At 37.1% G+C, this 53,544-nt stretch overlaps 3 protein-coding genes across 7 annotated transcripts in view; all 3 read left to right on the top strand.

The window, feature by feature from the left end:
• Positions 1–17,636: 17,636 nt before the first annotated feature.
• On the top strand, positions 17,637–29,567 carry LOC148873275 (uncharacterized). Of its 2 annotated transcripts, XR_016105540.1 has the most exons (5): positions 17,780–17,913; positions 20,810–21,261; positions 22,537–22,602; positions 27,301–27,981; positions 29,140–29,567. XR_016105540.1 is itself a non-coding variant. In XM_088966113.1 (3 exons), the coding sequence occupies exons 1-3, from the start codon at positions 17,805–17,807 to the stop codon at positions 29,338–29,340; spliced, it is 762 nt and encodes a 253-aa protein (XP_088822239.1). In that variant the 5' UTR covers positions 17,637–17,804; the 3' UTR covers positions 29,341–29,567. The 2 variants fall into 2 exon arrangements, 1 of the variants encoding a protein (XP_088822239.1); XM_088966113.1 differs by lacking the exons at positions 22,537–22,602; positions 27,301–27,981 and having other exon boundaries at positions 17,637–17,913.
• Positions 29,568–32,986: 3,419 nt separating this feature from the next.
• Positions 32,987–51,812, top strand: LOC148873274 (protein FAR1-RELATED SEQUENCE 5-like). 3 transcript variants are annotated; one of them, XM_088965901.1, is made up of 3 exons: positions 32,987–33,424; positions 34,207–34,643; positions 51,408–51,812. In XM_088965901.1, coding segments are annotated over exons 1-3 (642 nt in total). In that variant the 5' UTR covers positions 32,987–33,423; the 3' UTR covers positions 51,612–51,812. The 3 variants fall into 3 exon arrangements, with proteins under 3 accessions (XP_088822027.1, XP_088822029.1, XP_088822028.1); XM_088965903.1 differs by having other exon boundaries at positions 33,275–33,431; XM_088965902.1 differs by lacking the exon at positions 51,408–51,812 and adding an exon at positions 46,314–46,762 and having other exon boundaries at positions 33,286–33,424.
• Positions 51,813–53,406: 1,594 nt separating this feature from the next.
• Positions 53,407–53,544, top strand: part of LOC148873273 (protein FAR1-RELATED SEQUENCE 12-like) — a 9,119-nt gene continuing 8,981 nt past the window's right edge. Inside the window, exon 1 of one of the 2 annotated variants that reach the window (XM_088956389.1) lies at positions 53,407–53,544. This exon is cut by the window's right edge and continues 44 nt beyond it. The gene's annotated coding sequence lies outside the window, so the exon portion shown is untranslated. The other variant, XR_016102677.1, reaches the window with a different exon arrangement.

Raw genomic sequence — 53,544 nt, 5'->3', positions numbered from 1 at the left:
ACACCTGCCTATAGATACCAGACCTAGACCCGGCGGTAAGACTCACGGCATCTAAGAAAGGAATAACCCACAGGGAGTTTAAATGGCATGTGTTGTACAATAAACCAAAGGACATCACCGAATTCCTCAAGCTAGACGATCAGTTCATCAGTACTGAAGAGGAAATTAATCAGAAGGTTGACAACTCAACGGAAAAAAAGGAAAAGAGACAATGAAGACACAGATAATGGCGGACACAAAAGAAGAAAGAGCAAGTCCCCGAGCAGGGGAAGAAACAAATCCGGAAGTCGATCTCCCTCGCGAACTCGCAAATCGGGTCGGCGCTCCAGGACCCCACTTGTTCAAAGAACGAACTACACGCCATTAAACGCTAAGCGAGGAGAAATTCTAATGGCCATTACGGACTCCTCCTTCGTCAAATGGCCTCCCATGTTGAGGGGAGATCCTGCAACAAGGAACCGGAATGCCTACTGTCATTTCCATAAAGACCACGGGCATAGCACGGAAAATTGCAGGAACCTCCGCAACGAGATCGAGGAGCTCATCCGCCATGGATACTTCAAAAATTTTATACAGCGAGAAGAAGAGGCCAAGCAGATCGGCAAGCAGACCGACAGGGGGACCAGAGAAGGAATGCCCCCAAGACCAACAGGCAAAACAAGCAACCGCCGCGACAATTGCCCAAGGAAAGACCGATCTGCGAGGTAATCAACACGATTACTGGTGGCTCCATCATCGCGGGGTGTACATCGGCGGCCGGACGGACCTCATCCCACGAGCTAGAAAGTGAAGAGGAAAACCCGCCAAAGCAACCTCAGCTTGAAGAACCAATATACTTCACGGATGACGATGCACGTGGGATCCAGTATCCTCATGATGATGCTCTAGTGATAAAACTAAGGTTCAACGACTTCAAAGCCAAGCGCATCCTGGTGGACTCAAGTAGTTCGGCGGATATACTGTTCAAGGAAACTTTCGACAAGCTACAGCTACAGCAAAGTGACCTAAAGCCGGAAAACACTCCCCTAGTAGGCTTCAACGACAAGGAGGTCAAACCTCTCGGACGAGTCACGGTACCCATAGAGGCCGGCACGTGGCCAAATATCGCGAGTTTCGAGCACACGTTTCTTGTGGTTGCAACTCCCTCTCCCTATAACACCATAGTAGGTTGACCCATTACGCACGTCCTATGTGCAATAGTATCCACCTACTATCCGGTGATGAAGTTCCCAACGGACTATGGAGTAGGAGTTGTGCAAGGTGACCGGCTCGAATCTCGCAAGTGCTACATAGCTGCCTTCAAGGGAAAAGTAAAGCTAGCGGCTGATGTCGAGCTCGAGCGACCAGTGGAATATGCCAATGAGCGAGCTGCCCCAATAGAGGAGACGGTCCACATCCCAGTCTCAACCAGTGACCCGGCCAAGACTCTCCAGATCGGTGTTTCAATCAACAAGGCGCTCCGCTCCCATCTAGTAAGCTTCTTACTCAAAAACTTAGATATTTTTGCTTGTGTCCGCAATAGAAATGTGTGGAATAGATACCAAAATTCTAACTCATAAATTAAATACCGACCCCTTAGTCAAGCCAATTAGACAGAAGAAGCGCAACCTCGTCCCGAAACACTAGAGGGTAGTCGATGAAGAGGTCAGGAAGCTCCTAGCAGAATGATGTACATTATGACATTTATTGTAAATGAATAAAGTACATATTTGATTCATGTTATTATGGTGTGTTTCTGTGTAATACCCTTAAACTGGACACATATGAGACCCGTGTTAGTTTAGAATCTTTACAGTCGTTGGATAGATCTGGGGAGATTTATCCTGTCAAGGCTAACACTGATGTGCCGCCAAGTTGGTTGGGGTGGCTTGTCTCATCTGCCAGGGTGAGACCTGAGGTACATGCAATGTGGGTTTTTTTGAAACCCTGAATGGACTAGAATTCCAGTATTTCCCTGGACCTTGGAGATTGATGGGCAAAACTGGGTTACACTTGACCCCTAGACTCGATTATGATACTGCACTAGGTGTCGGATTGGGCAGTCTTTGATATGCCAATCAGTGAGATCCTTAGAGGGGGTCAAAACCTGGGTATGTTGAGACAGTCCAAGAATTCATCTGAATGGGTGATCATAGTGACAGGATCAGCCCCTTTGTCGGACAAAGTGAATGATCGAGTATGCACTCTCTCTGATGGAAACCAAAGCTGCCGACAACTGATTTCAATCGTTGAAATTTGTTTTGCAAAATATATTTATATATTATGGTTTCAAAATGTTTGCAAAAGGTTTTAATTCTCAGGATCCATGTGAGTAGAGAGTGCAACACTGTTCTTTGTAGCCGAGGGAGAGGTCCTCTCTTATCGGGCAATGTTTGATCATTATGGGCTGAGAGGTTAAGTGTAAGACCATTGAGGGTAATACCTGATGGGCTAATCTTGCATCTGCCCACAGTGTAAGTGTTGGGCCCATTAAGAGCCCATGGTGATGGACTCAAGGGTTCACTGACTCCTATAGTGAATTCGGCCAGGCCTTGTAATAGAGGCTGGGTTGAACCCACGTGGCTGATGTGTAGATCAATGTTTGGGTCCCGCATCATATAAGGATACCCAACTGGGCAGTAGTTTGGAGGAAAAGTGAGCACATGGACTTAATGGGCCTAAATCCCAATTCGAACTAGTATAATTTGATTATTTAAAGAAGGGGCAGTTCTGGGATTTAGATCAACAGATAGGATAGGGAGTTATCCCTATCCACTCACAGAGTCCATATCCAAATAAAGATTTGGATTAGGAAACTCCTAATAAGATTAGGAGGGATGATCTTTATTTGCCGATAAGATAAGGGTTTATCCTTATCTCTTAAAGAGAGTCCAGATCCAAATGAGATTTGGATTTGGAAACTCCTAATGGGATTAGGAGAAGCTCTCCTAATCAGATCTGGTCCGGTTTAGGTTCAAGATTGATCTTTGAAAATGCAGTTTTCTAAAACAGGGAATGTGATTCTCATATGGGAGAGAGATAAATTTTTGAAATTTTTCCCTACCTACGTACAAGGTTCGGCTATCCATATGATGGATCTCTCATCCTTTCACTAACCCAGTTCTGGTAAAAAAGGCCAATGGCAAGTGACGCATGTGCGTCGATTACACCAACCTAAATAGAGCATGTCCGAAAGATTGCTTTTAGCTGCCCAAGATTGACCCCCTAGTGGACGTGACCTCAGGGCACGAGTTGCTGAGCTTCCTGGACACCTATTCCAGTTAAAACCAGATTAGGATGGACCCCACCGACGAAGAAAAGACTGTCTTTATAACTGAGCTCGGATTGTATTGCTACAAGGTCATGCCCTCGAACTAAAAAATGCTAGGACAACCTTTCAACGCCTTGTAAATAAAACTTTTGAGCCGTTAATCGGCAATAAAATCGAATGTTATGTTGATGACATGGTCGTGAAGACCCAGTTTTCAAATTTTTTGTTGGGTGATTTACAAAGTGTTTTTCAAATTTTGCAAAAATACAATATGAAATTAAATCCCAACAAGTGTGTCTTCGGAGTCACCTCGGGTAAATTTCTATGCTATATAGTCAACCGACGTGGCATCGAAACCAACCTGAAAAAAATAAAGGCCATCCTAGATATGAGACCACCCCATAAAATAAAAGAGGTTCAGAGGCTGACTAGCCGAATAGCCGCCCTAAGCCGCTTTATGTCCAAGTCAGCAATTCGCTGCCTACCCTTTTTTAAAGCCATAAAAAAGAGTAAGGACTTCGAATGGACTACAGAATGTCAGCTCGCCTTCGACGAGTTGAAAAGATACCTACGTACCACCCCAATTTTGACTCACCCCGAGGAAGGGGATGTATTAAAGTTGTACCTCTCCGCGAGTGACGAGGTGGTCAGCTCGGTACTGATCAAAGAAGTAGATCAGGTCCAACGACCTATCTACTGTGTTAGTAAAGTTTTTCAGGACGCGGAAACCAGGTACCTGGAGATCGAGAAATTAGCGTATGCGCTAATCATAGCAACTCACAAGCTTCGCCCATACTTCCAAGCTCACACTATCGTCGTCCTCACCAAAAAGCCTCTGAGACAGATTCTGCTCAAGCTCGAGGTGTCTGGCAGATTGACGAAGTGGGCTATTGAACTAAGTGAGTACGACATCCGGTATGAACCTCGAACGACTATCAAAGCCCAAGCCTTAGCCAATTTTGTGGTAGAATGCACGTTCAGTACCACAACTCCCAAGCTAGCCAAGCTCAAACACACGACGGAAGCTTTAACTAGTGCGGCGCCGGTCCCGATAAGAGCAAGTTCGATATGGGATGAGGAACCCTGGATTCTCCACGTTGACGGCTCGTCCAACCAACAAGAAAGCGGTGCAGGAATGATTCTTTACGACCCAAGCGAGGTGAAGCTGGAATACGCCTTCCAGTTCGGGTTTGAGGCATCAAACAATGAAGCAGAATACGAAGCATTGGTCGTTGGGTTAACCCTAGCAAGGGAAATGAAGGCAAAGCACCTCATCGTATGCAGCGACTCACAGCTCGTGGTCAATCAGGTCACCGGTGAGTATAAAGCCCACGACCCCACTATGGCTGCTTACTTGCTAAAGTTAGAGAGATTCTACGTGGCTTCATTTTCTACTTCATCAAACAAATTCCGAGGTCCGAGAATGTCAAGGTCAACACCTTGTCCCGATTAGCGAGCACAAGCAGTAACACCATGTGGACCGTGTATATAGAGGACTTACCTCCGCCTAGCATTATCGGGGGGCAGGAGAGGTCACTCCCGTAGCACAAGCAGAACCGAGCTGGATCGACCCACTCATAAATTACCTGCTTCATGGGACCCTATTTGCAGAACGCAACGCGACCTGAAGGGTAGAGCGCCAGTCAGCTAAGTACGTCCTTATAGACGGACAGTTGTACAGAAGGTCCTTCACGCTCTCCTACTTGCGCTACTTATGACCCTCGGAGGTCGAGTACGTACTCTGCGACACCCATGAAGGCTTGTGTGGCAAACACTTAGGGGGTACGGATTTCGCACAGAAAGCGTTGTGGCAAGGCTATTACTGGCCCATGATGAAGGCGGATGCACTCGAGCTCGTCAAGAAGTGCGACATGTATCAAAGGCACGCCAACATCCACCATCGGCCTGCTGCCGATCTAAAATATCTTACTAGCCCATGGCCCTTCGCGTAGTGGGGAATTGACATCCTTGGCCCATTCCTGCCAGTGACAGGACACAGGAGGTTTCTGGTCGTAGCAGTAGACTACTTTATGAAGTGGGTGGAAGTTGAACTCTTGGCAACAATCACAGCTTGCAACATACAAAATTTCTTTTGGAAGAACATAGTATGTTGCTTCAAGCTACCTCGGGTACTTATCTTCGACAACAGGAAGCAGTTCGAGGATATCAAGTTTCAGAATTGGTGTGCCGAAATGGGAATTCAACAAAATTTCACCTCGTGGCACACCCCTAGGCGAACAGGCAAGCGGAAGTCACTAACAGAGTCACTCCTAGAAGGTACGTACAACCTCGAGACTTTGGAAGGGAAGCAAGTACTTCGAGCATGGAACATCGACAACCTAAGAAGATACTACTCATGACCATCGAACTGGAGAGAGGACTACGAGTCACTCCTAGAAGCCCAAGGGCCATGATGCCGAGCTGACATAAGACCTCGGCACTACGATAAGTCCTAGTCGCCTCCTCGACATAGGCAGATAAGTCCAAGTCGCCTCTTCGGCATAGGCAGACAAGTCCTAGTCGCCTCTTCGGCATAGGTAGTTCGGGTACAAACCCTACGATGTCTAGCCCACCTCGGCATTGAAACGAGTAGCCCATGTGCAAACAGGTCGGGTATATACCCTACGATGTCTACCCACCTCGGCATACAATGATACAAAGTTATCCCTACTCGGAGTCCAGCTCGTTATTTCAATAGTTCGGGGTAACCAGCACTTAGAAAAAAATCTACTCCGGTTATCCCTACTCGTAGTCCAGCTCGTTAGCTCGACAGTTCGGGGTAACCAACACTTAGAAAAAATTTACTCTTATTTGGTTTAGTTCGCCAGTTCGGGAGTTATTACACTTAGAAAATTTTTACACAAAGATTGCCAAAATACTTGTATTTCATTAATGTGGAGTTTTGAGTACAAAAAAAGAAGAAGAAGAAACTATCACTATGAACCGAGCTCGGAGGCCCAGGATGTACATCATAAGAGGTTCAAGAAAAGAGGCAAGAATTATGCATCTGAACTGCTGGGTAGGTCAGTCTCCATGTGATCCTCCTCCGCGTCCTCTTGACCTGACGGGCCCACCTCAGGGACTTCATCGTCGCTTTCCTCTTCGGAGGAGCCAGGCTCTTCATTAGCCTCCTTTGCCATCTCGGGAGTAAGGTCTGACATGGAAACAATTCCAAGGTCGAGTTTGGGAAACTTCTGCCGCATCATCCATTTGCATAGTTTGAAATCGGACCGATAAGTGCTTGATCCGTACTCGACCTGGAGATTGTGGAACTCCAAAGACTCTTTGAAACCTTTGATGGCGCGCTCTCTCTCCTCAGCTCGTGCCTCTTGGATGGCGGTCTCGAAGATGTCAGTGAGCTCTTTGATCATCGCATCGAGATTCTCGTTCTCACGTTGGAGCTTCTCCTTCTCCTCCGTCAGCGCCATGATCAGCTCCTGTTGGCTCCAAGCTCCTTTTTTAGCTCGAAGAACCTCACCCCGAGCTAAGTCCAGCTCATAGTAAAGTTTTTGAGCATTCTCCTCGGTTTCCCGAGCTTGCTTCAAGCGGATCTCGGACTGGTAGACTAACGAATGAATGGCGGAGTTCACCTGGCAGAAAGAAAGCAGATGTAAGTACCCTTAAAAAATGAGCAAGGAAATAAAATATAAAGGTAAAGTACTCACCACCATACAAGAACTAGCAGCCCGGCCTCCGAGTTGACTTGTGGGCATGTCAGCCCACTCCGCGACTTCGGTGGGAGTCGCTCCGGGGTTGTCAGGATGTAGTTGTTCGCTGAGGTCTTCGGGATGAGACCTAATCCCCGGCCGAGCTGTCCTCCTTATCAGTACGACGCACTCCTGTCTTGGTTCGTGCTTATCCAATGGCGTGGCCGAAGTGAAAAGGTGGCCACGGAGGTGACACATGGGACCTGAGGCTAGCTCAACCATAACCAAACAGGCTCATTTATCAATGGGAGAGCTTTGAAAGTTCCCTTCTTTGTGATTTTTTATTTTTTATTCTTCTTAATGTTTATCGTCGATAGTTCTTTATCTTATATATCAAGCACTTTGCTAATATACATCTCAAGGTTTCATGTAAGGCTACAACTTGGGCCGGGTTGGCCCTAACCCAACCCAAGTTGGGTTGATGTTTGGGTTAGGGTTAGGGTTGAAATTCATGAACCCGACTTTACTTTGGGTTGGGTTAGGGTTGACCACTTAGCCAACCTGACTCTATAGTACGTCATATATAAATATATGTTATATGTAATATATAACATAAGTTGATTTGTTTAGATTCATGATATTTGTATAGCCCCCACCACATAGTATCAGGTATTTCTTTTAAGATAATCACTTCATTAAGCCTAATTAGAAAGAGTAAAACCTAAATAACATTATTTTATGTTTTTTGAAAATTTTATTCTTCATCTCCTCTACGTTGTTTGCTGCCCAAGAAAGATCTATCATAAGTCATAACTCATAATAAACTATAGTCATTTCTAACACTTGTTTTTTCTAAATTTTGTACCAAAAGAACAAAAAAAAAATCAACAAACAAATACTAATGAAACATAGGATTAATATATGTAGTAAAAGCTGAGTTAAGATCTAAAATCAAAAAATTCTATGAGGTTTTAAGGGATGGGAAGAAGGTCGGGTTGGGTTGGGTTGGGTTAGGATTGAAGGAATTTAGTTAGGGTTAGGGTTGGGTTGGTGGAGTTGAAGGTCGGGTTGGGTTAGTGTTTAGAACTTAGGGTTGGGCTAGGGTTGGCCTCAACTTGACTTAACCTGGCCCGACTTGCAGCCCTAGTTTCATGCGATCAGGTGCGGCATCCCCTTGTCCATTTGAACATGATGTCACATGATACATATAACTAACAGTCTGTTAATGGTAGGTACTGGATTGATGCCTTACTAAATTGTTGTATTTTAAAGTTTGGGAACCAAAGTGACACTAGGCCCAAAGTGCTACTAGGGAATTTTCCCAACATAATATAAGATGAGAGAGAGGAGTAAGAGGGGCCAGTGGCAACAAAGGCCATAGTGGGCTAGTGGTGAGCCTAGTGGCTGAAAAAAAATAAAAAAGATAATTAAAGCTACGTTTGGTTTGAATGAAGAGGTAGGGAAAAGTAAGGAAACTCATACAAGGTTTGTAAAGGTTACCTTACCTTTCCTTTCCTTTCCCTACTTTTTCCTTCAAACTAAACACAACCTAAGGGTAATTGGGGGTGGCAATTTTCAACTCCATTTAAACCCACCCATTTATTATTGGGTTGGAAACCATTTGTTTGCTGGTCCATTTAAAGGGTTGGGAGGGTTGGATCATGGTTAGTTTTTATTATTTTTCTTTTCTATATCTTTCCCTCTCTCTTCCAAAAACACAATGGGTGTGTTTGGAAATGATGCAAATAAGTGCAAATGCAAATATGAAGTGTAAAACGGTTCATATAAATTGCAAACTTGGGTTAGTTTTGCACTGACAAATTTACCTTCTTACCAAATAGACTTTGAGCTGTAATGGATGTAAACATGAATTCCAATAAAGCATATGTTTTTTTATCAAAAGCTCACTTGAATGCAAATTTACTTTTTTTATTGATGTATTTTTACATCTTATTACCGATGTAAATATGCATTGGAAAATGTGTTTTCTATCATTTGTCAATGCATAAATACAATGTTGCCAAACATAGATAAAAGTGAACAAAAGTGCAAATTTACCTTGAAACGTGATTTACACTCCATTTGCACCGTTTCTAAACGCAACCAATAGAAATAGGGACATTGTAAATTAGAAGACGTTGGCCTCAATGGTTAATCATGCTCAAAGTAGGGTATTATCAATGCATGAACAAATCCACTCATTTGAAATGGCCACAAAAATAGAAGGATTCTTTTAACGGTGAATCCAATTATGCTGGTGAAGAAAGGACCTTGAGAGATAGAATATTGGATTTGGCAAATGCACCCGATCTAAAAGAGAAATTTTCTCCAAATGTCTAAGTGTCACTAATGGTCTGTTTGGTTGCTAGAAAAGGATGAGATGAGGTGAGATGGGATGAGTAGGGAATTTTTTTCTCAACCTTGTCACTTGTGTTTGGTTGTTGAGACCAATTTTTTTGAGGGACAAGAAATGAAAGTTATCAGTGGAAGAACGGTGGTGGAAGAAAGACCATTTTTTTCTCAACCCAGTACCTCAGCAGTGCTTGTGGTGGTGGCGGAAGTGGCAGTGGAAGAACGATGCTAGATTTGAAAGAGGTAGACACCAAAAGATGTTTTCTGGCAATGAAAACCGTTGGACGTTGGAAGCCAGAGGTCATTTTCTAGAAGAGGCAGACACCGGGAGTCATTTTCTAGAAGAGGTAGACGTCAAAAGTCAGAAGCCGTTTTCTAGAAAAGGTAGACATCGGAAGCCGGAAGTCATTTTCTAGAAGAGGCAGACGCCAGAATCCGGAAGTCGCTTTCTAGAAGAGGTAGACGCCAAAAGTCAGAAGTCGTTTTCTAGAAGAGGCAGATGCCAGAAGCTGGAAGCCATTTTCTGGAAGAGGCAAATGCTGAAAGCCGGAAGTCATTTTTTGGCAATGGAAACCAGAGATGGTGCTGGTGAGTAAACCATTGGATGGTGTCTGAGAAGAAGATTATGCTCAGTTGCCTCCCTTGATGAAATTTTCTTACTTAGCTTCCTTTCTTAGTGGGGTTGCACTTTTTGGGTGAGACCCTACGTCCCAAAAATTGGGATGTGTGTTCTCGTTGCATCTCACCCTTTTGCCCAAAACAAACTTGGAAAATAAGATTCTTTGAAGAATATTCCTATTTTCCCATTCCAGTCGCACAAACAAAATGGACTGTAAAAGAATTTTTATGTTTCCTCAAATGTATCATTATGACAGGTTTCTTAAAGTTTTTGTTGAGCAAGGTTCGATAGTTGCCTCCCTCCCTCCCCTCTTTCTTTGTTCACTTGATTTATTTCTTGATCTTGAAAACCCTAACTTTGCTGGTTGATCAATCTTCTTTTGGAAATTCATTTCAAGGGTTTTACTTTGATTTAGTTTTGGTTTGTCGTGGGTAAGATGTCACCTTCACAAAAGTTAATGGGTTGAGCCATTGTTTTAAAACCGACCCAAGGCCCAAATCATTTTTTCCTTTGGATTATGGGCCACCAGTTCAACTATCAGGGTCAAACGGGTCAGCCGTGTCACACCAGCATTTTATATATTTAAAGTATACATACATACAATACATACATACATACATACATACATACATACATACATACATACATACATACATATATACATACATACATACATACATACATACATACATGCATTGTAATCTACATGTAATATATGCATTATTTTATATTTAATTTATATTTTTTAATCTAATTTTTTAAATTTTATTGAACAAATATTGAAAATTACAATTTGAGGCTAAAAAGTTTTTTTCCACAAAAATAGTGGAGGCAAGGCACATATAACTCCTTGGGATGCATAGATCCCGGAAAGTTACCCAAAATCCAAAAAAAAAAAGATCACCTCAATTGGACATCGGAGCACAAAGTTATGACCTTCAGAAGTTGCATACATATTTATTGTACATCCCATGACCCGATCACCAGGATGAACAGGTAAATGGTTCGACTGGTCAGATTAGACGGTTTTTGACCTAGTCAACAATTTTTTTGATAAAAACTCTAGGTTTTAGTAGGGCTGGACCCAAAATCATGGTTAGTATCGGTTTGAATGGTTCAACCAATTAGGTCAATGATAGATTGAAAGCACTAGGTTAAATGAGTTGGATTGAGTTGGGCAAGGTGGGTTTGGATTCAATCCAGCCCGTTTGCTTTTTCTAAGCGTGTCGTTAATGGGTTGACGTGTTAGACGGGTTGAGTTGAACTGTATTCAAGTTCGATTCAAAGCCAACCCCCACCCAATTGCAACCCCTAGTGGTGATGGTGGCAGCAATGGCATTGATTGAGAGAAAAAGAAGATGAAGAAGAAACCTCTCTCTCTTAACTTTTTAGACTATCTGATGGAATGGTTGATGAGATAAATTTTAAACATTTAAAGTATGACTTTCATGCTAGAATGGTTAGTGGAGATCTTTATTGAAGATAAATATTCAAGTAATCATATTTTAAATTCGATTGTTGGAACCATAACCCAAAGATCAGGTAAAATGGTTTTTTAATTTTTCGGGTTATATGGGTTTTGACCAATCAAAGTTTTGATGGTTTGAGAGGTTGTTGAACTGAACCATCATAGGCTAATGGGGGGGGGGGGGGGCGGACCAAAACATTGCCCTGTAGTTTGAATTGCATTCATCAATGATGCCATGTCAGAAGATGTAATGAGGTGGGTCATAATACACGAGATCCATCCTATACTGAACCCATATTAGTAGGATTGGATCCCCTTAAACCGTTTTTAAGAAATAAATGCACAAATGTAAATTAAATTCGAGTCAAAATAGACCTTAGCTCAGCACATACCCTGGAAGCACTCATATCCACTGATGCATTGAGAATATCTCCCCAATTTAACACATATGTATGGAAGATACTCCCAATGTGAGGGTGGATGCCAATGCTTTTAGGTACATGTTGGGTTTTGTGGGGAGGGAATCTGGCTTCTGTATTAATCCATATATGAAAGCATTGATCGGTAAAAACAAAAATTTGAACTGAAATTTTCAGTTTTGGTTTTTTGGTTGTTGATTAATTCAGCTTTTTTGGAAATTTCGGTTTTGATTTTCAGAATTTGAAATTCGGTTAATTAAAATAATCAAAAACCAAATTGAAAAGTTTATTTTTCCTATAATTTAATTTCAATTCGGTTTTCATTTTTTATTGTTTTTTAAAATAATTTCTTTATTCAATTAAAACTGAATAAACTGTATGCTCACCCTACAGTGGAGAACTGTCAAGTTCTCTGCCACACTACGGCAGGGCTAAAGACTTTATTGTAGACTCATTCCACATTTATACAATGAAATGATTGTTCTACTCCATACAAGTATTTTCTTCTTTAACGGCTTAACCTAGTCAAGTGGTATATAACTTTCTCATCAAAATATTGTTTTAAGTTTTCAGTGCCAATCCAACTGGAATGGGGACTTAGGGAATGAATTAAAATATTGAATTCATAGTGAAACCCAATTTCAATTTTTCTTCAATATTATCAAATCAAACTAGGATTGACCCCCGTTAATAATCAAAACTTATCGGAGAGCTTTGGCTTTATTGTGGTGTTCATGTCCATGTTGATCCTGATTCCTGGTGGTTTTTGCAAAACAGTAAAATTAATCACTTACTTTAGTTTCTATTTAGTGTAAAAGAATTTAGAGATACAATCCTAGAAATATGCTAATTAATCATTTACTTCTGTTGCCATTAGTGTAAAAGGATTTAGAAATATGTTTATTTACCGAGACAAGATAAGGTGTTGAGCCAAGTTTTTGTTTTGTATAATCTATGGTGGTCACCTGGGAAATCAAACTATTTTAGTGGGGCTTAAAAAAGGGGTTATACTAGCATGTAAGAAACGTAGGGTATAAGAACATCTCAGCTTCTCATTTTCATGGGAACTGAAGTCATCAAGTGGGATTTAAGGTCATAAAACGGCATGCATGTCAATACAAGGGAGCAAGGTTCAAAGTATGGACATGTATCCACTCGTATCAGTCAATATGTATCGTTCCGAGACCTTTCTGATACGCCCTTACAGTGGGTGTATCAGTGTTCTGACCGATTCAAGGGGTGGAAAAACCTTAAACCGCCTCCTGAACCGGTTTTAAAAAAATAAAAAAAATAAAAATATCAGTATCGATATTGCCCCATACGCCGATATTTTGAACATTAAAGGGAGTTGTATGGCCCCAACTCATTATCATTAACATATGTTTAATGTTTTCCCATGCTACCATTTGCCTTAAAAATGCCCTGTCCATGGGTTACGACTATAGCCAACCAACTTTGCAATCAAGAAAAAAGGCCAAGAATTAAGAAAAACCTTAGTGCACCTTAATGCCTTGGTCCCAATCACAAGTAGTTCCATTTAATGCCTACTCATTGGACTTGTTGATTTGCAATGACTTTGAAGAAAATGGTCTTATTAGAGCAAGGATTAGTTGAATGTGATGGCTATTTAGGGGTGGGTTCGAACTGAGTTGCACTGAATACTTGGCTATTTGAGCTTGGCTTGTTGAAACTGTGTTAGGCTCGAGCTTGACTACAAGCCAAGTTTTTTTTTTAATAAAAAATATACATATAAAAATATATAATTTTTTTTTATTTTACATACAAAAAATTAAGAATTATAAAAATTATTCACCATCATACATAAAAAATAAAAATATTATATATAAAAAAAACATTTATATAATAAAAATTATTTATTATATATATTTTGAGGAGCCCGAGCCGAGGGGTCATTATGCTCTCCTTCGAGAGCTAAGGCTCGGGCACGAAAGCGCTCTCCGGCTCGCAAGGCGGAGCTCCTTCGTCCTGGTCTTCATCCAGGTCCACGATAGGAGGTTGGGGACGGACTTCCTCCTCTGGAAGCTCGGCTAAGATCGGCTCTGGCGCAGCGACCTCGGGTGGGATGGGGGCAAAAGGGTCGGCCTCCCGACGAGGCTTCTTTGAGGCCTTCCTCTTTTTCCCTCTCTGGAAGCTCCTCAAAAGGTTTTCTGCATCGACCTCCGACATAGCTATTGCAAGAGAAAAAGGAATGGGTTAGTCGCGAACTGAAGTAAATTCAAAATAAAAAAGAATGTGAGTGCCAAGGTGGAGGCCTACCAGGAGGGCTCAACCCAACTCGCACAAGCTTCTCCTCGGCCAAGAAATCTCTCATCTCCAGGCCGAGGTCCGTCCAGGAGTTAACGATCGCCCTGGTCTCCGCATCTAGCCTCACCCCAGGGTTTTTAATGGCCACCCGCTAGCGAGAAGGGGACACGTGGACACGACCTGACTAAGGGATGACAGCTCAGCCTGGCAAGCTTAGTTCGCAACGTTTGAGCTCAGGTGTTCGGTCACCTCGGCACAGGGTCACCTCGGCATTCAATCCAGCTCGGGACTAAAGAACCGAAGTACTAGCTTGGGGCTAACAACCCGAACCGCCATGTAACGACTCTGGAAGCTTCGCCAACAGACTCCGAACCTCACGGGATCACGTCGCGTAACGGAAGGCCTTATCTTCTCCCCGCCCGGATCGGACAGAAACGAAAGACTTTATTGACTGATACGTTACTCCCCAATTAAAGCGAAAATGGACCCCCTCAGGACGAAGATCCCGAAACCGATCCATGAAACCCGCGAGAGCTCAACTATATAAGAGCAACAACCCCTCCTGGGCCCAGGTACACGTGATCACTCTACTCTCTTGCTCTCAAACTCTCAAATTCTTAAAGCATTCAGCTCTCAAACCATCGGAGTGACCTCGTCGGGTTAGCCACCCTAGGTTCTCTAATCCATTGTCTTGCAGATTGATCCAGCTCGCTGCTCGATTGGAAGCCAAATCACCCTCCAGCTGGGAGTAGTCTGATCGCGCTACATCAAGTCCCTAAGAAAGTATAAGTCTGATTGTAAAGAGACAAGCTTGAAATCATTGGGCAACGACGGCGACTTGTTGCCGTTGGGAAAGCTTGAACTCAACACTAGGGGGAGATCGAGCTTTGTGTGGAGCAGGGAATAAGCTATCGAGTTCCTCCATCGGAGTGTTGACAAAGTGTCTGGTTTGATTGACTCCATCAATATAGATAGCAAAGAAGAACAGAGCCCCACAAACAGAGAGACATAAGAGGTTTGAATAGATTTAACCTGGTTTGGCTCAACCTTCTTCGGTTGGGACTCACTCACCGATGGAGAATCCGGAAAAGATGGTTTTTGGTTCTGGCTTTCTGGCTGCTTGCTTCTCTCTCTTTTGTTGTTCGCGTTTTGATGGGCCTATATTTGATGCTTGACCCTCACCCACTGTTGTACCACCTCTCATACAGTTGGGGTTTAGATGTTTATTGAAAGATTGACCTGAAAGTGATCAATTAAGCCCTGTCCCAACAACGAAGGATTATAGTTAAATTCTTAACTTAAGAACTTACCGAAAGATTGACCTGCTTAGTACTCCAACATTGGGCGTTGCAATCTTTGGAGTGGTGGCTGGGGTCTTTGGGATGAGCTTCTCAATATCATTATTTAACGAACCACAAGCATTCAAGTGGGTTCTTATAATCACAGGAATATGTGGGGTCATTATATTTTGTTCATTTTTGTGTTTTTTCAAGTACAACAGACTCCTGCCCTTATAGATGCAACAAAAGTGAGAGAAAGAGAGAGAGGGAAGGCAAGGGAATCTCTCTTTTAGGCTTATTTTAAATCTGATGAAGAATGAATAACTGTCGGTTAACCTTAACTCTGTCGTTCCTTCAACCCAAATTGAAGAGAAAGGGAATTAGGGTAAAAAGAAAGAAAACTGGAAAAAGGTATAATGGTTTGAATATTATCATAAAGATTAGTTTTGGAATTATGAAATTATTTAAAATGCATCTGATCTCACGTGATGGGTTTGACCGAAAGTGAATTAACGCCCAAATTATCACTTAGCTAAAGTACAATATACTGATCGAGAATTTTCCCTCCTTTTTACAAGTTTGAAGAAAAAACTCCTTACAAAGGTTGCCGCATTCAACATAATCGTGCGATTTCTGATGGCCCAATGGTAATGGCCGCAACTTCCATTACTGTTGGCTTACGAGGCCAGCTCCTCGACATCGCAATTGTACATGCCGCTCTCCCTCAAGGGATCATCCCTTTTGTGTTACCAAAGAGTATAATGTCCACACAGCAATTCTGAGTATTGCATAAGTAAAGAGAACTAAATTCAGATTCGATATGTTATTAATTTGTTGATTATCTCATTCGGTTGTTGTGGGCTCGTAACCAAATCAGATGGACGGCTAGAAATGGTAAAATTATAAACATTAACAAAGGGTAAAATGATAATCTAATAACACTCGTTATTCTCTTTGACCTCAAGTTATTACCATGAGGTTTCTTGGATGCTTTGAAAAGTTATGATCAGTTTAAGAGAAATGCTGTGGTTAATTTTTAACTAAGTTCATAATTTCTGTTATTTTTTTAAGAATAAAGTTCATAATTCATCCAAAGTTTGAGTAGTTTCATAGTTGCATGTTTTTACATGAATACATTTTAGATAGAAAACAAACCTGCAATTAGGGGTTCAAGTCGGGCAAGTTGGGCCAGGTTTATGGTTAATGCGGGCCCGATCCTAAAATTTGGACTTTATGCTTGATCCCGAGGTTAAGCCTGATGCTTCCAACCCGAATCCATCCAAATTATAATTTGATGCACTTGGGTGGGGTTCAGATTGGTCAATAAAGCCACTCTAAAATTATATATACATATGTATGTATGTATGTATGTGTGATTGTAGATAGTTGAACTGGGTTCGAGCTATTTAGGGGTTAGGCTTAGGTTTGGCCCGACTTCTTGGGCCCAAGCCTATTGTAAAGACTGAAAATCCAAACCCAGCCATTATAAAATTTCAGGCTGGACTGATTCGGACTTTAGTTGGGCCCGTTGAAACTGTTTGAAAAATAAACAATAAACGTCAAAATTAATACATATTCATTGTTTCCCTTATTAATCAAAATATAAACTATCCAATGCTTCCACAAGCATAAGCAACAAAGGAAAAAAGTAAAAACATAAGCTATTTGACTACTTCCATATTATAATCCAAACCATATTCATCAAAGTAGCAAATATAAAGACTAAGATAGTCACTACATTGTAAACCCAACAAAAGTACCAATAAGGAAAAAAAAAAATAGCAATCTAGCATATATCAATTTCAGTCTTAGCTAAATTTACGCCCCACAAGAAAAAAACCTTTTACAAAAATTTGCATTCTTTTCATTTGCACTCCCATACATTTGTATTAATACAAATAAAATTGCAATGCAATCAAATACAACCTAAACTTCATTTACGACAAAGACCCCCTTAACTTTCACTCTGTGACAATACACCTTTCGTTGGAGTTCAAACTAGTTAGCTTCAAAAAAGATTCTTATTTAGTTATTTAAAATTATTTAAATCCTAAAACTACACTTTTTTATTTATTTGACCGAATTATGATTGAATTAGTTTTCTAAATATAAGATTGATACCATCTTCGTTATTCTAATTGATCCTTGCAAAATTTCTAGTTGGATTCAATATTCACATGAATTGGTAAAGGTTTCATTTGCTTTTACTTAAATTTATTAGAGAAACGTGTGGATATTTTTTATATTTTAAGATGAAGAGAGGCATTCGTGTGAAATAAGAATTTAAAGAAATTTATTTTTCTACATTATTATTATTTTAGCTGATTTTGTTTGGAGAAAACGAGGGCAATTTTGAGTCAATTGTAAAAAAAAGGCGGTGAAAAGAAAATAAGGAAAGTTGAAGTGCGTATTTTAGTAATTAAGTGAGGGGTTTTTGCAAATGAAAGTGGGGTAATTGTCACTGGCACATAGTAAAAAGGGGGTCTTTGTAATTTACCGGAGACATGATTTCTTTAAGCTTGCCAAAGACTAAAATTGAGGAGCTAATCTCTCTCGTTCTCTCTCGGAGGAAGAACCGTGGAAATTATTTTTTGACTTCAATCCCTCAATCAAGTAAGTATAACACTCTCCCTACAACTTCTTATGTTAATTCAAACGCAATTTGTATTTATTCTGCACTCGATTCAGTGTTCAATCAAAAGAACCAAGATTGAAGTTAGCAATTCAAAAGGGTAAAGAATTTTGACCAAAAGCTTTTACATTTTTTTTTTGGTTTCTCTATTTTCGCCATGAATTTCTTTGACGAAGGAACTGCATATTTTGCACTCTCGTTTCTCTTATGAATCATGAGTTTCTCAAGGTAAATGTCTCGTTTTTTTTTTTTTTTTTTTGAAAAATGTCTCGTTTTGGAGCTCAGAACCTCTTAATGTCTTAATAAACGAGGCAAAAAACTGTTTCTAAATGGCATATGTAGCGATTACATCCTCCTAAAAAATTGGAGGACAGAAAAAGAGAGTTCTTATTTGATGCGTGGGCCATGTGGAAGTGTGGGTCCCACCCAGGGTATTCCAAAAACTACCTGATTGGAATGGCCATTATTATGGTAAAGGAAAGGGAATTACCACACGCGAGTTTAGTAGTTAATCAGCTCTGTAATTCATCTCTCTTATGGGTTAGCTGTATAGGTTTCCTTGAGGTGCATGCAATCCGTTTGGTGAAATGCCTAGAAGAGAACTTCCTTTCCGCCCACCCCTCACCCCCTTTAGTTACGCATGAGGTAGACCCTTTGCACTGTCATGGACTTTCTATGAATAACTTTGCTGATCCAAAATGCTCAATTTATAAGCTATATTTTTAGGATTCTAAACACCAAAGATTAATACTATTGGATAATTAAACCAATTATTAAATATAAACATTTTTGAGTGGTCAAAAAAGAAGGATTCAATTATTTAGAAAATAATTTATTCATTTTGATGGTTTAAGGTATCCAACCAAGCTGGATATTTTCCTGTTACTAGTAAATGTGCACATGCATTTGCACGTGGCAATTTCAAATAATGATAATAATTCCAACATGTTTATTGAAACCCACTAAAAAAGATAAAGTAATTAAAGTATGGTGTGATAGTGGATTTAAATTTTGTAATTTGTTTCCACTGTTAATAAAAATGCTAATTATTTATCATACTTATTTTTGTTTAATATGATAAACATATAATATTAGAGATGTGCACAAATTTTTTTGATAAAATTTTGTATTTTTATAACTTTTATTTCTTTCTATTTTATTTGAGTTTTTATTATATTGATCTATTTGACTTGAAAGGTAAAACAATCCCAATTTTGGGAAATTTTAGATTTTCTATGTCATTTCCATAATTAATTGTAAAAACTATTCCCGTGTATGGAACTTTGTTTGATATGACAAATCTATAATATTTGAGATATGTCAAATTTTCTATTTTTTTGTAGTTCTTTTTATTTTATATTTTATTATTTAATTATGACATCATTGGTTAACCCATTTTACCTAAATGATTGAATCATTAGGGTGCAAGTTGGGCCAAGTTCACTCTCAATCTAGGCCCAATCCTATGCATTGGACCTAAAGCTTGCACCCAAGGTCAAGGTTGATCTATCCAATTTGGGCCCAACTCACATTAAAATTTGATGCACTTGGATTGGGCTTAGGCTTGAATTGGTTATACATGTATGTATGTATGTATCATCAAGCCAACCTTAAGCTACCCAAGGCTAAGCCAAGGCACACCTCAAAAAATAAAACTTTTGGGCTAGGCCTAGGCCCAACCTGAGGACAAAATATCCAAGCAAGTTTGTCTAAAATTGCAAGCTGAGTTGGTCCAGGCTCAGATTGAGCCCACCTAATTTGCACCTGTATGGGTCACTAACCACCAATTAGATGGAAAAATAGTTTTTCTTTTGAGTTAGTTTAAATTTATATTCTATTTCCATCATTAAAATAACTATTATTTATTACACTTATTTTTGTTCAGTATGATGAAATACATAATATTAGAGATGTACCCAAATGTTTCAACATTTTTTTTTTTTGTGTTTTTAATGAATTTGTCTCTATATTTTTAAAAATTTTTGTTATTTAATTACAACAATGTGGGTTGATCATTTTGACCTAAAACGCTGAGCCATGGACCCAATGCTTGAATAGGAAAATGGTTCTGTTTCTGGGTCAGTTTTAGTTTTTGTATAAATTTAATTAGTAGAATTTAATTAGTTGACCCATTTTACTTAGATAGTTGAACTATGTATCTGCCTCACCGACAAAAGGACAGCTTAGTTTTCATGTTGGATTTTAAAACATAGTTTTTTTTTTTTTGTTAAAATTATTGGGTATAAATTTAATTAGTAGAATTTATTGGTGAGAAATAAAAATACTTCATATAAAGAATCTAAGGAGGGAGAATGGGAATTAACATCTTAATAAGAGGGAATTGAATGAAGTGAAAAGTAATAGCTTAAATTACATTTTCTGCCATCACAGTTAGAGAAGGACCAAATTCAAAAGTTGACAAAGCTCATTAATTTAATATGCAATAAATACATGATTTAATGAGAGGAGGGTTCAATAAAAAAAAAGGGCAGAAGTGAGTTAATAACTTAAATATAAGACTTAATAAGAGAAAATTGAATGAATTTAATATAACTAATATAATGAAGGATCATATTCAACAATAATGGTATTTTAGTTAATAAAAATTCCAGAATCTATACCTAATTCCCACTTTTAATAGTAATATAGATATCTCCTAAATGGCAGCTCTATTGTCTCTTTGCTTTCTTTGTATCTCCTAAATGGCGACTCTACCGTTTCTATGCTTTCTTTAATAGATTTTTGACCAGTTGTCTTGAACAAATTAGGTGGTACAATGCTTGTACTAGTCTATGGGCATATGAATGATTCTCCTTTTTTCTTCTGTAAGCTTATCAGTTGTTTTAATGCATAGAATGACAAAATATTGTGTGGCAGTGGATGGAAAACATGGTGTGGTTGAGGGTACAGAAATTATGGAGAGTTCCAATGGAAAAGAATTAGCTGTATGTGAAGATGAAATCATAGAACCTTATGTAGGTATGGAGTTTGAGTCTGAAGAAGCTGCTAAGGTATTCTATGATGCATATGCTACACACTTGGGTTTTGTTATGCGTGTTGATGCATTTCGCCGTTCACTGCGTGATGGCAAGGTTATTTGTCGCCGACTTGTATGTAATAAGGAGGGGTTTCGCCGAAACAGACCCAGACGGAGTGAAAGTAGGAAGCCTCGAGCCATCACCAGGGAAGGCTGTAAGGCAATGATTATGGTAAAGAGAGAGAAGACAGGGAAGTGGGTTGTTTCCAGATTTGTCAAGGAGCACAATCATCCATTGGTGATTTCTTCCTCTGGCAATAGTCGTCGAAGTTTGCTTCTTTCTCAAACACCAGTAAGTTTTCTTCACTTTGTAGAATCTAAAGATGACCAGCCCCATCCACTGCAAAAATACAAGAATCCATTTCTGATGTTCTATTCTGTCATTGAATTTTAGTGTTTGGAAATCTTGATAATTTTCTCTACTTTCTATGTTGAGACTTTATTCATAATGAGACTTATAAAAAAAAGGCTTTATTCATAATGAGAAGAAAGAAAGAAATCCCTGCATTCAGAAGGGATCTTAATGCAGGGAAAGTGGACAACATATATATAGCTGACCTATATGTAGAATGAGTCTTACCTTTCCCTTTTTGCCTTAAATTGTGCTCCTCAAAATTGTTACATTTTCTTTCTTCTTTTTCTTAACTTGCATACTGTAGAATTGCTGAATTGGTACATATTGTTCATGTCAGCACATAAATGCTAAGTTTCAACTAATGTGTGAAAGCTCAAGCGAGTAGTGGTTTTTATTGAAGAAGAAAAACTATTCCTCTGAACAAATAGATGGTACAGTTTACAACTCCTTTAAGCTTAAAAGCTTGACTTAGATTCTCTCCACATGACTTTTTATCCTAAAATCCTTTAACTTCCCCTTGTCATGGTAATGGAAGAAATTAGTGTAACCTTTTAGCCTTTAATGTAGCTGTCATCCAACACTTTACCCTCTTTCCTTGTATAAAAACAAGTTTATATCCTTTTGTTCTTCCTTATCTAAGCAGGGATTTCTTGGGATTTTGGGTTCAGAAGATGATTAAGGGATTGTGAGCCAACTCTTGCTTCTGAGGAAAATATTTTCTTTTGAGATGGCTATGGAATCAATTGTTTTTTTTTTTCATTTTTTAATTAGATAGAGAATAGAGTCTAGTGTCTTATCTTCAAGGGCAATGGTACCCAGCCTATGTCCTCCCAAAACTTCATTTTCTCCCCTTTCCACACATCTAACCTGGTCTGACCAAGAAACTAGTTAAGGATTGACAAAATTGATTCCCATGGAGAAGTGATGGTGTATCTAGGGGCTTGATTTGTATTTGGACCATTAGGATGCAATCCATGTATGCTCATAATTTTGGAGTGCCACAATTTATCTTATTCCTTAGGAAACATCGAGAGCAATTTTCCAAGCAAAGTATTATTTTACAAGTCTAACCTTTCTCATCTTGAGCCCACCATCTACCTTTCTTGTGCTTACAATACCCCAGTTTATTAAATGATCTTTTTTTTTTCTAACCAGGATGTTGTTAGAGAAAGTTTCTCATGGTTTTCTCCAATGTCTTATTAACTTTCACAGGGGCTTTAAAAATGGAGAAAATGTGAACTGGCAGATTTGAAGTCAACCTAATAAGTATAACCCCTGGTGAGATATAATGTTTTTCCCATGATGCCAATGTTTTTGTGTATTTTTCCAAGGGAGGGCTCCAAAAGGGGCTGTTCTTGGGTTACCTCCTAGAGGTAGACCAAGATATGTGATTGGCCAAGAAGATTGATTTTCAAATTTCACACTTTCTTAAAGCTTCTTATTAAGGCCAACAAGTAGACTAGATCTTCATCCCTATTTTGGTCAAAAGTAATGATGTCATCAACAAACATGAGGTGAGTTGAAGGAATCTTCTCATTACCCAACTCCAGAACCTCTAGTTATGCCCATCCTATTTATCCCAGAGATTAGTTTACTAAAAACATCAATGATAAGGTGAATGGGAGTGGTGACATTGGGTCCCCTTGCTGGAGGCCACACCTGGCTGGGAAGAAATCTCTTGCCAAACCATTTACCATTGTTGAGTAATGAATCGATTTGAGACAGTCCATGATCCATATTCTCCTTTCGTTCACTAACACCTATTTCCTTCAGGACCTATATCAATGACTACTCCACATAATCATAAGCCTTCTTACACACAAAACTTTCCTCTCCTGCTCTCTCTCTCTTGATCAGTAACAGTGAATTCTTTATTAACCATAAGCAGAACATAGCTACAATTAATGCTTAGCACTCCCTACAACTTCGCCCAACCTTCTTCTTCCCTCTATTTAAATTTTGTTACCTTACTTTATTTTCTCATTCATGCCCTGTAGTCCCCCAAGTAATTGATTCATGCTGTTTCCAAGTCTTTCTAACATATCAGCCATTCCATTTGGCCGATCTCCTTATCAATGTAACTCTACTGTTCAATTTCATTTCAATGTTTCTTTGCTCCTTGACTGACTATCATTTTCCTTTTGAAGCACCTTTCACAATGAGATTCCTGTTTCTGAGTGTTTTACCCAGTTTTTACCCCTGAAGTACCGCCATTAGTTCAGATCCCGTGGAGTTCCTAGTCTCTTGCTCTCAAAATTTCGTGAACACTCTCATTTGCAGTTAAAATCTGATCCATGATCTGCCTTACTTAAATAGAAGCTGTTTGTTTGGCAATCTTCAAGGATGTGTGAAACAGTAACAATGGAGCTGCTTGTTTGGCAGTAATGATGATTGGCTGGAAAAGATGCATTGGAAAAAGAAGGGGTAAAAAGAGGGAACTTATTTTGGGGAGGGAAAGGAAATTTCTGATATATCCAGGTTCTGTTTTGGCCATCCCAACATTTGGGGTGTAGCCATCCGTATCATATATATATATATATATATATAAGTTGTTTAATAAATATGTTGTTACTCATCAAAAAAATAAAATAAAACAAAAGGGGTAAAGTAGCAATGGTCCAGATGAATTATCATATGCTCCATTTCTTGGTGCACTAAATTCTGAGGTTACTTTACTTCTCAATAATTGAAGGTGGGAATTTTTTATCAGATCTCTAAGTATAGAACAAGGTCCATTCATGGGTTGATGATGTTTTGGTTAGAGATTGCATGTAGAGAAAGTTGATAGGATGGAAAAGGAGGGTAATAGGAGTTTTTTCTTGGAGTTAGAAGAGAGAGAGAAAAACCTTAAATTCACAAGCTCTGATGTTAACAAACAGATTGGAAAAATATCAATTAGCAAGTGTGAATGTAAATGTGGGGTTTAGAAGTTCTATCGTGTTGAAGCAAAAGGGTTGTTAGGGATTTGTGTCTTGACATATCCTAGATTTAGGGGTAATTTTTCTTTAGAGTGGTGAGAGGTGTTTTTGTTCATTGATAAATTATCTAGTAGGGGGTAAGGGTGTTGTTGGGGTTTATTTTGCATTCTTCTTTTAGGGGATGTGGTATTATTTATTTGATTTCTGTCTCAGTCATCACCTGAAATTGTAATCTACCCTTTTCTTTTTTAATAATTTTTTATTTACTATAAAAGCCTTAAACATTGTGATAGAAATAAATAAATAAATTTTTATTTATTTTTGCTTTTTTCTTTGAGCTTTGTTTTCCATATATAACATGCTTGTTTTGCATTTGAGAGTTTATAGGCTTGTGTGTGGAGACAACGGGTGGAGCTGTTGTTTTTGGTCTATCTATGATACTCCTCCAATAGTTCTCTAACAACAAAAAAGCCCTAACCTTTCTCTTCTACATTGTTTTTTCTTCTCTGAGATTGGTATTAGAGGTCAATTGAGTTCTGTCGGAAGTGCAACTCAAAGAGCATGCTCTTTGAATTTTGGAGTTTGGATGCTTCAATCCAAGCATTCAGCATCCAAAAGGGGGCAAGATTAGATTCAAGGACAACATTGATCCAATGTGTCTCAATCTTCTAAATTGATAAGTTCCTTGTTTATTTTGATTACTTTTATGCTTTAGTGCTGCTACTTTCTAATTCTTCCATTGTTCCTGCTCAATTACTTTTGCTACTTTCATCTATTATTATTGCTTTAATTTATTGGATTCGGAATTGTCTTATTATAATAGCTTTGTTGTTCAAACCGATATCTCCAACATATACAATTAAGTTTCATTGTGATAGGATTGTTGAACAGCTTAAAGCTTGGCTAGTAGCTAAGGTTTTCCTTAGACCCATGGGATTGATTTTGATAGACTTTTTCACCTATGGCTAAGATCTCCTCTATTTGGGTCATAACTGCATTGGCTATGGCATTTCATTGGCTTTTGTTTCAGTTAGATGTAAAGAATGCCTTCTTATATGATGATCTTTTTAAGGAGGCTAATATGGAACAATCACCTGGATTTGTTGCTTAGGGTGAGTATTCAGATTATGTGTAGATTGAAGAAGGCCATATATGGACTGGAACAATCCCCACATGCCTGCTTTGGTGAATTTAGTGATATGGTGATTCCAATCAGGTTATTCAATTTTTGGTTGGCATTCAGAAGCTGCCTTATGGTACAAATTGATGACATTGTGAATATGGGTAGTGATTGTAAAGGCATAAATGAGCTGAAGATATTTTTCCATCAATGTTTTCATACTGAAGGATCTGGTGAAGTTGTGGTATTTTTTAGGTATTGAAAATCGCAAGATCCAAGATAGAGATATGCCTTTGACGAAGGAAGTATACACTCAGCCTACTTGAAGAGATTGGTATGTTAGGCTGTAAACCAACTGTTACTCCCATGGATTCAAAACACTAAACTTGTATTTGATCAGGGGGAGTTAGTTGATGACCTGGGATAATATAGTCCAGTTGGTAAGTTGAATTACTTAACCATTACACGTCCAAATGTCTTATACACAGCAGATCTGTTCACAAGGCTGTAAACCAACTGATACTCCCATGGATTCAAAACACTAAACTTGCAGATCTGTTCACGAGGTGTTGAATAACCCATCGGTTGATTTCTTTATATCCAAATTGGGTCTACGCAACATATATACAGCAGCTTGATGTAAAACATAGAGAGTTACTGCTATAATATTTACTGGGAGGGTAGGTGAGTCATTATATCTTAATAACTTAAGTAGGGGTAAGATGGGGAGTTCAATTTTATTACTAAAAAGGGTCACTATTGTAATGTGTGATTTCTTCAAGTTGAGACCTATATAAAGAAGTCTAGCCAATTGCAAGACTTATTTTCTCCAATCAGCAGGCCTATTTCCTTCTCCCCATGTGGTCTGTGATTTCTCTTCTATCTTCACTCTTCTGCTGTTTCTTTATTGTATTCTAAAAATAAACAAAACCTGTTCAGTTTGTAAAGGTTGATTATGGATTTATGACAGTCTGTACCAAATGTCTGAGTATGATTTGTCATGGTTAAGTATAGCTTGTAATGGTTGAGTATGAATTTGTAACAGTTGAATATGGCTTGTAATGGTTTAATACGAGTTTGTAACAGTTGAGTATCAGTTTGCAGCAGTCAATTATCAATTGATATGCATCAATATTGACTGATACACACTGATACAAGCCTAATACGTGGTGGATATGGAACTTTATGGAAACCCCTATTTTCCTACCATGTCATGTATCAGTTTTATCCAAAAACTGATACATATTGGACTCTGTCTTCCATTACATATCAGTACTTTAAGTAAAAAACATATTCATAAGAAAAAGAAGAAAGAAAAGAAAACTCAAAAAATATGGGGTCTGAATCCCTATTTTGTTATAGGAAAAGAAGAAAAGAAAAAGTGGAATAAGAAGAAGATATTGTGTTGATTAGACAAAATTTTAAGTTCTTCCTTATTGATTCAGGTTTTGAAGTCTTTGGGGGTTAAATATAGCATTTAGCAATGTTTGTGTTGATTAAACCCTAACAAATAAGAAAATAATAAAAAATAGTATATGAACATAGAAAATGAATGTTTTAGTTTAATAATGTCTATATTATAATTATAATCTCAAAAATTAATAATATAAAAGTATTTTATAATACAATGTACAAAACTGCTTGGTGATTAAGCAAGTCAAGCCTCCAAGGGTGCCTTGTCACCTAGGCGTCACCTTGACAACTATGGGTGTGCCTATGTTTCTTTTATCATTTCATAAAATACCATTCTATGTTTTTGCATATTTTACAGTGTTTCCACCATGTCTATAATTTTTACAGTATTTCCATGCTGACATTTCCGACATGTTTATTATATTTGGACAATATTTCCACTGACACCGACATTTTAAACCTTGCATGTTGGTCCTCTCTTGTTGGATTATTTAGTCATTGTGAACTCTAGCAATTCTTTTGCAGGACCTTTTAGTTCTTTGCTACTAGCCCTTGAACATCTACAGCATGTATGTAGTGAAAGTCCCAGCATCCATGTTATTGGGATTGGGGGTGTTTGTCCTACACTTGGATTGAACTCCACCTTCACAATTTCGAGGAAGGGAGAAAGGCTTCCATAATAGCATGGTTATCGTTCACAATTTAATGTCAATTTACCAACTGTTATGGTTAACTTGTGCTCTTTTCACTCAGTGACCTACTTCACCTCTGGGTTTTCAATTTATCAATCTTGCTGTATAAGAAAATTTTTTATTTGAGATATATGAAACCACAATGGTTCACTTGTCCTCTTTTTTAATTGCTAGTTGTCAAGGCAACGCCTAGGCGACTAGGCGGTTTTTGAAGGTCACCTCGCCCAAATGCCATATGTTATGCGCAAGCCTGGGCGGGCGCCTAATGTATCTAAAATAATTATTTTTTTTTAAATTTATTAGTTTGATATTTCATTGGTGGTTGTATTCCTTTAAAATAAACATGTTACACTGTATCAGTTTATTATTAAGACAACTATAGAATAGTGTATACAACTAAGCCAAGAGAAAGGTTTTGGTTCGACTGGAGGAGGAGGAGAACCGAACATGCGAACTCTGCAAGCTCGAACAGCCCAGTTCCATCGCAGTCGCAGTCGCACCTTAGTTAGAGCAGGTACTTCTTCTTCTTCTTCTTCTTCTTCAGATTTCAGAGTTTCAGCATTTTTTTTACTTTTTTTTTCGAAAAACAGAGGCTCCGCCAGTCCTCCCTTTCTTCTTCTTGTTTTTCTTCTTCTCATCCTCCTCCTTTCTCTTCTCGGACATCAGTTCAGTCGAAAAAAAGGGGCTCGCCAGTCCTTTACTTTTTTTTTTTTTCAAAAAAAGCAGGGGCTCCGCCCCTATACTCCTCAGTCCTCCCTTTCTCCACTTCTTCTTCTTCTTCTTCCACCCACCCCATGAGTGGTGATCTCAGTCAGTCACTCTCACTCTCTCAGTCGTCAGTACGCCCCATGAGTCCCTTTTTCTTTTTGAAAAAAAACAGGGGCTCCGCCCTACTCTTCTCCTCCCTTCAGTCATTCACAGTTTCACACTTGAAGTCTTGAATCATCTCAGTTTTTAATCTCCTCTCTAATCTCTTCTTTAATTCTTCTTCTTCTCATTCAATTTTTTTTATATCATTAATATATATGATTCTGTGGCTGACTTTTTTATGGCTGATTAAATGTCTTGAATCTGAAACTTGAATCAAATGTTTATGGCCAATTCTTCTTCTCATTCAATTTTTTTATGGCTGATTCATGATTGTATGGATGAATTGAATCAAATGTTTTTTTTATGGCTAAATTACATGTCTGAAAAGCATATATAAAGTAAAAACTCAATAAAACAAGCATTTTAAAATTCCAACGCCTGGGCGCTCTGTGGTCGCCCTTGAAAACTATGAATTGCCAGTCTTTGAACTTCATGCCCTTTTCTTTGCCAATCTAATTGGACAATAATGGAAATAAAAAAGATAATGAGAAGGAAAAACTGCCTCAGATTATATAACTAGTATAACTTTAGATCAAGTCTCTTCCTTAGAAATCTCATTGATTTCCTGCCTGATGGTGACCCCTCTGGTTAATGCCATATGTGTGGTGTGGTTATCATAAACTAATTATTTGAATTTGACATGCATGCTTTTGTCATGTTAAATCTCTGCCGGTGTTTGCATTTAAAAGGAAAAGAAACTAAAAATCTCTACTTGTGTTTGCATTAGAAAACAAAATGCTGGTGTGCACAGACACAAATACACATTAGTAATGGATAGCATAAATTAATTTTCTAATTTCAGGATGAGAAAGACAAAAAGATCCGGGAATTATCAACTGAGCTTATGCGTGAGAGAAAGCGCTCAGCAGCTTATCAAGAACAGCTGCAATCAGTTTTGAAAGATATTGAGGAGCATACTCATCATTTATCAAGAAACATTGAAGATATAATTCAGAACGTGAATGATATTGAATCCAAGAGGCAAGTACTATCACAGAGCTGATAGCCACTAAGCTGTTGAAGTAGCTTCCATCCTTGTACAATACACTCTTTTGTTGGATGGTTTATGTATGCCTTTTGCCTATCCTGAATGTATGTTCTTAGATTTTAGCTATAATCAACTAGTACTTAAATGATAGTAAGCATTCTTGGCAGTGCTCTGAACTAAGTTGTGACCTGAGGTTGTCTCATGAGAATATAATAGGATATGGACATTGGAATTGGAACAAAGAATCTTGTATGCAGTGATGGAAAAAGGGAATCTTGTATGCATGGTTGTATCTGAAGAAAATATCATGGGAGGTGGGCATTTTATATTATTATTCTCAAAGATGTAGCATCAATTGAAGGGCTACATTTCTAAGAAAAGATTGCCTTTGATTTGTGCAGTAAGAAAAAGGTATATATGTGGCGATTAATTGACAATTTTGCATCAAAGAATGAGCTTTAGTGGTTGAAAGGTGAGGGTTTTGATTTGTGCAGTAAGAAAAAGGTGAAAGGACCTAGTACATCTATATCTATACTAATAAAAGTAAGAATGGGGTCTGGTTTTCTATAATTTTCATTGGACATAAATTACCCCTTTAATCACTGAATTTCTTGGGACAAATGCGTACTTTGACAAAGCACCGTAATTAAGAGTTTAAGACAGTTGTTTTGTGGAATTTTCAGGACATAAATTACCTCTTTAATCACTGAATTTCTTGGGACAAATGTGTTCTTTGACAAAGCACCATAATTAAGAGTTTAAGACACTGGTTTTCCGGAATTTTCATTGGACATGAATTATTCTTTTAATCAATGAATTTCTTGGGATAAATGTGTATTTTGACAAAACACCATAATTAAGACTTTAAGGCATCTGATATTGTAATAGTCATTGTTCAAAAGTCATGCATGTGGATAGACTCCACCTCATCCTTCCATTATAATTTATTCAATCAAAAAGAAATGTATCCTCACCTTCACATTCACCATTCTAAATGTAAATTTTCCTCTCATTCAAAGGGAACAAAATTTACAAATAAAAAGATTAATTATGAATATGTGACAAGAAATAATGATTAAATGAACCAAATCTAAATCTCATTAGTTATGTATCATTATAGAATTGTTTTTTGAGAATTTTTACTGAAACATGGCATCCCTTTTTAAATTGCTTTTATTGATTGAAATAAATGGGCTATTAAAAATTAGTTCCAAACCGGTGTAATTGGACTTCATATGGTATTTTTCCTAGTCCATTGAATTTGTGAGAAGTGGACAATGTCTGGTATTAGTCAAACCTTTAATCGGATGGTTCTTTAAGGTTGTGTTTGGTTTGAAGGAAAAAAAAGTGAGGAAAGGATACTTTTCCCTTTAATTCCCTACTTTTTCCTTAATGACAGCAAGGTGGGGCGTGGTCAGGTTTTGCCTGTCTTGTCCCCGACTCCAAACTCAAATTCCCTGTCCCGAACCTTGGTGGGGCAACAAATTCTAACCCCATCCCCGTCCCCGTGGGGAACAGGGATATCGAATTTGCCCTACCCTGCCTCGATCGTTCCTACTTGTATACTAAAAAATTTATTTATTTTATTTTTTTGAAACCTATTTAAAACTATTTTATATTATATAATAAAATAGTATAATGATATAATATATATTAATAGTTATATATGTACTATGTTACATAATATAGTAGGGGTAGGGCCCCATAGGGATGGGTCAAATTGCCATCTCTAAAACCAAACATAGCCTAATGGAAATCAAGATGAGTGGACATATTTATTTATTTATTTTAATTTATTTTTTAAATATCAAAAACAAAGTTTTTGTTTACTAACTCTCACCTCCCATCTGTACTACTTTTAAAAGTATGACTACTTTTAACCTCACCTCCCATCTGTACTACCTTTAAAAGTATGACTACTTTTAACCTCACCTCCCATCTGTACTACTTTTAAAAGTATGACTACTTTTAACCTCATCTCCCATCTGTACTACTTTTGAAAGAAAATATATGATATTGGAAGGACATGACATTGGAACCCCCCCCCCTCCTTTGATTTTTTTTGGTTACCACTTTTTATGATGTTCCAATATAATGTCTTCCATGGTGTCATAGTTAAATAAGAATACTTATTTATTAATGGTTGAAATGATATGCAAAATTTAAAAACTACCCAAAAGGCACAAACCATTTTCTTAATCGAGTGGTGGGTTAATGGGTCAACCTTATAGGTCAAATGGGTAAAATAATTTTTTTTAAAAATATAGAAGCACTAAATTACTAACAAATATAAGAATCTTGAATAAAAATATGTATTTATTGTGTCAAAAAATGTGTGATAAATAAAATTATTTTTATTAATGATGGAAATAGAATAAAAAGTTAAAACTAATTCCAAATAAAACTATTTTTTATCTAAGCAGTGGTCAACAATCCATAGGGGTCTACTTAGGTAAGCCCAACTCAAGCCTTAATGACTTAGATTGCGATTTAAGACAAGCTAAGCTTGGATCTAGCCCTTAGATAGCTTGAGCCCAGCCCAGCTATATATATAGACAAACACACACACATACACTATAAATAATAATTATTATTATGATATTATTTTTTATTGAATTTTAATGCACAAAACATATGCAACTATTATATGTAAATTACTATATCGATTATTTTATAGCAGGATGCATAAGAATCATAAAATTTTATTGATAATGTATCAATCAAGAATTCTGGAACATATTATATATTTTTTTTACAAATTATTACATGTATAAAGCTATTATTATGTTATTTTCTACTGAATTTCATGGTACAAAACATATGCAATTATTATATGTGAATTATCATGTCGATTATTTTCTATTTTATTATTTTTAATTTTGAATATTAACCAAAAGTCAACTAAAAATTAATTCTCAAATGTTTAGTTAACAATAATTTTATTTTTGTAAACAATAAACACGCTATTATAAAATGTAATTAAAATATAAATTAAAAATTTATAAAAGTATGTAATATTAACTTAAAATATATCAAATATACTAAATTTTCTAAGATACACATCATATGAAAATTCATAATTTTTAACTACTGAAATAATTATTCCATTATTAGTATTTTTATTTTCATATATTTTGAGATAAAAAAATCATTTTTGATATAAATGTAGATTAATGGATTTGACAAATTCAAATTATATTATATTCTCGAGGTTTTTGTAAATAATATTTTGATTTTTATAAATAATAAATATACTTTTATTTAGTTCAAATTAAAATATTAATTGATAATTTATAAAATTTTAAGATACATATCGTGTTCAAATTTATAAATATTAAGTACTAAAATAATTATTCTATTATTAATATCTTTATTCATATAAATTTCTTGAGATTAAACAAAATTTTGATATAAATTTGGATTTAAGAAATTATTTATTCTATTATAATATTAGTTTTGAATATTATTATTTTTATTTTACAGGAATTATTAAACACAAATGTAATTTGTTCGCATTACACGTAGATAGTAGAATAAAAAAGAGTTATTTTATTTTATTAAATTTTATAAGAGGAAAAATGACGTGGATAACCTTTAATGATTTGTGTTCGAATCACTCAAGGCGCCATGATAAATTTTAGATCCTTTATTTGAAATGGCAGTGGGCGAGTACATTGAAGGGTTAGCACATTTGCTCATTTGAAATTTGGTGCCGAATTTGTTGTTCTTAGATTCGTAGCCATGGATGTGGGGTAAAAGAGTAATTGCGCTCAACAGTCATTTGAGTAAAAGGACAAGTAGGTGCTGAAGGTGTTTACGTGTCATGTCCAAATACGGTGCCCCCAAAACCAAAGCTTTTTTTCCTGATGCCAGGTCATTTTATCAAGATCTTTTCCAGACGGACACTGCATTTCAATGAATGCCTTATCAGGACTATACTAATATTATCAAATAAATCCACGTTAAAAACCCCTAAATTTAAACATCCGAGACCTACGAACCCAACTTCCCTCTTCTCTCTCTCCCCCCCTCAACCAGAAGAAGGAGGAGATCCGGGTTTCTCGACTTTGAGTCTTTGATCTATCTGGCTTCGAATCTAGTAAGTTGTATGTTTCCTTAGTCAAAGATACCGGATATTTGCAGTTTTCATCTCTCTCTCTCTCTCTCTCTCTCTCTCTCTCTCTCTATATATATATATATATATATATATATATATATATATATCTAGGAACGGCTCTGATCAGATTATGTCTTAATATATACGTTTTGGAAGTCTTTTACCCTTTCAAACCTTAATGAAGATTTTATAATTTGAAAACCCTTGTTCTAAATTCATTTTATTCACTCGAAGTATGATGGGATGCGTTCATTTGGAGTTACCATTGACGATCAATATCCATTTTCGAAAATTTTTAATTTCTGAGCTATTTTCTTATCTCTGTAGTAATTTTGAAGTAGTTGATTTCTTGGACCCAGTTATTACTGATGTGCACCCTTTTAGTTGTCTAATTGTTTAGTGCTATCAATTGCACTTTGTGCCTTCACGCACCAATTGAGTTCTCCTTGTTAGAATAGCCAGAAAGAAGTTTACATTGTTGTTGCAGGTTTAATTTGTAGTTTTGTCACACACACACTAGTTTCTCAGTTATCTAGTAGCATGTAATTCCATACACACAAACCGTTCGAGGAAATAGGTAGGAGAGGCATAAATTCTTTTCTTTTTTGCTTTTTATCCAAAGAATATTGCATGCATTTCCCACTATACCAAAGGTAGTTATCAAGAAATTAAATTAAAGGAAGTAAAAAGAAAAAAAAAAAAAGAATGAAAATAAATAACAATTATATAGGTATGGAGGTAAAAATATCTATGTTATGTGGCAGTGGATTTAGAAACTCACATTGATGAGGAAGCCAGAACAATAGAAAATGCTACTGGAGGGGAGTCAGTCTCGCGTAAAGGAGATGCAATTCTAGAACCATATGAGGGCATGGAGTTTGAATCTGAAGATGCTGCCAAGGCGTTCTATGATGAATATGCCAGAAGGGTGGGGTTTGTCATGCGTGTCATGTCATGTCGCCGCTCAGAGGTTGATGGAAGAATTCTTTCTCGTCGACTTGGGTGCAATAAGGAGGGATTTTGTGTTAGCATTAGAGGCAAATTTGGCCCAGTTAGGAAGCCAAGGGCAAGCACAAGGGAAGGTTGCAAGGCAATGATTCTGGTAAAATCAATGAAGTCTGGAAAGTGGGTGGTTACAAGGTTTGTAAAGGAACATAATCATCCATTGGTGGTTTCAGCCCGTGAGTGTCGCCATACAATGGTGAGTTCTTCTTTGCTTAATGTTGTTTTAGAAGTAAATATCCTAAAGCATCATTTCCATTGGTTTTATTAATTACTATGCACTCTTTGCTTCATTATATTGGACCCTTGAAGGTGATTTGTTGATTTTTCTTTCATCTGGCAGTCTATATATGATCAACAGATATTAACTATATGGTCTGTATTTAATCTCTTTCATAAAAAATTATGACTGTTAGGACTTGGCCCACCTTACCTAGGATGTTCTCTCCTGCAATACTCAGTGTGGTGCTGAGCCATAGCACTTATGCTCAAGTAGCCATTTGGATTTATGTGCAAAACCAATTACTTAATGAGTTCGCATTTATGTGGATGAGATAGATCACATCATGTCCTTTAATAGATGGAAATGTTTTTTACTGATAAAGAAATAAATGGAAATATGAGTTCGCATTTTGCATCCTTCTTTTCTTATTTTAAACTTGAGAGAAATTGATGTTTATTAAATTAAAATGAAAATTATAAAAAGATGGAGCAAAAAAAAAAAAAACTATCCAAATGGCCCACAGGGAGAATTTATAAAGAAAAGAATCCTAATTCATTACCCCGTAGCTCTCTGAAGACACCTAACTTTTCATGAATATTTTTATTTTATTATAATTTAATTTTTTGTTGGAGGGGATGGTTTTGTTCAATCCATCTTCAGAGATTTGGAGGGAGACAAATAAGCTATCAATAAGGAAAAAGAGGTGGAAATTGAGGTGAGATGTGAGAATGGATGTGTTGAATCCTGAAGATTTTGCTAAGTAGAAAAAAATAAGATACTTGGATGAGATGCGCTGGAGCATATAACAACTAGAGTGAGGGGTAGGAGAAATATTTGAGAATTATAAGGCTAAATCTTCAGGGGGTGAAAAAGACAAATAAATATTAAATGTGAAAGGGAGAGGCAGGAAGGGGGAGTAAAGAGGTATATGGGTCTAGTGGTAGTCTATGGTGGTTGTGGGTGTTCTTCTGCGTCTCATGTAAGGGTTGGGGGGGGGTTGTTATTTGTTTGTTCGGTTTTGTTGGCTGCTGTCAATCATTGCTTTTGTCTGTTTTTCTTAGAGTGAGGTGTTTTCTCTAATTTTTTGCTATTGTTGATGGATTTTTTAGGTGGTTCTGTATAGTAGTGCCATTTGTTTGTCTGGTGTGCTTAGGGTGAGTTATGAGTGTTTTCTCTATTTTTTAGCTATTTTTGGTGCATTTTTTAGGCGGTTCTGTGTAGCAGTAGTAGTACATTTATTGTTCTGGGGGTGACAGGGTGTTTCTATTTTTTTTTTCTGCTACTCTTTTTTCCTTTAGAAAGCCTTTGTTTTCTTTTTCTTGGACCACAATGCTTGTATATATTTGATGTACTTCTATTTTCTTTTATAAAGATTTAAGAACTATAATAAAATGATCTTCCCTCTCTTCTTCCTATGGGTTGGAAAATCCACTCTGGAGCAAGATTTAAAATGTTAGCATTGGTGGGAATATCAGTCACCTAAGTATGGGAAACATTGTAGATATAGTGGAAACATTGTGAAATATTCAGAAATATAGAATGATATGCGGTGCACCCTTTTGAATTGTTATTTTGTTCCAAACCATCAAACTAAGCTAAGAAACTATGGTTAACTAACAAAATAATACGTTCCAAAGTTGTCCTATAAAGTATAAACCTTAAGAGTCAAAACTACATAATATGGTGAGTTTAAACAAATTTAAACTCATTGAAAATGCAAATGGTTCTAATAGATAAACCAAATTACACAAACGAAACCTAAGACTTAACCATAGTTGTGAAAGCGTCTAGGTGATTCTAGGCGACAATGGGGTGCCTAGTGCCTACTTGCCTAATTGCCTAGATGATAAGAATTTTTCAGAATAAAAAACAAACTTTTGGCTAGTTCCCTAGTTTTATATACCATTCAGCATGCATATTAATTGAAAAAATAGCAATTCTCTTTGTTAAAAACATTAAGCTTCCTCTCAAAACATGACAACCATTTTCATCATTCTCTCCTCTTCTTCCTTTTCTCTTCTCTTCTCTTCTCTGTTCTCTCCCACACTTTTTTTTTTTTTTTTTTCTGGCTAATTTCTAATCAGAACACAGGAGGATTGTCAATAACTTCATCCAAGTTGGTATCAGAGCAGGACTAGGATTGTTCAAGGTTCTCATGTGGTCTTAGTCCAACTGACTGTATGGGAACTTCCTAGGACTAGAAGCTGAACATATGTCGCCTAAATCTTGGAGGTTATTGGAGAGTTTGCTGCTGCCCAGGGTATTGTGTGACCTTGGAGATTGCCCAATAACTAGAGAGACTTAGAGAAATCAAGTAAATGCTAGGTTTAGGGCTTAAACCTATTTTTGAAAGTTGCACTTAAGGTTTTCTGGGTTGCTTTCTTATCCCTATAGAGTTCGATAGCCTTTAGGAGGTGGTGGAATCATCCTAGAAGGAGCAGTTGATGTTTTTCCCTATTCTTTTTTCTCCTTTTTATTGTTAGTTGACCAGTATTGCTTAGCAGTTGACCAATATTGCTTAACAGTTGACAGTTATTGCTTAACACTTGGCTAATATTGCTTAATAGTCAACCATTATTGTTAACAGTTGATCGGTTGGGAGAAATTAACATCTATCATGGAGACAATTAGGAGTGAATCAAAGGTCCAAGGGGAAGGATTTATAAGGGCTGGAAGTATGATAGACAACACCTTTCAAATGACTACTGTCAAGTTTGATGGAACTAATTACTTGGAATGGGAACAATCAGCCATGATGGCCATTGGAGGTAGAGAAAAACTAAGGTACGTGATTGGAGATATAAAAAACCAGCCAAGGAGGACCCAACTTATGCCAAGTGGGTTCAAGAAAATTATTTGGTGATGACTTGGATGTGTAATTCCATGCAGCCTCACATTGCAGAAATTATTAGTGGGTGAAAACAACCAAGGAAATATGGGAAAATATGAAAGAGATTTACTCTCAGCCTTTGAATGTTGCTAGGGCTTATGTGTTAAAGAGTGAATTAAACAATCTTAAACAGGAGGAGAAACCTGCATTTGCTTACTTTGCATTGAAGTCTTTATGGCATGAGATTGATCACAAGAAATAATTGAGTGGGGAAGTCAAGAGGATGCTACAACATATAGGAAGTTGGTGGAGACAAATAGGGTGTTTGAGTTTCTTGCTGGTTTGAATTCAGATTATGATATTGTGAGACAACAATTACTTACTAGAGACAATATTACTCTATCTCAGGCTTATTCTCTAGTTCACAGTGAAGAGAGTAGGAGGAAAGTTATGTTACAAATTCCACCTATGGAATCAGCCTTAGCAGTAGTAAAATTGAAGTATGATACTATGATGGTGATAAGGAGAAAGATACGGGGAAGGAGGACAAAAAGGGAATATGATGGTTATTGTAAGAAGCCAAAGCACATCTGAGACACTTGTTGGAAGTCATCCACACCTTATTCTATTAAGACTGAAGAGTAAGAAAGGGAATGCCAATTTGGCTATTATCAGATGGACCATCTTCTTCACGTATAAGATCCACATCTCTAGATGCTCTAGTTGCTGTTCGAGTTGCCTTGACTCAGTTGGAAAGTGAGGCGGGTATTTTAGGACCATCTTAGCTGTTAACTATTGCACCTACGACTCCCACTTCAACTTTTGCTCATTTAGGTACAAGGACTACTGCCTATCATGCTTCTACCCTAGGTAACACTAGCATTTTTTGGATTGTAGATTCAATTGCATATGACCGATTTGTCCTCTTTATTTACTACTTAGTGCTTATCCTTTGGCAGAAACAAAATATCCATTATTGATGGCTCTCTTGTTCCTATTTCTTGCAAGGAAGACATTTGAGTGTCTGATGCTATTAATTTATCCTTAGTTTTGCATGTTCCTAAGCTTAATACTAATATTCTTTTAATTAGTAGTATTATTAAGAATCAGAATTGTTCAATGAGCTTTTTCTTTAATTGTGCTTTCTAGGATCTAGCGACAAAGAAGGTGATTGGGACTTGTCGTGAGGCAAATGGAATATACCTGTTTGAGCATCTATCTAGGAGGCATGAAGGGGTTGGGAGGTCTTTTGTTTCTTAGTTTGTGAGTCAGCTTATGCTTTGGCATAATCAGTTAGGCCATTTATCTTTTGGGTCCTTGAAGAGCTTGTTTCCTAAGTTGTTCAAGTAATCGAGTCAATCCAAGTGTCAAGTTTGAGATGTAAAAGTTGTGAAATGGCAAAACATTGTAGATCAACTTATTTATTGAGTAGTAAAGAAGTAAAATTGTGCATACCGATGTTTAGGGACTATATCATATTATTAATATGGGGAGATATGGATACTTCCTATTATTTGTTGATGGCTATTCTCATTTTTCATGGGTATATCTTATGCGTTCCCGAGATGAGGTTCCTACTTTGACCTATGCCTTTCATTAGATGGTTTTAACCCATTTTGGAATCACAATCAAAATTTTTAGATCTAATAATGCCAAGGAGTATTTTTGCAAAACCCTTGGCCTCACATCTTCTTGAGTATGAAGTTATCCATCAGAGAACATGTCCCTATACACCTCAACAAAATTGAGTAGTTGGGAGAAAGACTCGACACATCTTGGAGGTTGCTAGAAGTATGTTGATTTCCAATGGCCCCATATTTTTCTGGGGGATGCCACCCATACAATTGTCTATCTCATCAACAGAGTTTCTTTATGAGTATTAGACATGAAAGTTCCTTTTAACATGTTGTATCTTGACAAAGATTAGTTCAACATTCCACTTAAGACTTTTGGGTGCACTTGCTTTGTTCAAATCCTTGGACCTAATCATTTTAAATTTGATCCTAAGGCAGATAAGTGTATCTTTCTTGGGTATGCACAAACTCAAAAGGGGTGTTATTGTTTTGAACTTGTCTTTGGGACTTGTTTTGTGTCTATGGATGTTACCTTCTTTGAGGATGTCCCTTATTATCTTAAGTTTTCAGCTCAAGAGGGGGAGTGGTGAGCAAGGATTGCAGGGTATCTTTGCTCTAGAAGTCCCATTGCCTATTCCAATCATTGAAGGTGAGCGTGGTGAAGGGAATTGTCAGAAGTGCAAAGAGTTGAGAGTGTTTCACAGATGGTGGTAGAGGTAGGTTGGTTCCGATCACGACCAGTCCTGGCCAGTTCCAATCTCCTCAGTTGCACCAGATTCAAAGGGAAGCATTGTTGGACCTTGACCTTCCTATTGCATTTCACAAAGGGAAGCATTGTTGGACCTCATCTATTGCTCATTGCATCTCCCATTTCCTTTCTTATGACCATCTTTCATCATCATATAAGTTCTTTTTAGGTTCCATTGTTGCTATACCCATCCCCAAAACAGTATAGGAAGCCCTGGTGGTACCTGAGTGGAAGCAATGAGATGGGTGTTCTCATTAGAAACAATGCATGAGAGATGGTGGATTGGCTAGAAGGAAAAAAACCAGTTGGATGTAGATGGGCGTTTATAGTGAAGTACAATGCAAATAGCTTAGTTGAAAGTACAATGCAAAGGGATACACATGACTTATGGGATTGGTTATTTAGAAACCTTTGCGAAATAGCCAAGATGAACACTATCAAAGTTCTTATGTCTCTTATTGCAAATTTCTCATAGCCACTATTCCAAATGTATGTAAAAAATGCATTTCTCAATGGTGATCTGCAGGAGGAAGTATATATGGAACTATCCCCAAGGCTCTATGATACAAACTCTGGAAAGGTCTATAAGTTGAAGAAGGCTCTATATGGTTTGAAGCAATCTCTAAAGGCATGGTTTGATAGATTTAGACTTTCCTTAGAAAAATTTGGATATGTGTAGGCTCAGTCAGATCACGCTTAATTTTGCTTGCAGTATATGTTGATGATATTGTGGTGACTGGTAATGACACTGGTGAGATTGATTCACTCAAGCAACTACTTAACAAGGAGTTTGAGGTGAAATTACCTGGGTGGCTTATGTTTTTTTTTTTTTTTTGGAATTCAAGTGGCTAGGTCCAAACATGGTATCTTTGCTTCTTAGAGGGAATATGTCATTGATCTTTTGGAGGAAACTAGGAAATTAGGAGTTAAGCTTACTAATACACCCATTGAGCAGAATCATAAAATGAGTGCAAAAGATGGTGAACCTCTTAAAGACAAGGTTATGTTTCAATGGTTAGTTGGGAAATTGCTTTATCTTTGTTTGACATGACCTGATATTTCTTTTATGCTATCTGCTATCAGTGTTGTTAGTACATACACTCCACCAGAACAACCCACTTACTAGCAGCTAAGAGGACCCTTGTATATTTGAAGAGATGTTTAGGTAGAGGTATACTCTATAAGAATAATGGTCATATGAAGTTAGAGGTGTATATGGATGCAGATTGGGTTGGGTTTGTTGATGATAGAAGATCCACCTCCGGGTACCCTCCTTGGAGGAAACCTTGTTTCATGGAGTAAGAAAGAGTGTTGTTGTCTGTTTCAATGTAGAGGCAGAGTCCATGGCTAATGGTTTGTCTAAAGTATTGTGGCTGAGATCTCTTTTTGAGAAGTTGGGAGTTGAGTATGAAAAATCCTTGATGTTGTATTGTGATAATCAAGCTGCCACTAACATTGCTCATAACCCAATATAGCATGACAGAACCAAGCACATTGAGGTGGACTGGCATTTCATCAGAGAAAGAGTTGTTTCTCAAGAAGTGTGCCTTCCTTATGTTACATCTAATATGTAACTTGCTGATCTTTTCACCAAAGGAATTGCAAAGGCCAAGTTGGAGACAAATTTACGCAAGTTGGGAATGACAAATATCTATTCCCAATTTGAGGGGAGTGTAGGAACACAATACAATAGTTTTTTCTATGTGGTCTCATCTTATATTCATGTTATTTCTCATATTGTTTATGTTTTTTATTTACTGTTATTATCTGTTGTTAGGTGGTAGAGGCATATTTGTCTTTGTATTGTAACCCTTTATGAGAAAATATAAATGCTAATGGTGGGACTCCAAGACCATAATTTATTGCATCCTTTTTTTCATTCTCCCCTCTTCCTTTACTCTTTTCCTCTTCTTTGTTCTGTCCCACTCTTTTCTTTTCTTTTTTCTTGCTGATTTCTAATCAAACACAAGAGGATTGTCTACAATTTCAAGTCTATAAAACTATTTTGGTACCCATTGTTGCTATACCCATTCCTAGAACAGCGCAGGATGCCTTGTTGGTGCCTTAGTAGAAGAATGCAATGAAAGCGGAGATGGATGCCCTCATTAAAAATAATACTCGGGAGTTGGTAGATTAATCAGAAGGGAAGAAACCTATTGGGTGTAGGTGGGTATTTACAATGAAGTACAATGCAAATGGTTTAGAATGATACAAGGCTCAAGTGGTCGCAAAGGGGTACACATAGACTTATGGTATTGACTACTTAGTAACCTTTGCACGAGTTTCCAAGATGAACACCATTTGAGTTTTGTTGTCTCTTGTTGGAAACTTCTCATGGCCATTGTTTCATATGGATGTAAAGAATGCCTTCCTTTGTGGTGATTTGTAGTTGCAGGAGGAGGTATATATGGAGTTTCTCCTTGGTTTTATGATACGGATGTAGGAAAGAAAGTTTGTTAGCTGAAGAAAGCTTTGTATGGTCTTAAGCAATCCGTAAGAGTATGGTTTGATAGTTTTAGATTTGCCTTGGAGTAGTCTGACTATACATAGGCCCAATCTGATCACACTCTTTTTGTCAAGAATATAGGCTCTTCCTTGACTCTCCTTGTATATGTTGATGATATTGTGGTGATAGGAAGCAATACTGATGAGATTAGTTCTCTTAAGAGGTTACTAACAAGGATTTAGAAGTGAAAAACCTTGGTGATTTGTGGTACTTATAGGTGATTGAAGGAGTCTGGTCTAAACATGGCATCTTCATCTCTCAAAGGAAATATGTTCTTGATCTATTGAAGAATAATTAATAAATTAGGAGTTAAGCCTATAGGTACACCCATTGAATAAAATCATAAGATGAGTGTAGAAGAGGGTGAGCTACTTGAAGAAAAAGTTGTGTATCAATGGTTACTTGGGAAACTTCTTTATCTTTGTTTGGCATGCTCTAATATTTCTTAAGTTGGTAGTGTTGTTAGCCAATATGTGTGTTCTCCTAGAATGACCCATCTACTTGTTGAGAGGATTATTGCCTACTTGAAGAGATGTCCAAGTCCAGGCATACTCTTCAAGAAAAATTGTCATATGAAGATTAAAGTGTATACAAATGCTGATTGAGCCACAAGTGTGTTGATGATTTGAGGTCTACTTCAAGGTATTGTACCTTTGTTGGAGGGAATCTTGTTTCTGGAGGAGTAAGAAACAAGATGCGGTTGTTTGTTCTAGTGCCAAGGTAGAGTATAGGTTTATGGCTAATGGTGTGGTTGTAATGTTGTATTATGGCTGAAATCTCTACTTGAGGAGTTAGGCATTGAGTATGAAAGGTCCTTGATGTATTATTATGATAACCAGGCAACCATTAATATTGCACATAATCTTAGCATGATAAAAGAAGACTCAAGAAGTATGCCTTTCCCATGTTGGCTTTGAAATGTAGCTTAGTGATGTCTTCACCAAAGTAGTCACTAAAGTCAAGTTTGAAATAGATTTACGCAAATTGGGAATGACCAATATCTATTCCCAACTTGAGGGAGAGTGTAGAGATACAATAGATCAATATATTAGACTTAATTTATAGTGGTCCCATATATATACACGTATATATATGTGTGTGTGTGTGTGTATACAATAGATCAATATATTAGCATTGGCTTTCCTTTCTCCCCTATCATTTATCAATTTTGTGTTTTTTTTTAATTTTTATTTTAAAAATGAACAACATGACTCAAGTAGCCAATCAGTATATATATAATATATATATATATATATATACTGTGCCATGTTAGCATTGGCTTTCCTTTCTCCCCTACCATTTATCAAATTTGTGTGTTTTCTTTTTTAATTTTTATTTTAAAACTGAACAAAATGACTCAAGTAGCCAATCAACATTTTAAGTCTTTCAGACTTTCATCTCTCCTCATTAATCATTCCATTACCTCTCTCCTCCTATAAGCCACTCCACTAATTCTCTTTCCTTTCAAATACTCTAAATTGCTTAAAATTCATTGACTCTTTTTCCTTTTTTATTTTTCTTTTACTTTTCTTTTTTTTTTCCTTTTTTATTTTATTCTTTCTCTTATTAATCTAATAAACCAAAAGCAATTTGCTTAGGGGTGACCATTTCAGTCCCGCTCAGGCCAAGCCCACATCAGGCCTACAAATTTCAGGGCCATGCTTGGGCCTAATACTTCAAAGGTCGGTGTGGGGCCAACCAAGCTCGTAAACAAATAATAGTTTAAAAATTAGTTAATAAAAACTTCACAAATAGTCAGATTGCCTAAATATAATTCTTTTGATCAGAAACGATAACTTTTCATTAGAGATCATAGCATTTTTCCACTTTGGAAAAAGTTTAGTATGAAGGATATAGGTTCTTGCAAGTAGTAAAATGACTGATGGGATGAATGAGTAATTCCTGGCTCAGTTGGACATGCACAACTCTTCAGGTTTGCCTCTTGAGAGTCCACTAGATCAGGTTCTGTAGCCAAAAGAGAATTTCCATTTGGTATTGTGAGTGGTTCTTTTGGCAATGAAGCAGACATGAATGGGAACGAGAACAAGAACATACACGCTGAACAGAAGCAAGAATGGGAATAAAGAGTAGGTGATGCTTTATCACCTAGTTTCTATGTATTCCTTTTTTATTTAATGAAAATTTCCTTTTTCTAAATGTTAGGGTCTTAATATTTGACATTTTTTTAAATGCTAGTTCTTCCCAAACATCCTTTCCCTATGGCCATGGCTTCAATGATGTCCGATCCCAATATGATAGCACTGATGTTGGTGCTAGTGCTATTGCTACTAATGCTGGTCCTAGTATTTCTAGGACAATCAAAAGCAAAACTAGTAATGTATAGTGTTACTTCACAATAGAAGTTGAGGGAACGAGTATGAAAGCCGTCTATAAGAAAATGCAGAAATGATTTAGTTACCAAAGTAGTGGTAGCACTGGACATTTAAGAGGACACATAGACAAAACACAAAAAACAATGATTCAAATCAAACACAAATTACAAATCTACTTTATTTGGTAATTTTCAATATTCACAAGAATAAATGAGACAACCACTAGCTAAAAGTATATTGTACATGCTGAACAACCATTTTTATTTTTTGAAGATCCATGGTTTGAAAAATTTTTACAATCATCTATAAATTCTGCTTTTAAAAAAGTTTCTAGAAATATGTCAAGAATGGATGCTCATAAAAATTTTCTTTCATATAAACAAGACTTAATTTCTACTTTTCAACTCTTCCAAAATTTTACTTTGGCTATTTGGACTTTTAAATATGATATTAGTTATTATTTGTGTCACTGGGCATTTCATTGATGAACCATGGCTTTTACAAAAAAGAAATTGAAGTTTTACAAGACTTGAATGGCCAGATACACATATTTATGTTATTGAAAATAATTTTTTTTCTATTAGTCTTGGTAATGCTATACATATTTATGATGTTGTCATAAGTATTTTAAAAATTTTATTTAAAACCTATTTTACAAGGAAAATGATTTCATATTATATGTGCATGTCATATTTTAGATTTATATGTTCAAGATGGTTTGAACATTATTTCAAGGCATATTTCAAAATTTAGAAGTTGTAGTTTGTTTATTAGATTTTTCTGGTTTAAGAAAACAAGATTTTAAACACTCATGTCTTAAAAAAAAAGATGTTCTACATAGGTGGAATTCCACCTTTCCAAGACTTATAAAAAATAATTTAACCTATTCTAGGTTACAGAGTTGCATCCCATATATGGAATTCTTACCATATTTTACAATAAAAGAATGCCCAATTATGCCTTAAACTGAAGATGATTGGAATATTTTCATTCGTATAGAAGAATTTTTACAACATTTTTATGATGCTATTAATATTTTCTTGGCTGTTTACCCAACTTCATGTACATTACACAATCAAGTATATATAATTAGTGATTGTTTTGCAGAAGTATAGAAATGAATGTTTTGAAAATATTGTTGAAATAATAGAAAATAAATTTAAAAATTATTGGGAAAATATTTCTCCTTTATATTGTTTATCTACAATATTAAACTCTGGATTAAACAAACTGGTGTAAATATTTTACTTGATTATTATCATGAGAATATGGAAAGTGTAACTGATGTTGAAAGAATAAAAGAAATTAGTTCTTTATGGTTTATATGAACCACAATCTGGAAATAAGAAGACTTGTACAGTGCCACCGTCTGAGACTACCAGTGGTAGTACATCAAATGAGGTTTGGTCATTATTAAGTAAAAGCAAACAACAATCAGTTGCTAGCTTTTCTTCTTCATCAAGCTCATCCACAATCTGGGGTTGTGCCAGCCCATGGGTGGCCCAACCTGTTTTACACATTGATTCGAGACTGTAACACTTATATCCTTTTTGAGTACAGGAGTATGCAATAAAAACACATTTAATAGCCCGAGTTTCAAGTTTATTAGTACCTGCTCCATTTTGTGAACAAAACTCATGCAACCAAATACACAGGGACAAAGAGGCGAAGGATACAAAGTGGGAAACAACACAGGAAGGAGATTTGCCATTAATAATAGTAGATGGAAGACGATTGATAAGGAAACATGCAGTATCAAGATGTGCCATGCCTTATGGGAGATAATTCACTAGAAAGTTCATTAGGAATTATTTCCATAAACTCCTTTATCAAGATGTCAATTTTAGGGGGAATATTGGTGGGTGTCATACCATCCCCCTAAACCACTGAAGCATATATCTCCCCTATTCTTTCAAATCATCTTCAAATTTAGTAGAAACTAAGAAAAAACTTCCCCTCCATTTTATAAGTTTTGGGTTTGTATGTTCCTTTCATGGGGGCTAGGGTAATTTTCTTGCCATCTTTTATAAAGGTATAGTGATTGATTTTGTCCCTATGAGTAGCATGTACATTGTATTGCCAATGTTTTTGAAACAGTAAATGCCATGCATACTGTTGAGGTTCTAACAAACCTAGGAATAATAAAACAGATTGGCAAGAAGAGAAAGTAGATGAAAAACGCAAAACAGAGCACACAAAATACACACAAAGATTTACGTTGTTTGGCTTATAGCCTATGTCCACAGGTGTCAAAGGAGAATAAATCCACTACCAGGAATGGAGATTTACAGTTACAGAGTTTGCAGCATCTCACCAAAGCCCAAGCTCCCAATACACCCACTGCTCAAGCTCCCTTGTCTCTCACACACTCTTGTTTTCCTTTCTTGGACTTCAAGATACAACATAAATTTTCATGCAAGAATACAAGGCTATTTATAGAGAGAAAACCCTAATTGGAACGGTCCACAATCCTGAGATCAGCAAGGTCAGAAGACACGTGAGTCTGGAGTCTCATAAGTTCCAAATGAGCTGTGAGATCGGATATGCTATGAAATCCACCTATCTGTGAGCCCTTTGCTTCCACCACAGATCACTATGAAAGTTTTCCTTCAGGTTTTTCTCAACTTGGTTTGGGTTGGGTCATGGAGTTAGATGGCACTTGGAATTCAAGGCACCAACACAACACATTACACATCCATATCAATAACATCACATACTACATCTGCATAATATTTTCAAATAAACAATGGAATGCAACATTGTTTTGTTACATTAGTGCTATTTATGCCCTTAAACCTGCCAATGGTGTATGGAGTTGGGTGATCTCATCTGCAATTTGTCCACCATCATCTGTGACATGAGATTCGAACTACTACCACTGTTTATGATAAGATCATATATTTGACCTTTGATTGTGCATCATGTCTTGAAGATGTTTTGGCACTGGGGATCTTCTTAATACTTTGATGTGTATAGCAACCTCTGCACTACTAGAGCAAATGCTTTCATCTTTGTGTGTCACATAATCATCTTCTTCTTCTTCCCTATAATCCATATCATCAGTGACATCTTCTACTTCGTCTGCAAGTGCTACTGTCCTCTGCTTTGGGTCATTCTAATTGAAGCTCTACCCAGCTGCTAGTTTGGTAGCCTCTGTAAGAGACCAGGCTAGCTATAATGCAACTCAGTCTTGTATGGAAAGATGAAGTCTATCAACACATCTTGCCACCTGTTTTTCTGTTTCAGAATGGTTGTTACTAGGAGAGAGTTGTAGGAATTCTTCTATGTATTCACATACTGTCCTATTCCTTTGTTTGCAATTCTGATATTGCTGCAATAGCATCTGATCATGGTTTGGAGGTAGGAATCTTGCTTTCAACAGCTGCTTCATAAGATGCCGTGACCTAATGGCAGCCTTGCCTTGGCAAGTTGTTGTGGTCTGCAACTCCTTCCACAAGAATACATTCTGTATTCTTGATCTTGCCTATCTCTGCTTTGCTCTACAGGTATAAGATCATCGAGTTCTTTGTCACTTGAATCTTCCCCTCCCACATGGTTTTGTCTAGGGGGTTTGTTTGCAGTGTTATTCTGGACAGGTAAACGATGAACCACTTCAATGGTTTGTTGCATGCCTTGGTCACGATTTTGAAAGTGATTTAAAACCTCCATGATTTGTGCATGAAATGCCTGTATTTCTTTCTGGAAAGCCTTAAAGTTAGCTGTAGAAATGTTCTGTTATTCTCCATGAGCATCATTGTTGAAGTTGCCAACCATTGACCTTGAGTATTTCAAGCTTTGATACCAATTAAAGAAGAATAGGAAGGATGGAAGGAAGAAGAGCACCATCTTCTTCAAAGAAAAACAATCCTTGAATCCACAAGGAGCACAATGAAGGAAGGGTTAGGATCCATCATATGGATGGCCGAACCATGCTAGATGGTTGGGTGAAATTTCAAAAATTTTCTAATCCTTTTGGGAATCGAATTCCCTATGTTTCGAAAAATTGCATTTTTCAATGGTCGATCTTGCACTCAACCGGACCAGATTTGAAACCAAACAAAGAGGGAGATATATACCTAGTACAGATACAAAAAACGCAAACCCCAAGGTGGAAGTTCATGCCCAAATTAGTCCTAAAACCAGCCTTCGCTGAAGAGTGTACTCCTGAAACCGGTTCAATAACGTAGTTTTCAGCAAAACTGCAACCCAACTACTTTGATCAAACTGGAGAGGTGAGCACGAAATTCCTCGGGATTTTTCTTACAAAAATCAGAGAAAAATTGATCTCTATTAGTCTCAAATAAGTTGTAGTCGAACTAGGGTTTCTTGGAAGACAAAAGAAGAAGAGAGAGAGTAGAATTGAGAGAGGTGTTCTTGATCAGTTCGCCCTCTTCTTCTTTTATCACTTTATGGAGAACTTTTAATCAAATTAGGAGATTATCCAAGTCTAATTTAGATCTGGACTCTATTAAGAAATAAACCTTATCCACTTAAGAGGATAGGTGCTCCATACCCATTTCCAAACCCAGATTCGCTCTATGTCACATGACAACTTAAGCTGTCATGTGATAGCTTAATTAATCATATTAATTATGGGCTTTAGGCCCATCAACTATAAGGTTCATGACCCAAGGGTGTTGCATGGCCAACTTAGGCCTGATTTGTATGGTGTGAGACCCCACAATGACCTCATATAAGTCCACATGGGTTCAGCCCAGCTTCTGTGAAAAGGCCTAGCCGAATTCACTACTAAATGCAATGAACCCCTGAGCACATCACTATGGGCTCAAACTAAGCTCAACATTTACACTTAAATGATCATTGAATTCAGTCATCCTATAAAGACCCAAGGATAATGGACTTAAGTAAGATAAAGCCCATCAGGAAATCAGCCCTTTAATGGTCTCTTACACTTAACATCTCGGTCCATAATGATTGAACACTGTCCGATAGGGAATGACCTCTCACCTGGCTACAAGGTATAGTGTTACACTCTCTGTTTGGATGGATCCCCGGAATTAAAACCTTTTGCAAATATTTTTTTAATATATATATATATATACTATGATCACCCACTTAAGTGAATTCTCATACTGCCTCAACATACCCAGGTTTTGATCCACAATGGATCTCACTGATTGGCATATCAAAGACAACCCAACCTGATTCTTAGTGCAGTACCATAATCAAGTCTAGGGGTTATGCGTAACTTTCCAGTTTTGCCCATCATTCTCCAAGGTCCAAGGCATAACCAGAAAATGGTCCGGGTTTAGTGTTTCAACCAAACACACACTGCATGTGCTTTGGGTTTAATCCTGGCAGCTGAGACAAACTGCCCCAATTTCTTTGGCAGTACATCAGTGTTAGACTTGGTAGGATAAACTCCCCAAGTCTATCCAACGGCTGAGAATATTCTAAACTAACACTTTTTTTTTTTATGTAGTTTTTGTGTTTTCTGTGTTTTCTGTATGGAGAGGCAGCACCTCACGCCTCTCTAAGGGGATTCTCATGTAACCGCTCTTTGAATTAATGGAATATGACTTTACTTATAAAAAAACATTTTAAACTAACACGAGTCTCATAAATGTCCAGTTTAAGGGGTAATTTCACAGAAACATACCAATATCAACACGAAACAATAATGTACTTTATTCATTTACAATAAATGTATTTGTGCATCAATCCGATTGGAGCTAAGGGCATACACTGTCTAACACACAAGAGAAAACTCAAAGACAATTGTATTATTTATAGGCAACTCATCAACTAAAACAGTAAACTCCTAATTGGACACAAACTTTCTAAAACTTCATATTATCGAAAAAGGAAACTTCCTAATCTAATATGGACTCAAAAACTTGAAATTAGTGTTTTTCGGTTTTCCCCCAGTCAGCAATGCACCTTTTGTAAAATGGTCATGGCTTTGCATAAGAAATTCCAATTTTGGTTCTGCTTGATGCATTGGAAAGTAGACTTAAAGAAATTTACAAAGACAACTTTCCCTGCGATTCCCACAATATTATGTGTGATTTCACTGCAAAGCCAAGCTAAGATGCCAACTCTGTTTACGGTTGTTTGAGGTGTTAGCACCTGTTTTGGCCTCTCTTCCTTTCTTTGTGCTCATGGGCCTTAAAGAACATTTCAGCCACTTGTTCTACATAAACACATAAGCCCAATAAAGCTGTTCCCTAAATGTCCTTGTTTAGCAAGAGAGTGCCAAAGAATTTGCAAATCTATTGACCCATTTGAAGGTGGTGTTGACTTCTTTTACTGTCTTCCAGATTTCCTTCATGAATCATGACTATCTATCTATGCACCCAGGGTCCCAAGCTTATTCGTCATCCAACATCCCACAACCAACATGATGTCCCCCTCAACCACAATTTGTCCAAGATTAGGGTGCTTAGCTAATTGACTTGAAAAAGAAATGATATTTCTACTATTTTAGCAAGATTTTACTTAAGGATTTAAACAATGCTGGCATGTCCGTTTAAACATATATCTTTTGTAGTAATATGTATCTGCAGCTGAATTGATTTTATGGGTCTCCATTAGATGCCGTTGTTTGATTAAATTGAAAATAAAAGTGGATATTAGGTGAAGGATTAGGTTGCACTCTATAACAAATATATAGTGGAAAGACTAGAATTCCTTTGAGGTAGTGATAGGATAGATTACTATATCTGACAAATATATTTCTCTTTTGGATTTGTCATCTGTTTAAGCCATTTCTTTGATCATATTTGAAGGATGAGAAGGATAAGAAAATTCAGGAGCTTACTGCAGAGCTGCGGCGTAAGAAACGCTTATGTGCTGCATATAGAGAACAGCTACTCATGTTCATGAAAGATGTTGAGGACCATACTGAACAACTATCAATGAAGGTTCAACTAGTTGTTAACAACGTACGCGAAGTTGAATCTGAGGAACAAGAGCCTACACAGCATAGATAACCCCAGCAATTTTATTGAGTGTGCATTACCATTTTGACCATTGATGGTCATCTGTGGATATTATTTATTTAAACTGTCTTCAAATCACTTTATACCCAAACTTGTATAAATATTGTGGCACCATGAGTTTGAGGATAATATCTATAGGAGAACACTGTAGGAGTTTTAAGATTGAAGCAATGTGGTCAAAATCTTTCTTTACGTGGAAGCTGCAAGAGGCAACAATGGTGGTGAGTCTCTGGAGCTTTGAATTGCATCGCTTGAGCTTGCGTGGATATTTTACGAAGCATGGAAAACGGTTTTTGGTGAAAATATTTTTAGTAAAGGTTAGATGCGGATGCGTTTTCCTGTGGATTTTTAAACTGGGGAAAATTGATTCTGCAAAACTTGATCTTTTTATAGATTTATTAATGTAAGCAGAAACAAAGTTGTGTTCCAGACTTCCAGTACATAAATGGGATTGTACATTGTTTGAAGCAATGATTGGGAGTGTACAGACTTTTTTTTTTCTGTTCTGCAGATCCCCTGCCCTACAATGCTGGTGGACTAGTGATTTTAAACCTCATGACTTGCGACAAAAAAAAGGGTAAACTATAAAAACCTCTCCTGAAGTTGCTGACAATCATAATATCCTCCCCTTCATTTTAACAAATGCCTCTTGAGAAATTCAATAAAAACCTCCCTTTCATTGTTGTCCCAAGCAGAAAATGTTAGATTGATGCATAAGTTTTTTTTTTCAAATACCCATTCTACCCTTTATAAATTATTTTACATACAAAATTATTGAAATAATCCCATTTTAACTCAACAAAAACCTCTTTAAACGATCATTTCAATAATTTTACATGTAGAATTACTGAAATATATTTTTTTTTGTTGGGTTAAAATGGGACTATTTCAGTAATTTTATATGTAAAATAATTTATAAAATGGTAGAATGAATATTTGAAAAAAAAATGATGTATCAATCTAACATTTTCTATTTGGGACAATGATGGAAGGAATGATTTTGTTGAGTTTCTCAAAAGTTCAGCAGAGCTATTTGTTAAAATGAAACTGTAGGGGAGATTTTTATGATTGTCAGAAATTTCAGGGAGGTTTTTGTATTTTACCCAAAAAACAGAAATGTTTCTCTAGCGGGAGTGGTGTGGGGAAGAACCCCATAGGGACAGATAAATTGCCATCTCTACAAATTATTCCTACATCGAGTGAGGAAGAGCCCTATGAGAATGGAAAAAACTTTAGCTGTTGGGGGCCAACAGCCTATGCTGTTGAGAGAATTTCTGGGAATGCTACATCACCATAAGAATGGGTAAGTTAATAATTATATATTAATTTATTTTTTGTAAAAACTAAAGCATGGGCGGTGAACTGCCCAGAACGTGCCCATCCCAACAGCCTATATGCTGTTGGGCCCCAACAGCCAAAGTTAACCCCATGAGGATGGGTCAAATTGCTGCCTCCATAAATTGCTTTGCTCCTACGTGGAGTGAGGAAGAGCCCCGTGAAGACGGGTCAAATAGCCATCTCTACAAATTGCTCCTACCACGAGCAACTTCGGGTCGGATTCGCCCATGAGCCATTGTCACCGTGGATACCATCCGTGAAAGGTGAGGCTCTCCCTTCTCATCCCACTAACCAAACGGAGCTTAAATCCGGGTAGATTTAGGTTGGAGCAACTTCGGGTCGGATTCGGTTGAACCAATTTATACCAAACTCGACCCGTTGATATCGTCAGGCGTGCAGAGCTGGGATGGTGACATATGATATTGCCTTACAAATTTACGATTACGTTGATTATATGCTAACGTATTGCATTAACTTAAAAAGCAATATACCGAATCATCCCTCCGTCGTCTGTTATGAAGTCTGAAAAGAAAATTTCTTTCTTTTCAAAATTTCTTCGAGTCTAGACGCTTAAACCTCCTTCCTC

Source organism: Nelumbo lutea, chromosome 1 (genome assembly GCF_056320005.1).
Source record: "Nelumbo lutea isolate HS-2025 chromosome 1, American lotus-T2T, whole genome shotgun sequence".
In the NCBI taxonomy this organism is placed as follows: domain Eukaryota; kingdom Viridiplantae; phylum Streptophyta; class Magnoliopsida; order Proteales; family Nelumbonaceae; genus Nelumbo; species Nelumbo lutea.
This window is presented reverse-complemented; position numbering and strand designations above follow the sequence as displayed.

Excerpts from the sequence above, each read along its gene's own strand:
- LOC148873274 (XM_088965901.1), top strand. Across the intron at positions 34,644-51,407 it reads GTGAGTGTCGCCATACAATG|GATGAGAAGGATAAGAAAAT; the intron begins GTGAGTTCTTCT and ends TCATATTTGAAG.
- LOC148873275 (XM_088966113.1), top strand. The coding sequence starts at position 17,805 with ATGATTTCTTTAAGCTTGCCAAAGACTAAAATTGAGGAGCTAATCTCT. Across the intron at positions 17,914-20,809 it reads GACTTCAATCCCTCAATCAA|TGGATGGAAAACATGGTGTG; the intron begins GTAAGTATAACA and ends ATTGTGTGGCAG. Across the intron at positions 21,262-29,139 it reads TGCTTCTTTCTCAAACACCA|GATGAGAAAGACAAAAAGAT; the intron begins GTAAGTTTTCTT and ends TTCTAATTTCAG.